Source organism: Nicotiana tabacum, chromosome 24, assembly GCF_000715075.1.
Source record: "Nicotiana tabacum cultivar K326 chromosome 24, ASM71507v2, whole genome shotgun sequence".
NCBI classification, from domain to species: domain Eukaryota; kingdom Viridiplantae; phylum Streptophyta; class Magnoliopsida; order Solanales; family Solanaceae; genus Nicotiana; species Nicotiana tabacum.
In genome coordinates this window covers 61,469,813-61,541,901 of record NC_134103.1, presented here as the reverse complement: position 1 = coordinate 61,541,901, position 72,089 = coordinate 61,469,813, and the positions used below count along the sequence as shown (strand labels likewise).

The 72,089-nt window shown below is 37.8% G+C and overlaps 1 protein-coding gene and 1 long non-coding RNA gene across 2 annotated transcripts; both read right to left on the bottom strand.

Annotated features, from left to right (window-relative positions):
• Window positions 1-13,468: 13,468 nt before the first annotated feature.
• Window positions 13,469-19,867, bottom strand: LOC107819612 (uncharacterized). Its single transcript, XR_001655751.2, has 3 exons — window positions 19,456-19,867; window positions 15,538-18,208; window positions 13,469-15,368 (listed from the first exon to the last, which is right to left on the bottom strand). It is a non-coding gene; the product is annotated as an uncharacterized LOC107819612 (long non-coding RNA).
• A 5,342-nt stretch (window positions 19,868-25,209) lies between these two features.
• On the bottom strand, window positions 25,210-43,938 carry LOC107819614 (4-coumarate--CoA ligase-like 9). Its single transcript, XM_075248403.1, has 6 exons — window positions 42,745-43,938; window positions 28,875-29,064; window positions 28,472-28,617; window positions 28,300-28,367; window positions 26,102-26,204; window positions 25,210-25,552 (listed from the first exon to the last, which is right to left on the bottom strand). Exons 1-6 carry the CDS (start codon window positions 43,765-43,767, stop codon window positions 25,427-25,429), a joined length of 1,656 nt encoding a protein of 551 aa, XP_075104504.1. The 5' UTR covers window positions 43,768-43,938; the 3' UTR covers window positions 25,210-25,426.
• Between the last annotated feature and the right edge of the window lie 28,151 nt (window positions 43,939-72,089).

The window sequence follows — 72,089 nt, the reverse complement described above, 5'->3', positions numbered from 1 at the left end:
TCTGCTTCGCAAAATCTGCTTCTGCTTCTCCTCAAAAGTACTTTTTTCCTTCTAAAAACTTGGCCAAACACCTCATTTTTGGCCAAAAGCACTTTTGACCCAAAAAAAAATACTTTTTCCCCAAAAAACGCCTGGCCAAACAGGCTATAAAAGTCACTTACCTCTACAATCTAGGTGGAAATCTCTCCAAAATCGTCTTAGTCCGAACTTCAAAATCCCAAATATGAGAAAAACAACTAAACACTTCGATTTTATTCTTCTGCCAGTGATTCCGCATATGCGGACACAATGATCGCACCCAAATCCCGCTTCTGCGAAAAAACTCTGCTTCTGCAAAGTCTCTACGGCCCAAATCCCGCTTCTGCGGGTCTGCTCCTGCGGTCCACCTAACGCTTCTGCGCGTCTGCACCTGCGGAATCCTTCCACATCTGCGGTCCCCAGTCCCTCAAGTCAAAATCCACTTCTTCAAAACTTCTTGTCAGAAGCGCATCCGCTTCTGTGGATTCACCTCCGCACCTGCGCTCCCAGGCTTCCTTCCCATTTCTCGTATATGCGTGTACCTGGCCGCTTCCAACAGCATTTCTATAAGTCCAATTCCCAATCTGATTTCAATCTGAATCACCCTCGAGGCCTCCGGGACCGCATCCAAACATACCAACAAGTCCTAATACATATTACGAACTTAGTTGAAGCCTCAAATCACGTCAAACAACATCAAAATCACGAATCGCACCCCAATTCAAGCCTAATGAAACTAATGCATTTCCAACTTCTAAAACTAATGATGAATCATACCAAACCAACTGCGATTGACCTCAAATTTTGCACACAAGCCGTGAATGACACAACAGACCTATTCTAACTCCCAAAACCAAAATTCGAGCCCGGTATCAACAAAGTCAACTCTCGGTCAAACTTCTCAGCCTTCCAAACATTCAACTTTCTAACTTTCGTCTATTCAAGCCAAAACGACCTACAAACCTCAAAATCAATATCCGTACATACTTCTAAGTCCAAAATCACCATATGAAGTTATCAGAACCATCAAAATTTTATTCCGGATTTGTCTACATAAAAGGCAAACTCCGATCAACTCTTTTAACTTAAGCTTCCAACCTTGGGACTAAGTGCCCCAATTCACTCTGAAACTTTCCCGAAAATAATCCAACCATCCCGGGAAGGCACATAACCACAAATTACATAGAAAAAGCGATAAATAGAGGAACGAGTCTACAATACATAAAACAACCGACCGAGTCGTTACAAAAATAGGATTAATGGTGAGGTATGCAGCACCAATGTTATCATTCTAGAGAAATAGGAGCATAGGGCAGTTGTAGATCAAGCTCAAACATTAATGATTGAGTCCATGTTAGCTCAGCAGCATCATCTGCTAAGGCTTTGTACTTAGACTCCATGGACAATCATGCCACTGTTCTTTGTTTGCATGAGGACCAGGAAATCAAGTTTAGGCCAAAGTATATTGCATATCCACCTGTAGATTTGCAATCGTCTATGCTGCCAGTCCAGTCAGCATCTATGAACGCCTGCAGAGCAAGAGTAGAAGCTTTTGAAATAAAGAATGCCATGGATTTAGTGTGCTGGAAGTAGCAAAGAATGCACTTCCCAACAACCCATTGATTTTCTGTTGGATTGTGTATATACTGGCACACTTTGTTCACCACAAATGATATATATGGTCTCATAAGAGTGAGGTAGTGAAGGGTAAAGAGGATAATACGGATAAGGCATCGTGACAACCAACTCAGATTTGATTGAATCTATTTCTATTGTAATGTAATCCCTAATAACATGGGATCTCATCTCATCCTAACAACATAGCTTTTGTACTATAAATAATAACCTACAACAATGAGAAGATGTGTGTGGAAATTCTCACAATAACTTGAGTTGTTTTATGGTATAGAAGCATCTCAAACTCCAACGAGTCAAACCCCTTTCCTAGTCCAAAAATGGTTTCAGAAATTCAAACCAACTCATCTTCTACAGCAAACAACTCCACATCACCCTCACTAGTTTGTTCAGTTATACAACCTTCTCAATTAGTCTCCTTCAACCCAGCATCCCAACTATCGCTTAAGTTAACTGGAAGCACCAATTACTCCACATGGAAAGCGCAAGTCACAACCTTGCTCTTCGGTTATGACTTAATTGGATATATTGATGGATCCTCAGAGTGTCCTGCTCAATTTATCATTGAAAATAATCAGCAGCTTGTTAATCCCAACTATAAACTCTGGCAGCGCCAAGACAGTTTGGTACGCAATGCTATTATGGCATCTGTTGATCACTCTATTGCTCCAATGATAGCGCACGCAGTGACGGCAAAGCATGCATGGGAGACACTTCAGACAACTTTTGCAAGCAAATCACAATCCAGAATTTTTGGCCTTCGTGAGATTCTTGCCAATCTACGAAAAGAAGCTCGACCAGTTACTGACTACATGAAGGAAATCAAAACTATTATTGATGATCTCGCCTCTAGTGGATCCCCATTATCCAATGAAGAACTGGTTATCAAAGTACTTAGTGGTCTTTGACCCTAGTTTAAGGAAATTTCAGCAGCTATTCGAGCTCGTGACAATCCTATATCTTTTGAGGAATTATATGATAAACTTCTAGCTCATGAAGTCTTTGTTCAATATTCAGAGCCCAAAGCTGCTGCTCCAGTTATCACAGCCCAATTTAACCAGCGTGTTTCAAACGCCCAAATTTCTCAGCGACGAAACTACAATACTGCTAGGAATCAAAACCCACAACGACGCAACCAAAGAGTTCCACATTCAAACCATACCTCTAATGGCAGGAACTTTACTGGCCAAAATCCATCCTCTAAATCTTTTGGATCACGACAGCGCGTTCAGTGTCAACTATGTGACAAGTATGGTCACATAGCTAAAGTTTGTCACTCTCAGTCACACAACAAATATGAAGCCCAGGAAAATATGGCATCTCGCTCCTACAACAATAATGATAATTCCTGGATCATTGACTCTGGCACATCTCACCACATGACAAATAACCTTGGGAATCTTACTTCTGCAACAGAGTTTTCAGGCAGTGATGACATAGTCATCGGAGATGGTAACAGTAATCCTATTTCACATATTGGGCAAACTACTCTTCATTCTACTTCATCCACTCGTCCTTTCACACTTGTACATGTTCTGTGCTCACCAAAGTTAAAACGTAATTTACTTTCAGTAGCTCAATTTTGTCGCCAAAATCTAACTTCTATTGATTTTTTTCCTTATTCTTATCTTGTAAAGGATTTGAGCACGGGCGCGATACTGCTTCGCGAAAGGAGTAAGAATGATCTCTATGAGTGGCCAACCACCAAGTTTCCAGTCAAGTCCACTACTACCTCACCACAAGCCCATTTTGTTGTCTCACCGCCACCGGATCTACACTTATGGCATGCAAGGCTTGGTCACCCTCAACCACGAATAACTAAGACCTTTATTTCTTATTTTGGTCTCTCAGTAGCTTTGAATCAACCATTTACATTTTGCAATTCATGTCTTTGTAATAAAAGTCACCAACTTCCTTTTGGTGAAACTTCTGTTAGAAGTCATAGAGCCTTTGAAATAATTTACTCTGATGTTTGGGGACCATCTCCCATCACTTCCTTTGATAATTTTCGATTTTATGTTCTCTTTATTGATCACTTTACAAAATATACATGGTTGTTTCCCATTAAACACAAATCTGATGTTACACAAATATTTATTAATTTTAAGAAACTAATTGAGAATTATTTCTCCACCACAATTGGTACCTTGTATACTGATTGAGGTGGTGAATATCTTGGCCTCAAATCCTTCCTTCAAAACTCTGGCATTCAACATCTCCTGAGTCCTCCATACACACCTCAACTTGTTGGTACAGCGGAACGCAAGCATCATCATGTTCTTGAAACAACACTTGCGATTCTTCACCATGCTTCTATCCCTGTCAAGTTTTGGTCTCTTGCGGTCCAAACAACTGTGTACCTTATAAATAGATTACCAACTCCCCTCCTCAAAGGAAATTCTCCCTTTCAGACTTTGTTTCACCGTTCTCCTAACCCTCAGAAGTTAAAAGTATTTGGTTGTCTATGCTACCCTTGGTTACGACCTTATTCAAAGCACAAACTTGACTCAAAAAGTCGTCCTTGTGTGTTCATGGGTTACTCATCGTCTATGAATAGTTATGCATGTCTTGATCCAACCACCAACAAAATCTTCATATCACATCATGTAGTGTTTGTTGAGCATATTTTTCCATTTGTCTCTATGCATACTGATCTAACCCGTGTCTCTACCGTATTAACAACTACATGGTTATGTCCCTCGGCCCAGTCACCTATTCCTCCAACCTCCACTAGTATCCCAGTTGAATCGTCCATCCCCTTACCTCCAATTACTCAGGCACACTCATGCTGGGACTTCTTCAACCTCCACGGACAGTGCTGCTACCGCATCTCCTCAAGATCAGGTACATTCTTCTCCATCTCCCTCTTTAATCTCTACTTCTCAGACCTTGGCTTCATTACCAACTATATGCCCAAATTCCCAAACCCCATCAGCTCCTCCTCCACGACATATTATCACTAGATCCCAAAATAATATTTTCAAACCTAAGCAGGTATTTGATTATCTTGCCACAAAATCCTCTTCTCTGGTACCCTTAACTCCTAACACCTTCAAACAAGCACAAAAGTATCCCAAGTGGTGTGAAGCAATGAATGTTGAGTATGCTGCTCTTATGAAAAATAGAACCTGGTCTCTTGTACCATCTACTTCTGCTCAGAATATTATAGGTTGTAAATGGGTGTTTCGTATTAAACATAAACCTGATGGTTCCATTGAACGATGCAAGGCTCGTCTTGTAGCTAAAGGTTTTCACCAACGCCCAGGAATTGACTTTCATGCTACTTTCAGTCCGGTAGTTAAACGTACTACTATTAGACTTATTCTTTATCTAGTTGTGACTTACAGATGGGCTCTGCACCAACTCGACGTGAACAATGCATTTTTGCAAGGAACTCTAGAGAAATTGTGTTCATGCAGCAACCACAAGGATTTGTTGATCCTCTGCATCCAAACCATGTATGTCGCCTTCACAAGTCAATTTATGGACTTCGCCAAGCTCCCCGTGCCTGGTATAATGCTCTTATGCAGTTCCTCCTTTCATGTGGTTTCAAGAGGGCGTACTCCGACACTTCTCTGTTCATTTATCAATCTTCTAATGTCCTGGTCTTTGTGTTAATTTACGTTGACGACATCATTGTCACTGGTTCTTCAAAAGATCGCATTCGCTCAGTTGTGAATTCACTTGGAAGCAGATTCTCTCTCAAGGACCTTGGGCATCTCCATTTCTTCCTGAATATTGAAGTTATTCCATTCAATGATGGCCTACTTCTCACTCAAAGTAAGTTGATTGCTGATGTTCTCAGTCGCTTCAACATGCTTGAAGCTAAAGCTATTTCCACCCCAATGTCTACCACAGAACCCCTCACTTTCAATGATAGTTCTCCCGCTGCCAATGCAAAAGAATACCGTCAAGTTGTTGGCGCTCTGCAGTATCTCACCAACACTCGGCCAGATATCGCATTCGCTGTCAATCGTTTAGCTCAGTTCATGCACTGCCCCTCCATGAAACACTGGCAAGCAGCAAAGCGTCTTCTTCGCTATCTCAAACATACTATCACATATGGCTTACATCTCCGACCGTCAACTTCAATAAAGCTTGTTGCATATGCTGACGCTGATTGGGGTGGGGACCCTATCTCTCGTGCTTCAACTTCAGCTTATATTATCCTCCATGGTTGCAATCCTATTAGCTGGAGTTCTAAGAAGAAACGTACAGTCGCACGATCCTCTACTGAGGCAGAGTATTGTGCCGTTGCAGCTGAAATAAATTGGCTTGTCAACCTTCAACGTGAGCTTCATCTTCCTCTTCCCCACACCTCACTTATTCTCTGTGATAATATCGGCGTCACCTATCTGTGCAAGAATCTTGTATTCCATAGTCGCATGAAACATGTCGCTATAGACTTCCATTTCGTTCGTGATCAAGTTGAAAAGAAGGACATTGAAGTCAACCACATCTCATCTGTTGCACAGCTTGCAGATGCTCTTACTAATCCCTTGTCAAAGAAGTTGTTCACTGACTTTATTTCCAAGATCAGTCTCCGTCCAGTAGAGCCGATCTTGCGGGGGCGTAAAGAGGATAATACGGATAAGGCATCGTCACAACCAACTCAGATTTGATTGAATCTATTTCTGTTGTAATGTAATTCCTAATAACATGGGATCTCATCTCATCCTAACAGCATAGCTTTTGTACTATAAATACTAACCTACAACAATGAGAAGATGTGCGTGGAAATTCTCACAACAACTTGAGTTGTTTTACCAACTACTTGTCTATAAAGACTCAGATCATCAAAGGGAGAGTTGTCACCTTTATGAAGCTTTACATTAATAGCCATGGGAGTACTCAAAGGGTACAATGGAGCATATCAACCTTGGGGAGTATGCCTTGGATATACTGAGATTGTGAGAGACAAATGTCATTACTTGTGCGACAAACCTGAATACCAAGAAAGTAATGCAATGGTCCGAGGTCTCATATTAAAAAAGTACTGCCAAGCACTAGAATAAATGAATTAAGAAAGGAAGTGTAATTCCTTCTGAGTATAATATCATCGATGTAGACCAACAGATAGGCAACAACATTCTCATGAGAATAAATGAACAGAGAGACATCTATTTTAGAGGTGGTGAAGCCAAAAGTAATAAGGAATTGATGAAGGTTGGTGTACCATACCCTTGGTGCTTGCTTAAGACTAGGACTGCTTATAGAGCGGATCGGACGGTTATTTACGCTTAACGGTTCAGCGTATCGGTTATCGGCTTGTAAATGTTTTAATCCGCTAGCCACCCGATACGATATCGGACGGATTTGTAGCGGTTTAGTTATTATCAGGCGGATATCAGGTGGCTTATCGGCTAAATCAAATAGACTATGAGTGCATATAACACTTGACATTAAATCACTAAATTTAAACCCATTTATATTAATTTGCTTGATCTGAACCTGCCCAAAAGCCTGATGCTTTTTTGTTTCTGCAGTACCACTATTTGTCAGTACAACTGTTTGTTTAACTATTCCTGTTTGCAAAGACACTTAGAATCACTGATGTTAATAAAGGTTCTATTTTTTTTATAGCTAAGATCAACGTAAGGTTGAACAGACAGACAGTGATACCACAACAGTATATTTTAAAAAATCTAGAACTATGGAAATGGAAATTTGGAAATAAAATCTAGAACAATTGGAGGAGACATCCAAAATACAATTGCTCCAGCTAACAGTGCTTCAATTTCTGCAGCTTCAAAGTTCAAACAACTTGCAAAAATGTCAACCTTGCCAACCAAAATACAATTCTGCCTTCATTCTTCATTCCTCCTTATCCTCAATGAGATGGATGCTTCAAAGTTGAAAAAGGAATTCCCTGAGTTGCTGCCAATCAAAGAATCATTGGTCAGATATTCTTCATCTCACTTAAATCTAGTTTTAGCAAATACACACAGAATCTAGTGTTGTAAAAGTGAAATCCAGCAGTAGTAATCAAGTTGGGTCATCTTCAAAATCCAAAATTGATTCATCTTTCATCAAGAACTGGATTGGAGAAGAGACATCATGCATTCATCTATTCTTCAAAGATTACTGTAAAAGCCTGGGATTGCTGGTTTAGAAGTGTTAATCAATGACTTCAAATAACAAACACATTAGTGCAGCCACAAGTCTAGAGCTAGAAGCAGAAAAATGAACTTCTTCTACTTGATGTAATTGATGTGCATAGTCCGTTAAGTGAATGCGGAAAACTACAATGACTAGTAATTAGAGCAGACATTTGGTAACTGGAATTTAACTACAAGGCAAATTAAGATTCTATGATAAGAATTATTCAAACTAAGATAGAGAGTGTGTCACGACCCAAAATCCAACTAGTCGTGATGGCACCTAACCCAACCCGTTAGGTAAGCCAACTTTCAACTATCCAATTCCAATAACAATTATTAAAGTAATTTAAGTAAATAAAGATCTTAATCCTATATATTCCCCAAGAACTGGTAGCACAAATCATGAATTTCTAAGAATAGAATTTACAAAACTGATAAGAAATAATACATCATATGTTCGAAATGTATATGAACAGATTGTTATAAATCTAAGGCTACCATGAACAAGAGGCAGCTACAACCGGGACGCATGTACATCTTCAGATCCAGATCCCAACGAACACAGCAATATCAGCAGCCAACATCTGCACGCAAGGTGCAGAAGTGTAGTATAAGTACAACCGACCTTATGTACTCAATAAGTAATAAACCTAGCCTTAGGTTGAAAGTAGTGACGAGCTTGTACCAAGGTCGGGTCCAAAACCAATAGTCCATAACAACGTAAAGCAAATAATACAATAAGTAACTCAGAGATAACATTCTCAGTTAAATCATGATTTTCAAAAATAGTTCTTCCTTTCAAGTACAACAGTGAAAACCCAAATCTTTTACCGAAGTTGCCAAAAATATGAATAAGTTTGAAAAAAATAATTTTCCCAAAATCCTTTCAATAATAAATAAGATGATTCATTTTCTTTGCAGATAACCAGTGTAAAACAAATGCATCACTATGCCCATCTGTCAATATGTGTGAGAAATCATGAATGATGTGATACTGTACAACATGAGAAAAATACATCTCTATGTCTGTATGTCATGTGTGCATGTCAATGCGATGCAACTCAGTGATAAAATCATATGTATACTCTTAGAGTATCATTTCACTCAGTCCTCCCAGTTACTTAGTCCTCACAGTCACTCAATACTCCAAATCGCTCGACACTCGCACTCGGCACTCGGCACTCGTACTCAGTAGGTACCTGCGCTCACTGGGGTGTGTACAGACTCCGGAGGGGCTCCTTAAGCCCAAACGCTATAATCTGCACGGACAACTCACGTGCTATAATAATATCTGGATCCGCACGAACAACTCGCGTGTTGCATAGACAACTCACGTGCTATCATAATATCTGGATCCGCACGGACAACTCACGTGCTATAATAAGCCAATCTGGCATGCTGCGGCGTGCAACCCGATCCCATAATTATCCTCACAATCAGGCCCTCAGCCTCACTCAGTCATCAATCTCTCCAGTCTCTCGGGCTCACAATGTCATGAAAATCAGCCCAAAATGATGATATGATGAATCAATAAATAACAACAGAGACTGAGAGATGATATGAAATGAATGAACATGACTGAGTATGAAATTTTAATTTAAATAAATAATTCAACAACAATATGACCTATGTGGGTCTCACGAAACCCCGAATTTAAGCTTCTGCCCCAGCGATTTCCGCATCTGCGGACAAGGGGTCGCACATGCGACCCTCGCTTCTACGGACAATTGTCGCACCTGCGCTGCCCGGCTCACCATTTTCCGCTTCTGCGCCCATCCCTTCGCACCTGCGGCCTCGCAGATAGGGGCAAAATTTTCGCACCTGCGAGCACTGCCCAACTCCACTCTTGGCCGCTTCTGCGATTGGTTGCGCGCACATGCGGCCTCGCATCTGCGGTCAGACATTCGCAGGTGCGAAAATACCAGAAACAAAATTTTCATCAGTGGTTTTAAGTCCGAATTTGATCCGTTAACCATCTGAAACTCTCCCGAGGCCCCCAGGACCTCAATCAATTATACCAACAAGTCTTATATCTCAATACGAACTTAGTCGAATCCTCAAACCACCTCGAGCAATATCAAAAACACGAATTACACATGGATTCAAGCCTAACGAACTTCGAAGTTTCTAAATTTTATAAAGGATGCCGAAACCTATCAAATCACGTCCGATTGACCTCAAATTTTGTACACAAGTCACATTTCACATTACGGACCTATTCAAATTTCCAGAATCGGATTTCGACCCCAATATCAAAAAGTCAACCCCTCGGTCAAACTTCCCAAAAATTCAACTTTCGCCATTTCAAGCCTAATTCCACTACGGACCTTCAAATAATTTTTCGGACACGCTCCTAAGTCCAAAATCACCATTCGGAGCCATTGGAATCATCAGATGTCAATCGAGGTCTTTTACACATAAGTGAATATCCGGTCAACTTTTCCAACTTAAGTTTTCAATTATGAGACTAAGTGTCTCATTTCACTCTGAAATCCTTCCGGACCCGAACCAACTAACCCGATAAGTTATAAATCAATTGTAAGGTATAAATTAAGCAGTAAATAGGGGGTACAGGGCTGCGATGCTCAAAAAGACCGGTCGGGTCATTACAGAGTGCGTGCAGTAGTCGGACCTTTAAAGAAGGATACTACAAAGACTTTTTTGGTAATGGATTTGGGGAAAATTGTAATCAAACAGCTTGAAGTTTCAGTTCTATATTCATTCTAATTCAATTCTTATCTATTCAGCTAGAAGTAGCACCAGCACAAATACACCTAGTGTTAACATGTTTGTACAGTTTATACCTTTTAAAACACTGGTATGCTGAGAAAACTATATTAACACTGTCAAAACTAAAGTATATCTGTCAAAACTGAAGTAACATCTGCTAGTGTTCGAATTCTTACCAGATATATTAACACTACACATTAATTACGGAAGTGTCATTTCCAGCGCTAGCTAAATCTGAAAAAATATTATAATAATGAGTCATGCGATAAATATAAATTATTTACAACACTAATATACAACAAATATAGTAACAATATTATTTCCTTATTCAAGCTGCTCGATTTTATCAATATCTTCCTTAACACTAATAGGTTGTTTTAATTTTTCATTTCGAAGCCAATCTTGAAGACACACTAGAGCTTGCACCAATTTAGGAGTTAATGAACTCCTAAATGAATCAAGAAGGTGTCCTCCCATACTAAACGCGCATTCAGATGCCACACTTGAAACCGAAACAACTAATACATCACGAGCCATCTCCGCAATAACAGAAAATCTAGCTGAGTTTAATTTTACCGGAGAAGAACATCAAATTCTTTAGTGTCCTCCTCAGTTTCTTCACCAAAATATTTATTTAACTATGTTCTAGTATCCACACCTCCACTCACAGTTTTATATATTTTTAGATCTAGCATGAGTGATTCTAAAAGTCTTGTATTTTGGGTGCTTACTTGACTGCCAGAAAGCCCGGAAGTAGAAATGTCCAATGAAGAGCAATGTGAAGATGAAGCAAACGCGATACCTTTTGAGCTGGACTTTACATATTCACTAAATAATGAAGACATATACTTCTTCACTTCTTGTATAGTTGCCCCTGGATTTTCACCAAATATCTTTACAAGTGCATAGTCAACTGATTCGAGCTTGTAATTTTATCCAAAATACATGAGATGAAAATTATCTTGTTCATTTTTTCTAGATCACCCCAATACTTATCAAACTTTTCTTTCATCTTCTTTGCCATTTCACTTAAAATTGTATCTTCATTTGCCATCAATTGCTTCAAATAAACAGCAACCGCACAAATTTCAAGAAAATGAATATTTGATGTAACATAACGTGACCTAGATATTTTCAAAGTAAGAAGATAGAAGATTTCAAGAAACTTTGTAGTTCTTTTTACATTCTCCCAATCACTACTCAAAAGTTCACCAGTAGGAATTCCAACTTCAATATAAGAATGCTCAAGATAATGCCTCATGCCAATTCACTAGAAGCATAATGTGAAAATGCACTTTCAAATTCAACAGCCCTACGCAACATCAAGTAGGTGGAATTCCACCTAGTTGGAACATCCAAGCATAAAGTTTTTTTTTGTAATTGAGTTGTTCATCATCAAAACGTTTTTGAAACCTCTTCAACCTCGCGGAGACTGCCTAACATATCTCATTGCATGCCTAACACGTTCAACAGAAGCTGAAGATTCTTTTAAACCATTCTGGACTACAAGATGCATGATGTGAGCTATACATCTCATGTGAAGGTGATTATCGTTCATCAAATTAGTTACCATTTTTGTTAATTACTTAGACAATTCTTTCTCTTTCACATCATTTGAGCTTGCATTATCAACTGTGATTGTGAAGATCTTATTTATCCCCCACTCACGTAAGCACCTACCAATACCATTTGCCATAACCTTTATGGCTAATAATAGGACAAAAATTAATTATTCTCTTATGCATATTACATTCACTATCAGTACAATGGGCAGTGATACACTTGTAATTGATTCTTTATATAGAAGTTCAGGTATCAGTGGTAATACATACTCTTTATTTTGTTTCGATAAAAGACCTCTTCAACTTTTTCTTTTCTTCATTAAAAAGATCAACCCTAGTTACAGTACTACGGGAAGGGATCCGAAAATAAGGTTGCGCTACTTTCATAAAGTCTCTAAAACATTCTTTCTCAACAAAGCTGAAACGAAACTCATCAACGATTACCATACGCCATAATGCCTTCCTATACTCTTCTTGATCAAATTTTCAAGTAACAACAACTACGTCACCCTGACTACCCCCAAGAGCAGATTGAAAGCCCAAATTTGATTGTTTTTTTTATCAATATTAGCAGGGCGTTTAGGACACTTAAATATATGAGAAAGAAGTATCGACGTACAGTTATTTGTCTTAAAATAATACTCTCAAAAGCAATAGTCACATTATACTCACTCGTTATTTAGTGCAAGACGAAAAAGTATTTTTCATTTAGAACTTAATCGAAAATGAATTAGAAAAGTAAATTTATTTCCATAAATTATGTTTGCTAACTATGTTTTCTGAAACTTTATGCTTTCAAAACTTTTATATATTAAAAGTATACCAAGACAAAGTATGACGAGGAAAATGGCATTCTTCTGCCACAAGTTTTATTTAACTAAAATCCTCTTTTAATCCCCAGAATAGTTTTGACATTTCCCCACACTTTTGATATAGATTTGGTCTCCAATAGCATAAAAATAAAACAATCTCCAAAGGAACAAAAATAAAGTTTCTAAGATTACATAGATCCATAATGTAATTTTTTTTTATCAATAGCAGAACTAAAGATTCGACCATCAAGTAAAGATTCGAAAAGGAGAAGAAAATAGCTGACCGTGTGCCATCTGCTGCTCTGGCTATGGCCCTATGGAGGAAACGAGGAAGTGACTTGATGCTTAGAGAAGAGAATGAGATTTTCGTTGAGTTTTTGCCTTGTTGGTGTCGCAACTCGCAAGAACTGTTTGGTTGAGTTGTTGTTGCCTCAAGTTCAGAGACATGTAGTACTCAAGTTGAGACCTTGAGACCTTTCTGTGGAATCCTTAGTGTGGTTGAGTTGTTGTTGCCTCAACCCTCAAGTTCAGAGAGTAGAGACTGAGAGGCGAGAGCGGAGAGAATGTTTTTGACTGCTGAGGCAAATTAGAAATTAGGAATTTAGATTTTAGGGTGGAAGGTATATTTAATATACATATGGATAAAAATATAAATATAAAAATTCTTTAACGGTTTATCCGATAAAAAAAATTGAATAATACACCCTCAAACTGATAAGAATTTAATTACAAAATTTTAAACCTTTCACCATCCATTAATTCGATAACCTGATACCAATAAGCCAATTTTGCGATTCGATTTTCGGTTACGGTTCGATTTTGAACAGCCCACTTAAGACTGTAAAGATTTGTCAAGCTTGCAAACATGAGTAGGGAACTATGGATGAACAAAACGTGGAGGTTGAGCCATATAAACATCCTCTTGCAACTCACCACGTAGAAAAGCATTTTGAACATTTAATTGACGCAGTGGCCAGCCATAGGTCACTGCTAGCGACCAGATAATGTGAATGGTTGTGGGTTGTACAGCCAGACTGAATGTTTCATGATAATTTTGGCCCTCTACTTGATGAAATCCTTTTGCAATTAAGCGAGCTTTGTAGCGTTCGATAGTTCCAATAGAGTTCTGTTTGATACGGAAAAGCCATTTGCACCCAAAAATATTCATAGAGAAATTACAGGGAACCAACGATCATGTTTGATTTTTGAGCAAGGCTGTCATCTTATCCGACATGACATGTCGCCATTCTTTGAATTTGGGGGCCTTAGTGAAGTTTGTAGGCTCAGTTGTTGGAGGAATAGAGAGAACAAGAGCATATTTAGAACTTGTGGGGCGGCTCAACAGATCTCGGGGCCTAAGGCGAAATCATATTCGGAGGCCCTTAATCTCAGTATAATCCCACTAGTGAGATCTGACTGGTCGATTTGCATTTAGACACTGGGCGTAATTGCATTGCATGGGATATTTGGGGTGGATTAGTGGAACTGGGTTTGTGTTTGGATGCAGTATGCTGAGACACAGTTGAAGTTTGTGAAGGAGACAAAATCATCAAAGGAGTAGGAGGAACTGGGTGGTCTATGGGAGTAATAGATGAAGTAGAGATTGGACGAGAAGTTAAGCTCGACAAAGAAGGATTGCAAGGAGATGGATGTGAGTTAGTAGTAGTTGGGACACTTCTAGAAGGAGCCTTAAATTGGTAGATCGGCGAATGTGACAAAGAGACAGGTGAATATACCAAAGGTGCATATTAACTGGAGGTGGGCGTCCTAGAATAGACTTGTTTGCAAAGGGAAATTTGGTTTCATCAAATTGGACATGCCTGGCAATATAGAGCCTGCCAGAACATGTATCAAAATATATGTAACCATGGTGCAACTGACTGTATCCTAAGAACACACTTGGTTGGCTGCGAAAATTAATTTTGTGATGATCATAGGGACGTAAGTATTGAAAACAAATACACCCAAATACTTTGAGAAATTGATAATCCAGCAAGGTGCAAAAAACAACTTCTAATGGTGATTTGCCATTGCTAGTTGAACTATGTCTAATTTTGCACAAAGAGTTTATAAAGGACAAAATTCACCACCCCAATCAGTTTAAAGTGTCTTAAGTTTGGTGTTAAATTGTCGTTCAACAAGAACTTGAAATTGAGTAAAAAAAGATAAGACATCAGATTTCTGAAAAGTGAATAGCACCATGTAAAGCCAGAAAATCATCAACAAAGACAAAAAGAAAGCGATGACCTTAAGAAGATAGAAAAGGGGAAGGACCCCATACATCCGCAAAAATAAGTTGTAAGAAGAAGTAATTCTGTTAATTCAAAAAGGCAGAGACAACTTATGCGACTTGCCAAGTTGGCAAGCAGTAATGTGGATGGCCTAGCCAAAGATGCCAACAAGCAGAGGAGACTTTAATGGCGGTGAGGGCGCAAGGAGAGCTTGAAGACTTTTTCTTGATTGACATGGAGTAGAGGCCACTGTTATTCTGACCTGAAAGAAGAGGAGTCCTGAAATCCCAATCATTGACAAGAAAATGATCAGGGTCAAATTCAAAGAAAACACTATTTTTGCGAGTAAGCTTTTGAACAGAAAGAAGACGCTTAATTATAGAGGGAACATGAAGAATTTAATTTAAGGAAAATTTGCAATTGGAAGAATTGGAGAAAGAGGCACTACCAGTATTCTGAATTGGCAAACCTTGCCCATTACCAACATGTAATAGATTCGGGCCTTTGCACTCCTCAACATGATTGAATCTTGAGAGATACAGTGCAATGTGATGAGTGGCGTCTGTATTAGGGAACCCGTTTTGAGTGAGTGGAATTGGTGCGTGATGAGTAAGATCAGCAGACGGATTGGTAGTATGATTGTAGCATGGAAATCATGTAGAAGCAAGGTGATTAGTGCCATTGCAAATCTGACACCTTGTTCGTCCATCATTATTTGCAAGGTTGTACAGCATTAGAATAGTTTAATCCATAGTCATTCTGTGGGTATTGGATACGACCACCCTCTCCCCCTATATGATCTTCCTCAACCTCTTTCGGAATTATTATTGTTATTATATTATGGCCATTATTCTGTCCATCACTAGAAGAACGTTGGGAAATGTTAGCAGCTGGTGTGGGAGATGAGTCACCTGATATTAGGGAGAGAGAGAGAGAGAGAGAGAGAGGAAAAAGAGGAACCATGAATGAATTCATGATTTAGCAACAAACTATGGAGCTCTGAGTATGAAACGGGTTCGGTCTTGCACATAAAGTGGTAACAATATCCTTGAAGTCAGAACTCAACCCTTTGAACACATTAATATTAAAATTCGAATTGTTTAATAGTCGCTTTGCTGCTGCCAATTCATCTGAGAGGAGCTTTGCCTTTTGGAGAAACTGAGGTCATCTTGTTTTAGGTTTTGATACATGAATATTAAGAACCCTAGTGTTGGAGGGATAGGACAAGGCAGCCTCCAAAGCATCCCAAATATCTTTGGATGAATTCAAACCAATAACTATAGGTACGGTTTCGCCTGAGAGAGAGAGAGAGAAAGAGAGAGAGAGAGAGAGATATTAGAAGGCTCATAACAATTAAATAGCAAATTCTGGATTGGATTGAGTAGTGGTCGAACCTTCAACAGAAATAATAGTCGGTGGATATGGCTTTGATCCATCAATGAAGCCATGGAGATTTTGACCCCGTAGTAAAGGCAACAACTGTGTCTTCCAAAATATATAATTGTTGGAAGCGAGTTTAATGGAGATAAAGTGGTGAACATGGTTTAGAGGGTTGGAGGAGGAAGAAGATATGACGGGGTCTGTTGGAGAAGCATCGATGGTGGGGAGGGATGAAGTAGATGAAGAATGGAAATCGGCTTCTGATACCATGTTAAGTTACAACGTAGAGAACCAAAAAGCTTTTAATTCTTCATTGATTTGCGTACAATGAAGTGACATTATTTGAAATATGATTATTTATTTAATTAGAGTCGTCATTTGGAATAATTATTATAGTGTCACAAGTCACCGATTTATTTTAAAATCCCAAATCGAGGAAATTGACTCTGTTTATGGTCCGTGAAAACCAGAAGACCGGGTAAGATATTCTGTTAACCCGGGAGAAGGAGTGAGGCACTCCCGGATTCCGTAGTTTTAGCACGGTCGCTTTAATCATACCTGGCTTAACTAATTGTTTAATTATGTATTTTAGAACCTATATGTATTTTACCTTTTATCGCTTTTTAATTACTTTATTACTTACTGTGTTATGGAACAATCTTAAAATGAACCACGAGTGTGTAAATCCATTTTATTTAGTGCTCTAAAAGTCATGTCACGCGTACGTGCACATAATTAACAGCACTAAAGTAATTATTAAGATTGTTTCGCCCAAAGTCGCGCGAACGCGCGAACGCATACCTTGGTTTTAATTTTGGCAATCATAACTATGTCACATGAACGTGTACATAATCACGAGAATTTATTTATTAATACGCGCCTAAAGCATACTAGCGACTATTAAGAATTATTTTTCCTAAACTAATTTGGAGATTTGTTGTGAGGCCGTGATTTATGGAAAGTTCTTTGTAGGATCAACTATTGGATTCCTTGGCAGATTCAATTACTTGACTAAATGAGAGGAAATCGAATGAATTAAGTCATAAGAAGTGGGCTAATTACTATTACTTAAAGGGACTAAACCAATTTACGAAAAGAAAATGGGACAACCACATTCGCTATTTGGAAATAGAGATGATCGTATTCCAGAAATTCCAATAGCATTTTAGCTCTGTTGTCCAGGTATAAGCAGACATGGGCTAAGTATAGAGTAAACTACCATAAGGAAAAATGATGTCCAAATGAACTTTCATGTTAAGCCCAATTGTGTGAAACTTTCCAGCTCCTGGCTTCCTTTTGAAGTCTGGGCCTCAAGCAAAGGCCCAAATGAACGAGGAAAAATGCCATGAGCTTATAAGGAAATTTTCGCTGCACCTAGCCCATGACACGTTTATTCACAGACATGGTTGGCCAGAAATGAAAGCAGGCACAATTAATCTACTAAACTAATTGAACCATGATTAAATACTTTCAGTAAACTGAATTGATGCTAGATTTAAACACGATTGACAACTAATTCATACATATGAAAATCTGAGATAGAATATACATTAGAGTGATGCTTTAAGCTAGTTACATAATCAAATGAACTGATAGTTTTCTACAATGGCCACATCTCGTGATCCTTTTGGCTTGTTAGAGCTTTGTGACAAAATAGCTACAAATCTATCCTCACTTGTTAAATTCAAACACTATGCTGAGCAAATTGAAAGAAAGCATGAAACCAGATTCCTGCATCACTTCACAATTAAGTGTACATAATGAGGCTCGCACACCATTCAGGAAGAAAGAAAAGAAAAAAAGAAGACAGAATGACATTCAAACAGATGCTAAATCACCTATTGACATTCAACAAACCACTCACATGATCTTAACATTCCAACAATTACACATATTAACAAAGATGAAAACTACAATAGATTTAGACTTTAAACATGCTGAAACTACTAAAACATTGCAAGAGTATAGCATAACCAACCCAACTTCATTTAGAATTCAAGTAGAAGCTAACAAGGTGGAAAACGCACCTACTAGCAGTGAAACAGAGAAACACGGAGCAATCTGAACTTCAAAGCTACAGCTCAAACCAGCAGAATGAATACAACAGCAAAAATAATGAGTTTTTCAACTCAAACAGCTATGGAAACCAAGATATATGCAATAACAGAGTAGGAATAAAACACAACTTTGAATCTTCTTTTTGTTTTTGGGTTTTTTCTGTATTTAGATGGAATTTTCATAATGTTTTCTTTGAGGGAAATCAGTGAGAATTGAGGATTGAGGATTGAGTGAATATATGTGTGATTTCTGCAGAGAATTAGTCTATGTGAGTGAGGGAATTGAGGTATCTTATATAGGGAGTGTACTATATGAGAGAATGAGAGAGAGTGTAAGAGGAATCTGTCAGGCTCCCTAAAAAATAGGAAAAGAGCATCTTTTCTAAACAGAAATGGACAGCTGTCCAATTCAAATGATTCCTTCCTATTTCTCCACCCCACTAACTTCTGAATTTACCCTTTTTACCCCAATTCTGACATAATTTTCCTTGTCTTATTGCATTTTAATCCTTGCCTAGAAGCTTCCTACATAACTACCTAAGATTCCCTATTTTTCAGATTCCCTTAGCCCCGTCAAGTTTCTAACAACTACAAATAAAATACACCAAAGAAACAAGAGATAAAAAACAGACAAACAATATGCTGAAACTAAATTAATGACCTGCTTCAATATCCAACTAATTCTGGACCAATTAACCTAAATTTATGCAATTAAACTAATTTCATGTAATTGGACTACTGATTATACAATTAATTGTTTAAATCTAAGGATGCAAACAAGTAATTACCAAACCGGATGCAAGAGTACAATTAATCCATGAACTAAGCTATTCTAGCAAAAACTAAATTAAACAAGCAAAACAATTTCAATTAGATGCTGATTAATAGACAAGACAGTGAGTATATGATAGAACGAGATGTTGGTATACCGATTGGAACACACACTGGAGGAGGAAATGGCCAAACAACGAGGTTCGAACGGATTCTGGTGGTTTCGAAATGAATCGAAACTAACGTATATCGATTGCTCTTGTCAAGAGTAGTCGATTCACGTAAGTTTCAAGCCAAAACGACTAGCAAATCATTGAGAGTCAGAGATGGGACGAACTCAGCTTTTTCTGGAAATCAAGATCTAATATTGGGCGAGTTCTAGTGGGTTTCGAAGGGCGAGGTTAGGATATTTGGAAAGAGGGGGAAATAGAGGTTGTCTGGTGTTAGTTTGGTGGTGTTTGGAGTGGTGCCGCCGGTCAGGGATAGATTTGGTGACTGAGGGCCGCTAGGGTTTGAGAGAGAGTGAGGAATTAAAAATTGTCTCTAGGGTTTGGGGTGTCTGTTCGGACAGTTAAAAGGGGAAAGGGGATTAGTTCAGAGCCGTTGGATAATAGGAAATCGACGGCTCAGATCGATCCAGTGCAAAACGGGGTCGTTTGGGGTGTTTAGAAGGAGCAGGTTGGATAATGGGGATTGGGCTGGGCGAATTTGGAGCAAAAACTGGGCTGCTGGTCGCTGGCCCAATTTGAAGACAAGGCAAATAACCCCTTTCTTTCCTTTCTTTAAATTTTCAAAAATAACCAATTTATTTAACACTCCTAATTCTAATTAATTTTGCAAAATTAACCTAATGACCTATTTTTTTAATAATTAACCAATTCAATTAGCTAACAAACGCATGTAAAGTTACTAATGTATTTTTGGTATTTTAGTGTTTTACAAATACAATTAATTATGCAAAAATAAAAAAAATCTAAAATGTAGAGATTCAAAATATTTTTGTATTTTCTTTAGGATTTAAAATGCTACTTAAAAATGCATCAAACGTGAGTATGCACAAAACAATCCAAGTAAAATATAGAAAAATCCTTAAAATTCTATAAAGTAATTTAAAGCTAAATATTTTTTGAATTTTTAGAAGTAATTTTATATTGGGCAAAAATTACGTGCTCACACGTACACTGATAAATTGACATATATAGTACAAGGAGTCACTAGTGTTATAAGTAAATACAAATACGAGAAGATAGATACAAACAAGTCCTAGAAAGCTTCCAACTACTTGGAGCAGCTGGCGATGTCCTGGTCAATAGGATAGGTCCAATATAGGTACTTTATAGAGCTGAAGCTTGGACCTCACTAGGAGGAAAGAAATCTGATTTTTCATAAATCTTAAATCTGATGTTATACGCATAATGACAAATTGTTACAATTTATTCAAACAAAATCCATGCTCCTGCCAAGTTCAGTTGCTAATCTAGGTTGTAGACTTGGTTATTTATATTTGAATGTCATTGGGTCCAATCAAGGTTGTCCATGTTATATAAGAAATAACATTTTCCTAATTCGTTATCGTTGTTTGTACTCAAAATAATATTTTAATACTTATTGGCGTGCTTTAAAAATAAAAACTTAAGACCTCACAAAATTTTCAGGATCTCTACAGGTACGAAAATAGATCCATGCCATATCAAAAGGTTGCTGCTGTAATGATCCATATTCCATGCGAGTTTATCGTATGAATCATCCAACATAAGTATGAAGTTCTTGCCAAGTCTTTCCTCATGTAGGCAAAGTTGCACCATATAACTGTTGCTACACAGATATTGCAAATATCATACTACCATTAATGAAATAATAACTTCCACCTATATCGATAATCTCTAAATCATAATTGCACACTTCGCATTCGCATTTCATTCCTTTACAGTGAAAATATACAATTTACTAAAAACTTATGCAGTCAAGTTATTTAAGTCTGCTCTGAATCTGATTTTTTCTTCAATAATAATATGCATGACAAGCCTTGATAAAAGTATGTCAAATACTGGATCCTCGTCAATTTACAAACAATCTTTTAGGGAAGCGCATAAATAGTTGCTTACTTATAGAATAGCTGAAATTTACAATGTATTTAGAGATGAGCCTGCCACTCTTCGAAATTAGGGTGAGACGTGATAACGCTGAACCTACCTTATCCGTCAACCCCTGTTATCTAGCTATACATAATAATAAGGTTATTTAAATGAACCAAGTACGAATAAAATCTTGTATTAAAACCATCTAAAAATAGCTAAAGAAAATTTTGTAAACTAATGCGTGAAAATCTAACCCATCAATGATAGTCATGAGCCTCTGAGGACTAAAACTAAAGCAGTATTTCCGGGGTATTCCGCTGAACTAACAAAATATCTAAATGACTGACGAAGGAAGATAAACAAAACTACCGCTGGGAGAAATTAACGGAGTCTATCTACTGGATCCACGAAGAGTCCAAAATCTAGCCACGAGCTTCGTCACCTACACACTCAATGCCTACCACACGACGTGGCAGGACCAAACGGACTAAATATCTCCAAGGGTACCCAGTAAGTCTTAATTTACCATCCCCTAAGCGGAGGACAAGACTTTTCTGGACTAAACAATTATGATAAGAATATATTCAACATAACTTAAGCAATTTAGGACCCATTTGGCCATAGATTTTGCCAAAATTTTTCCAAATGTTTTTTGGCAAATACATGTTAGTTCATAAATTTTATCCATATTTTGAAAAATTCCCAAAACTCAAATCCCAAAATCAGCTCAAGAGCTGGTTTTGGCCCAAAATATTACTATTACATATTTTAAAAATTGCCCCAAACTTTTGTATTTTATAAAAAAGCCCACCATCTATTATTTTGTAACAATGTTGTTTCGTCTTCTCGGCCATCTGATAGTGTATTATGTAGTTCATTATAAAAATGATAATTTTGTACCAAATTTATTTATGTTCAGGACTATGGTTTGTGATAATATAATGAATGTTATTGATGAAGGTACTGTTGGGTATTTGTGATAGTTTTTAGAACTTGTGGGTATAAGTCATGTTTCATATTTTTTTTAAAAACAAAAATGAAATATGTTTTGAAAACTGATGTCCAAACACATTTTCATCTTCAAGTTAAGCTGTAATATGAAATCTGAGTTAAGCTAAGTTTTGACAACAGATTATAGCTAGTTTCTTTATTTTGAAAATTCTATCTAACAAACAACCGCACCAGCGAGTGTAGAGATGATTAGCCCAATCCCCGGCCCTGGGATCTTTTATTTTCGGGAGGTTTGCCATACCTCTCAAACACATAAATTTGATAACGTGGAGTACCTGCAAGTGCGGGGTAGCTAGCCCCGGCAACCATGGCTCTCACACTCGGGAGGTTGGCTACTTATCCCAGGACAAATGTGGTCACATTCATCAAATCTGAATTGAAACTTATTAAATTCAAGCAATGCCATAAAAGTAATCAAATAAGATATTTAGTCCTTCTGACATTTTGAGCTAGCTGAGTAATTATGCACAAACAAGGTAATTCTTGTAATACACCTATAACATAAGCTAGTAATAGAGTCACAATATTTAAACACTTGAAGGTTCTCTGACAAATGGTTTGAACATCTATATTCAAAATAGTCAGGTAACTTCTTATCAATATTTTTTTTGTTATTTTCTTGTCAAGCCCTTGACTCAGGGAATGTAAACTCGGCTTACCTCTAATCGAAAGTTCAAGTTTCTCCTTCCACAATCCTCGTAGCCGGAGCTCAAACAATCTTTAAAAATACCTTCACAAACCCTAGGTTTGTGGTTCTTAAAGAACTCTTTGATTCTTGGATAGAAATCTTGGGGAATAGTGTAGAACCCTAACTTGTTTTCTCCTTAAAAGCTCTTAAAATTGATGAGAAAATGTGATTTTTCTCTGTCCCCATCGCCCCTTTTATGGCCCTTTCACTTTGGGCACCCTGGTCACCATCCCTCGGTGCGTATGGCGCTCAAAGACTAGACTTTGATAATTTTGGTGCTATAGGCATCGCCCCTCGGTTCCCTGGGCGTTCACTGTCCGCGATTTATTTTTTTGGGTAATACAACCTACAATAAAATACTCGTAACTTTCTATAGAAATATTAAAATGATGAATAGTTTGTAGTGCTAAAAACTAGACTCAAAATTCTTTAATTTGATATATAGATCATAGCCTAATTCATTATATGGAGAAAGATATGATTGTTTGAATTTACGTCATGTGTGGCTAAGTTTATTTTTCATCTCTTTAATAAATCTGATTTATTCCCAACTATTTCTACTCTCCTCTAAATATCCATATAACCTTCCATACTTAAGATTTAGGTACTACATACCTTCACTATTTTCTGAATAGGTTATAAAATACTACGGAATTTTACATTCTTCCCCCTTATATGACATTTGTTCTCCTAGGATTGAGAAAAGAGTTAAAACTTTAATAATACTCTACTTATTCATACATAACCATGTAATCATGAGTATTAGTTAGTGCAACAAGCTACAATATCGAGGCGTAATGAATTACATGCCTGAGTCCTCGAATAGGAATATATATTTTTCTTTCATGTCCTGCTTGAATTTGCAAGTATCTTTCTCTAACCGGTTGCTCCACATAACGTTTACTGAAGTACTTTATTTCGAATCTTACAAACTTGTTTGGCCACCATCACTAAGTGGGACATCCTCGTAGGATAAAGTATCATTACCTTCAATCTTTTTCATATTAATAATGTGACTCGGGTCATGAAAATGTTGCTTTGGCATTGATACATGAAATACTAGATGCACGGATGACAACTCTGGTGGTACCGCAAGTCAACATTGGCGGAGCCACATTGAAGCAAGGGATGTCACCCATTCGCCGGAAAATTATACTATTTTGCTAGATAAATTTTTTTATTTTATGTATATTTACTATACGTTGACTCCCTTGACTTTTCGATGTATCTAATTATTTATATTTTGACACTCCTTGATAAAAATTCTGGATCCGCCACTGTATGCAGCCTGTGTAATGAGTATTGTATGCAAATACTAAGGATCCGTTTGTCCATATAAATTTTTTCCTTTTTTTCTAAATATTTAAAAAAAAATGTGTTTATCCATGAAATCTTGCAAGTTTTTGAATTTTTTTTGAAATAATCACTTTTTCAAAATTTTAAAATTTTTTTCCCCACTCACACAGCTGCAATATTTTTTCAAGTGAAATATTTGCATGTCCAAACATAATTTCCAATTTCAAATACTATTTTCCAACTTAACTCCAAATACTATTTCAAAAATTACAATTTTTATGTCCAAACGCCTACTAAGTCTTTTCATAATTTTGGCTTAGCTCTTTTCATAATGATGGAATGTAACATGTGTTTTCTCTTAAAAATAACCAATTTGAGTGGATCATATTATGTAGAGTGACTATAGGGCTGATCTAGTAATCAAGACCTCGGCAAGCTAGAGTCTTCTCAATCACCTCGGCAATACTACCAATACACTTGTAGAGGATCTCACTCCTTTGAGAATGACAAAACAAATACAGGAATTGATGTTGACCATACTTTAGAGGATCTCACTCCCTTCAACTTTATAGAAATGCAATGTAGAGATGGTTCCACTAAACGTGTCAGAAACTTGTGACACAACAGAATTCTCAATTATGCGGTTTCATATTCACTCCAGATTATTAAAAACTTGATATATTCCTTTTTTATCATGTAGCTTGTCGTTTCTCTGGATCAAGCCAAGTATCCCAACACTTAGGAAGGCGAGTTATAACTTTTGCGGTGTAAAGCTTCACCCACCCGCCCATCCAGGTTGCCATTCCAACAAAGAAGGCAGCTAATAATGAGTAGTAACATTTTAACAGCAAAACAGTTCAATTTATCTCTTCCAACTTGGATCAATCCAGAGGTTTATATCAACAAAAAATCATGAAACCATGAAGTTCGAAGTGAAAATCTATTGAAGTTGTAAGGTGAGATAGAAGAATTGAAGGAACATATAACATGTGTACCAGTCTACCATTTGGGTTTGGATTAATTACACATATTTCTCCATAAGTTTCCATGTTTCTGTTATAATCTAGCTGAAGCACCAGAAATGGCCTGATCAATGAGTTCTCTTCTCAAGATCTTTCCTGCTGGAGATCTTGGTATTGAGTTAATGAATGCAACGCGACGTATCTTTTTGTATGGTGCAACCTGCAAGATATCCTTTGGTTATAATATGCTTGAGCGGATAATCAGCAATTCTTATAGTCCATCCTAAGAAGAAACACAGTCATTTCATCAAAGCTTTCCATCTTTACAGAAAGTAGGAAGATTGTGTGTATATATACATACAAAAAAAAGCCAAGCCTGGTGCACAAAGCATCATACGTTCACATAAGGTCTGGGGAAGGGCCGCACCTGAAGGAGTGTAGTGTAGGCAGCCTACCCTGACACAAGCATCAGTGGCTGATTCCTCGGCTCGAGCCTGTGACCTCTAGGTCACATGGAGACAACTTTACGTTGTCTTATGTGGTGTTAGGATTAAAACAATTGGACAATATTAGCACGTATCCACTATACTCTAAGGTTGCAGTGCTTAAAAGTCTTAACAAATTTCATAGGCGTATGCAGCTTATGTTCAATGGGTTCAACTGAATTGACCAAGTTTAAATTACGTCTTGTGACAATCCTAGGCTAATAGATGCTTCTTTAATGGAAAGAGTTTTAGTCTTATATATATATATCGAATTGGAGGTGTACCTGTTTTGCAATTGAATCCACAATTTGTGACTCACTAATAGTGCTCCCAGGTTTTCTGACAACATAAGCCATTGGAATCTGCCCTGCTTCTTCATCCGGATATCTACATCAGAAGAAACGAAAAGAATGAGCAAAGCATCAGAACATCAAAGGGATTAAGAACTGCTTGGGAAGCTTAAAATATCCACAACTAGAAAAATATGCAGATGATTGTGTATAAGAGTCTTATTAGCATTTAAATATCAGCATAAAACTACTAAAAGAATGTTGGGTCCAAATAATTCCTTATGATTACTTGTGCCTACCCCAGACTAAAATTCACATGCTGAAATTTTTAAGCTGAATGGATCTTCTAATTACGATCGTCCTGTCTCTTTTATCATTTTTCTTATAACTGAATGTAGAAATAAAGGTATGATAAGATGAACACAAGCTTCTAAATGAACAGATTGTGACAGTGTGCCCCTGCACAATTCAGATGAGGACCAAAGATTTGATGATCTAAAAGCCTCTCGTCTCTTAGAATGAACGGGTATAGAATTCAAAAGTACTAAGTCAAAAGTATCCACATGATCGTAAGAGCCGCAGAAGAGAAATTAGAATTATCTTGCGGACATTGCTAGCGCTACAGAAGCCTGGAGAACTGGCACCTATTTTTACTCAAGACTTGTTAGGAAAAAACAACTGCCACACATATAACTATCAATCAGAGGATTCAGTCAAAATTATTACTCAATAAGCATGACAAAGCAAGGAATTGATAGAAAATTCTTGACATCACACTTCAGGATTGACGCAATACCAAACTTGATACAAGTCGAATTTGTATTACCAAGTTAATATGCTTGTTAGGTGGACTGATCAAGAAAAATGATGCATCAAGGATAACCAATTAATGAAGCATCTTAAAAAAAAAAACTCCGGCATAACATCTCAGAAATTATGCACAGGGATAAGAGAATAGAATACTTTCTTGACCAATGTCAAATTTCGATCATTTATTATGAAATTGGTAGTCAAGAACACCTATGTCCACAAAATGAAGGTAGCAGAAATGAGGATGTTGAGATGGATGTGTAGGCATACCAAGATAGATAAAATAAGGAATGAAGATATTATGGACTAGCTGGGCGTGGCCCCCATGGAGGATAAGATGCGGGAAGCGAGGTTTAGATTGTTCGAGCATGTGAAGAGGAAAGGCATATATGCCCCAGTAAGGAGGTGTGAGAGATTGGCCTAGGTGGGTCTAAAAAGAGATAGAGGTAGGCCAAAGAAGTATTAGGGAGAGGTGATTAGGCAGGACATGGCGCTGCTTCAGCTTACCAAGGTTATGACCCTTGATAGGAGGGTGTGCAGGTCGAGTATTAGGGTAGAAGATTAGTAGAAAGTCATGCGTTTTTCTAATGCATACAAGTAGTATAAGTGTTAGTCACGTACTTTCTTATTTTTTGTAGATTTCTATCACTACTTGCTCTTTCTTTCGCTTCAGTTTTTTTGTTATCTTGCTGGAGTGCCTGGTGCTACTGCTTTTTTCATTTTTCTTTGAGCCGAGGGTCTATTGAAAACAGTCTTTCTATCTTCTCCATGTGGGGTAAGGTCTGCGTACACACTACCCTCCCCAGACTCCACTTGTGGGATTACACCGAGTTTATTGTTGTTGTTGCTGTATTATGAAATTGGTAATTTTGGTGTACTCAAGCAAAAGTTGTAAATTATAGACAGAGTCGGAAAAAATCAGATACCAGAAATGATAATATGTCGATTTTACAAGCCGTCTTAATTTTATGGCTGAAGTTTCATTATTTCATGTCACATGTTTAAAAAAAATTGTGCTGTAGAGTGCAGAACATAAATCTCTAGCTGGAAGATCTGAAGAACCATGTCTAACTTCAAGAATGATCGACCTGTTTAACAGCTTTCACTGAATAGTAGCAGGACAATACAACAAACAAGTAACCTCTTTAAAAGCAAAGTCCATCTTGCAACTTTTGTTTAGTACTTCCCATATGTGCAGCCTTTGCATATTAGATAAAAAACATGAACACTCGAAATTACGTTTAAGCTGTAAAAACAATTATATTTCCATCATTGGGAGGACATATTTTCTTAGCTCTATAGGGTTTCTCAGTTCAACATTTCTGATACATGGATAGAAGGATGTCAAGGGACAGAAAGATAAAAGAGGGAGGAGCACTAACGGAATAACTGCTGCATCAGCAATTTCAGGAATTGATTGAAGCAACTGTTCCAGTTCAGCAGGGGGTACCTGAAAGAGCATCCATTCATAAGCAACGACATAGTAGAAGAGATGCAACTACAAGTTTGCATAAAACTCAATAGCTGTACCAGGATCACCATCAACAAAATTACCTGATATGCCTTGTACTTTATCAGTTCTTTTAGCCTATCAACAATAAACAGGAACCCATCCGAGTCAAAATAGCAGAGATCACCAGTTTTTAGCCAACCGTCTGACTTAAGAGTTGCTGATGTTTCTTGTTTATCTCCAACATAACCTGCCATTAACCAACTTTCTGTTTAAATACTCAAGCATACCAAAGAAAGTAGGTACAACACTAGTTAACATTAGATAAAAATGGGTATCTTTTTCGTTTTTTATTTTACTACTTCCATGGCATAACATAATGTACAACCAACTCATGACTATTATTGAACTGTCAGCTCATCCAATAATTGCTTTCACGTTCATCGATCCCAACTGCCAAGTTTTGCATAAACTAACAGGTTAATTATAAGCTATATATGCATTCACCTTTCATGATTGTTGGCCCGCGTATCCAAAGCTCTCCATGCTTCCCGGGAGGTAAGGCCTCTCCACTATCAGGATCGACTATCTTAGCTTCCAAATTATCTGCAAGGCGACCAGCAGATCCATATCGATCTGTTTCCTCAGGTCTTATCATCCCTGTACCTGCTCCCGTACTCTCAGTTAGACCATATCCCTATGATGAATCACAGGTAAACGCATTAAACCCAAAAGCTATGTCATATTAGATGCATGGAACGGCAATGCATCACTTCTTGTTATTGTTTTATTTTAGAAGAAAAAGTGTTAACAATAGCATATGCCAGGAAAGGCAACATCAGTTATTGTTTTATAATCAATAAAGAGGTAGACAAAAAGCAACACTTCTTGCTACTAAACATACAGAGGAAATAAACAAGCTGTTGAATGCTTCACACAATGTGGCTAAACAAATGAATACAGATGCATGCATCTGTGTTTACCTACATATATAGTTATATGGCTTTCAGAATCTCCTCTTTCAAGTATTGTAAAAGATAATGTAATGCACACATAGAATATGCAACCTTACTGAAGACTAGAACAGAATGGGAGCCTTGGAGCAACGGTAAAGTTATTTCTGTGTGACCTACAGGTTATGGGTTCGAGCCATAGAATCAGCTACTAATGCTTGTGTTAGGATAGGCTACCTACATCACACTCCTTAGGGTGCAGCCCTTCCCCCGGACCCTGCGTGAACGCGGGATGCTTTGTGCATCGTGCTGCCCTTTACTGAAGACCAGAACAAATGCTTATACATAAAAAACAATTCCAAGGGCATTTCCTTCTCATAAATATTTTGACCAAGTTTCCCAACACCGAGTCATGCATTATAAACTCTTTACTTTTTTAAAAGTCATCCCATCCTGAGATAGTGTTGCTAAAGGCTCACTTTGACGCACTCTTAAGCCAAAAGTAGGTGAAGCTCAAGTTGGACGTTTCACGTCGCTGAGGCATCATTTCAATACAGGTATCAAGGCACTGTGATGTGGATCTTATCACTCATGGACTATCTTGAAGAAGGCAGCACAAAATAATGAATATACTTGCAAAGTGATATATTAATTGCAATGAATATGTTATTTATTAGGAAAAGGAAATTTAGCAATTTAATATAAGAAAACTAGTCTTTTAACCTGAATAGAAACTTAAAACTTTATCTCCGCAAGTTTTCCAAACCTACAACACTACTGAATGAGTCATAAAGAAAATGAGATTTAAGAAGCCAAGTTGAAGAGTTATTAAGAAAGGGTATATACGAGAGAGCATGAGTCCTTGTGCAATACCAACCTTACTTACATCAAAGAAAGACGTAAGTTGGAGAATGTGTGTAGACATTAGGGCAATGAACAAGATCACTGTGGGGTATAAGTTTACAATTCCTCGATCGGATGGCATTCTGGACTAGTTAAATGATTCAATATTATTGTGAGAAGGCAATGGAGAAAATATGTTATTGATATTAGATGATAAATACATTACAAGAGGTCCCTATTTATAGCTATACACTACAAGGAGATATTACTCCTCTTCCAATGTGGGACAAGACTACATTATACATATCTGTAAACTAACACTCCCCCTCAAGCCGGTGCATATACATCATATGTACCGAGCTTGTTACACATGTAGCTAATACGAGAACCAGTAAGAGACTTAGTGAAAATATCTGCTAGTTGATCATTCGACTTTACAAACTTTGTAACAATATCTCCTGAAAGAATTCTTTCTCTGACAAAGTGACAGTCGATCTCAATGTGTTTAGTCCTCTCATGGAACACCAGATTTGACGCAATACGAAGAGTAGCTTGGTTATCACACACCAGTTCCATTTTGCTGATTTCTCCGAACTTTAACTCCTTGAGCAACTGGTTGACCCAAACTAACTCACACGTTGCCATAGCCATGGCCCGATATTCGGCTTCAGCGCTAGATCGAGCAACTACATTCTGTTTCTTGCTCTTCCACGGGACCAAATTACCTCCTACTAGTACACAATATGCAGACGTAGAACGTCTATCAAAAGGTGATACTGCCCAATCAGCATCTGTGTATCCAACAATCTGCTCGTGGCCTCGATCCTCGAATTGTAATCCTTTGCCTGGAGCTGACTTTATATACCGAAGAATGCGAACAACTGTATCTCAGTGACTATCACAGGGAGAATCCATAAACTGACTTACAATACTCACCGGAAAAGAAATGTCAGGTCTAGTCATTGTGAGATAATTCAATTTGCCAACCAACCTCTTATATCTCGTAGGGTCTCTAAGATGCTCCCCCTGTCCAGGAAGAAGCTTAGCATTCAGATCCATAAGAAAGTCAATAGGTCTGCAACCCATCATTCCAGTCTCCTCAAGAATATCTAAGGCATACTTCCGCTGTGAAATAACAATACCTGAGCTAGACTGAGCGACCTTAATACCTAAAAAATACTTCAATCTGCCCAGATCCTTAGTCTGGAAGTGCTGAAAGAGATGTTGCTTCAGATTAGTAATATCATCCTGATCATTGCCAGTAATAACAATATCATCAACATAAACCACTAGATAAATACACAGATTAGGAGCAGAATGCCGATAAAACACAGAGTGATCAGTCTCACTACAAGTCATGCCGAACTCCTGAATAATTGTGCTGAACTTACCAAACCAAGCTCGAGGGGACTGTTTGAAACCATATAGTGACCTGCGCAATCTGCACACACAACCATTAAACTCCCCCTGAGCAACAAAACCAAGTGGTTGCTCCATATAAACTTCTTCCTCAAGATCACCGTGGAGAAAAGCATTTTTAATGTCTAACTGATAAAAATGCTACTTTACAAGCCCAAAAATCTGAGTATATCCTTTTGCAACAAGACGAGCCTTAAGCCAATCAACATGTCCATCCGGGCCGACTTTGACTGCATAAACCCAACGACAACCAGCACTAGACTTACCTGCAGGAAGAGGAACAAGCTCTCAAGTGCCACTCGCATGTAAAGCAAACATCTCGTCAATCATAGCATGTCGCCATCCTGGATGAGATAGTGCCTCACCTGTAGACTTAGGGATAGAAACAGTGGACAAAGAAGATATAAAAGCATAATGAGGTGACGACAGGCGATGATAACTTAAACCGACATAGTGGGGATTAGGATTAAGTGTGGATCGTACACCTTTGCGGAATGCAATTGGTTGACTAAGAGGAGACAAGTCCGCAGTAGGTGCAGAATCTGATGCGGGGCGTGAATCACCTGGGCCTGATGCTGGATGTGGACGACGATGATAAGTCAAGAGTGGTGGAGCTGCAGAAGGTTGAACTGGATTATGTGGAGGAACTGGAGCTATAGGTGGTGGAGCTACAACCGGAGCTGTAGGTGGTGGAACTGGAGCTATAGGTGGTGGAGCTACAACTGAAGCTGTAGGTGGTGGAGCTGGAGTGACTGAATCTCCAAAAGATAAAACCGGTAGTACCTCAGAAATAGCTAAGTGATGACCTGAACCTGTGAAATATGATTGAGTTTCAAAAAAGGTAACATCAGCGGACATAAGGTACCGCTGGAGGTCAGGAGAGTAGCATCGATACCCCTTTTGTGTTCTCGAGAAACCCAGAAATACGCACTTAAGAGCACGAGGAGCTAACTTATATGTTCCTGGAGTAAGGTTATGGACAAAACAAGTGCTTCCAAAGATACGGGGTGGAAGAGAGAACAAAGGTAAGTAGGGAAACATGACAGAGAATGGAACTTGGTTCTGGATAGCTGAAGATGGCATACGATTAATAAGATAGCAAGATGTAAGAACTGCATCCCCAAAAACGCAACGGAGCATGAGATTGTATGAGTAGGGTGCGAGCTGTTTCAATAAGATGTCTATTCTTTTTTTCAGCTACCTCATTTTGTTGAGATGTGTACGGACAAGATGTTTGATGAATAATTCCATGAGATTTCATAAACTGCTGAAATGGGGAAGACATACTTTCGGGCATTATCACTACGAAATGTGCGAATAGAAACCCCAAAAACCCAAATTGATTTTGAATTTCAGCATGGAAGGTCTGGAAAATAGAAAACAGCTCAGATCAATTTTTTATCAAAAATATCCAAGTGCACCTAGAATAATCATCAATGAAACTGACAAAGTAGCGGAAACCCAAGGTGGAACTGACCCGACTAGGACCCCAAAGATCTGAATGGACTAAAGTAAAAGGTGACTCTGCTCAATTATCAAGACGCCGAGGAAAATGGGAGCGAGTATGCTTACCGAGCTGACATGACTCACACTCTAGAGCTGACAAGTGAGATAAACCAGATATCATTTTCTGAAGTTTTGACAAATTGGGATGTCCCAACCGTTTATAATAAATCTGGTGAATCAGTAACAGGACAAGTTGTAGAAGGAAGACAAGATGTGAGTCCATGTGATTTAGCAAGGATAAGGTAATAAAGTCTGTTTGATTCACGCCCGGTACTAATGATCCGCCCCGTACTGCGTTCCTGTATAAAAATATGGTCATCAAGAAATAAAATAGCGCATTTAAGTGATTTGGCTAAGCGACTAACAGCTATAAGATTAAAAGGACTATTGGGAAAATAAAAGACTGAATCTAAAGGTAAGGAAGTAAGTGGGCTTGCTTGACCTATTGCAGTTGCCATGGTTTGAGACCCATTGGCCATTGTGACTTTTGGAAGAGATTGAGAATACGAAATAGTAGTAAAAAGAGATTTGTTACCAGAAATATGATCTGATGCACCTGAATCAATGACCCAAGACTCAGAGGATGAAGATTGGGAGAAACAAGTCACGCTATTACCTGTTTGAATAATAGAAGCTATCTCAGAAGATGTCTGCTTATATGCTTTGTACTGAGGAACTCAATATAATCTGCTAAAGAAACCATCCGACTATTCAAAGCATCGGTTCCCATGTTGCTACGAGATGTAGTAGTAGGGTTAACTTGAAATAGTGGAAATAACTCCGGTGAGAAAACTGAAGAAATAGCTTGAAAAACACTGTTTACAACAGGAAAACAGAACACTGTTTCTGTGACGGAAACACTGTTTACGCCGGAATCTACTGTAGCTGACGAAAAAACTCAAAGTGGTCGGAATGAAACAAAACCAGTGAGGGTAGGATCGGAATTACCAGGCGATCCTACTGTTCAACTGGAACTTTTTCAAAATCTGGCCGGAACAGTGTTCACGCGCCGGCGCGTGGGTCCGATCTCGTCGGAATTTTTTTTTTCCTTTTCCAAGCGCGTGAGGGCATGTGGACGTGTGTTTTCCGGTGGGGTTGACTGGGGTTTGGTCGCCGGAGCCTGAGGAGTCTTGTGGTGGTGTTGGTTTTTTGCACAACACCAACAGAAAGTGATTTGCTTATGGACAACCTTCTAAGTCGCCGAAAAATTGCACGGCGAAGAGGTCTTTCTTCCCGGAAGTCGCTGGAATGATGCACATCGACGGGTTTCTCACTAATGCTCTGATACCATGTGAGAAGGCACAGGAGAAAATATGTTATTGGTATTAGATGATAAATACAATACAAGAGGTCCCTATTTATAGCTATACACTACAAGGAGATATTACTCCTCTCCCAATGTGGGACAAGACTACACTATACATATCTGTAAACTAACAATTATTTTCAAAGATTGACCTACATAGTGGGTACCATCAGATTAGGGTTCGACCAGGAGATGAGTGGAAGACAGCTTTTAAGACACGTGATAGATTGTATGAGTCGTTAGTCATGCTTTTTGGCTTAACTAACGCTCCAAGAACTTTTATGCGACTTATGAGCCAGGTCCTACAGCCATTTATTGGGAAGTTTGTTCTAGTATAATTTGATGATATCCTAATTTACAGTCGAACTCGGGAAGATCGCATCTTGCACCTAAGGGAGGTACTGGGGGTCTTACAGAAAAACAAGCTCTATATCAACCTCAAGAAGTGCAGTTTTATGACCTCAGAGTTACTTTTCTTAGGGCTCATTGTCAGTGCTGATGGTATTGGAGTGGATGAAGAAGAGGTGCGTGCTATTAAGGGGTGGCCAGTACCCAAAATAATAAGTGAACTGCATAATTTTCACGAGTTAGCGACCTTCTATCGTCAATTATTCATCATTTCAATAAGATCATGGCTCCCATTATTGATCTCTTGAAGAAAGAAAAATTTCAGTGAAATAAAGATGCAGACATGGAGAAGCTGACTACCGCTCCAATCTTAGCTTTGCTGAGTTTAGACAAAGTTTTCGAAGTGGAGTGTGATGCAAGTGGATATTGGAGCTGTGTTATCACAAGAAAAGTGACCAGTAGCTTTTTCAGTGAAGAATTGAGTGACGCGCGACGGAAGTGGTCTACTTATAACAAGGAGTTTTATGCGGTTATACGGGCTCTAAAGTACTGGGAACATTATCTTATCAGTAAAGAGTTTGTCCTCTATACTGATCTTCAGGATTTAAAGTACCTTGGCAGTCAAATGAGAATTAGTTAAGACATGAATGCCAGATGGATCACTTTTTTGGAGAAATTTCCTTATTGACTTCAACACAAGTCAGGAGTAGATAACAAAGTAGCTGATGCTTTAAGCCGACGAGTGTCATTAATGACCACACTCAGGTTTGAGATCATTGGGTTTGATTGCTTGAAAGAAAATCATGAAAATGACAAGGATCTGGGAGTAATCTGGGAAAAATATTGCCAACTTAAGCAAGTTGTTGAAGATTTTCACGTTCCTTATAAAAGGAAATAAGCTTTGCCAAAAGGTTATTACAGATTTAGATGGCGGAGGCTTAGCCGGACAATTGCTGCAATAGAAGAAATTGAAGGTATCATTGGCCTCAACTAAAGCAAGATGTCAGTAAATTGGTGAAAAGATGTTATACATGCCAAACTGCAAAGGATCAAACTTAGAATACTGGTCATGAGAATATTTGGGAGGATTTGAAAATGGACTTTGTGCTTGGATTTCCGCGGGTATGGTCCTTATCACAACCTAAAGAAAATCAATGATAATGCTTATGTGGTCGATTTACCGGAAACCATGAAAATTTCCAACACTTTAATGTAGTTGACACCTTATCACCCATCTAAGGGACCACTATCTGGAAGTTGCCATTTCTTGAATACACAAGGAAGGGATGGAAACCATTTCTTGAATAAGTGTCCAGCAGGTGCTTCAGTCGACATATCAGACTGACCTTTCATATCATTAATTTTTTATTCTTTTTAATAAACCAAAATGACTAATTTTAGATCATAAGTACTCATTAATTTTCAGAGTATTGATGACAGTTCGTAAGACGCCGTGTATAGTGTGAAGCCAACCATCTTTGTCAGCACACAATATTATTTTCAGGAGATGACAAGTAGGGTCTTTACCCATTAAAGGCATCAAAGTAAAATTTCACTTTGTGCCTCACAGATGCACAACTGACATTAGTTGCGTGAGGCACACCATAAAATCACTCATCTAGTCATCTACCTACCTATATATATATATATATATATATAGGTAGAAGAAGAATTGCCTTCGCTGCTCCATTATTGTCCCTTTTTACTTAGCACGTTTTGACTTTTCACGCCCCTTAAGAAATAATAAATGAAGTGCATAATTTACAATTATACTCATATTAATTGATACATTTTTTATTGGCTTTGAAAAAATAATTTGAAATGAGTAATAAATATTGTGGGTATAACAGGAAAAAAATTGTCTTCTCTTGATATGCGTAAAGTGACAAGTAAAAATGAAAATCTATTTTTAGTATACATGCCAAGTAAAAGTGAACGGAGGGAGTACTAATTTAAGAGTTAGAATGAGTTGAACCAAAATTAAATTATCTAAACAGTTGAGTTAGGGTTTTTTTTCCTTGAAACGGTTGAACATAGAAATAATTTTAATTGATTGATTACGCGTTTGGACAATATTTAATGAAGTTTAAGAAAATATATATTGAAGTTGAAATTGCAAAAGAGTATTTGAAAAAATCATATAATTATATACTCCCTCTGATCCACTTTAATTAAGTTTTTAGCTATTTTTACACATATTAAAGAATTCACCTTTTAGCATTAATTAACAATAAAATTGATCATATTAACCTTAATTTGTTCATTGAAAATATCACGAATAGTCCTAGACTCTTTAGTCCAAGGGCAACTTTGGAAAAAGGAAGTTGATTACTTCTTGATATCTGAAAAAATCAAATATTGTGGATCACAAAAAAAAGTCAAAAATTCAATTAAAGTGGACCGGAGGGAGTAGTACTTTCATCTAACTTTAACCTTCTCACTTACCTTTAATAAGGCGATTTATAGCCACACAAATATCTATGACTTGTTTTAGACCATAAGTTAAAAGTTTTCATTTTTTTCTTAAACTCGGTGTTGAGTCAAACATCACCGTATAAGATTGGGACAGAGGGAGTAGTTATTAACAAGTCATTCATTTATTAGCTCATTCTTAAAGAAAAAAGAAGAAGATGTAACTCGATTGATTGTTGAGATACAAACAAATGCAGCAAATTAGCTACTTGGGCTTCTTCTTTTCTTTCTCTTGTTATTGGGCCCAGAAGCCCACTATGTAACTATGTATTTATCTTAGGCTGTTGTATAATTAGTTGAGTGGTGTATATAAAATACTGGGTCGGCCCATCTATCGGGTAAGAGAGAATAATTAATATTTTGTACATACCCCATCGGTTTTATTCTCTGGAATACAGAACATAATGAAAACCTAGAAGCCTCCATTTTTCTCTCAACTACTTTACAACAAAACCTCAATAGTTTGTGGTTGAATAAAGTTTTAACATTGATTAAATAGATACTAAAGGACAAGAGTTCCTATGAGATCTTATATAACAAACTCCGTACATACTCAAATCTTAGAGCTTTTGGATGTTTATGTTACTCTACTGTCCCAAAACCTCATAGGGACAAACTGCAGCCTAGGGCCATCCCTTGTGTGTTTATTGGTTATCCCTTTGGGAAGGAAGCCTATAAACTATATGACTTACAGAATAAAACATGTTTTATCTCTAGAGATGTTATATTTCATGAACATATATTCCCTTTTATTCAATCTGGATCTACTTCCCCTACTATGTCAAATTTACCATTTTCTGCTTGTTTTGATCACTCTGTTAAGCAGAATTCCTCATTGTTCCATGATTTCTTTTACCCTGCCCCATCAGTTACATCTCCTGTTTCTCCTCTTCCCTCCAACTCTGCTCCTTATGACTCTGAAATACCTCTGAACAGTTCTCTTGCTTCTCCTAATCTCTCTTCTTCTCTCTATGAATCTGAATTCCCTCCTTTAAGGAGATCATCTAGACCTCACAATCCTCCTTTTTACCTGCAGAATTATGTCTGTACTCTACCTAATCATAGCTCCAAGTCTGCCAATTCAACTGTTATGTCTACTTCTAGTGAGCATCATGCATTTGAGCCTACTACTTATTCTCAGGCAACAGATATCCCTGAGTGGCAGAATACTATGAGAAAAGAGTTTGAGGCATTGGAGACTAATGGTACTTGGGACATAGTTGAGTTACCCAAGTGCAAGAAGCCAATTGGCTGCAAATAGGTATACAAAATTAAGTAGTAAACTGATGGGAGCATAAAAAGATATAAAGCTAGACTTGTGGTAAGGGGTGATACACAGGTTGAAGGTATAGATTTTCATGAAACTTTCTCACCTGTGGTTAAAATGACTATTGTTAAAACTTTAATTGTTGTAGCTGTTAAAAGAAATTGGCCACTATTCCAACTAGATGTTAATAATGCTTTCTTGCATGGGGATTTTGATGAAGAAGTTTTTATGAAGCTTCCACCTGGTCTTTCAGTATGTACTGTGCCCCCTGATTCTGCTTCTACTCCTTTGGTCTGTAAACTCAAAAAATCTTTGTATGGATTGAGACAAGTTTCGAGGCAATGGTATGCCAAGTTGTCTCAGTCTTTGTCTTCTAGAGGCTATGAGCACTCCTTTAATAATTATTCCCTTTTCACCAAAGGTTCTGGTGATGCTTTGGTAATCTTAGTGGTGTATGTGGATGACATTATCATCACTGGGGACAGACCTGTGTGAGATTGCTGCTGTGAAAATTTTCCTCCATAATCAGTTTAAAATTAAATATTTAGGTCATCTTAACTATTTTTTGGGTATTGAAGTGCTGTATTTTGAGGGTGGGGTGCTGTTGCACCAGAAAAAGTTTGTGCATGATCTTCTCAAAGAGTTCCATTCCTATGATTGTTCTTCGGTGATATCCCCTCTTGAGATGCATGACAAATTGCAGGCTGATCATGGTGATCCCCTGCCCAATCCTGAGACTTATAGGTGTTTAGTGGGTAAACTCAATTTCTTAACCCACACCAGGCCTGATATTTGTTTTGCAGTGCAACATTTAAGCCAGTTTATGCAGAAGCCTTGGCTTTCTCACATGCAGGCTGCTTTACGTTTGCTCAGGTATCTCAAGGGTACTATTGATTTTGGGATCTTCTATAATAATTCTTCTGATCGTTCTCTCAGTGTCTATTGTGATAGTGATTGGGGATCTTGCCCGGATAGTAGGAAGTCCATCAGTGATTTTTGCATTTTATTAGGGGGATGTCTAGTAGGCTGGAAGTCAAAAAAAATAATCTGTGGTATCCTTGTCCTCTGTTGAAGCTGAATATAGGTCTATGAGTAAAGCCACTACTGAAATTACTTGGCTTTGCAGGCTTCTTTCTGATTTTGGTGTTGTTTTCTCTTCTCCTGTCAGTCTGTTTTGTGATAACCAGGCAGCCATCCACATTGCTAAGAATCATGTCTTTCATGAGCGCACCAAACACATTGAATTGGACTGCCATTTTGTTCTCACCAAGTTGAATGAAAGTCTGCTTCAGCTGCTTCACACTTCCGGTGCTAATCGGCTCGCTGATATGTTCACTAAACCTTTGGGGGGAGCTGTATATCATATGCATCTTCGCAAGTTGGGGGTTATCTCACCCTCCAACTTGTCGGGGGGTTTTGAGATACAAGCAAATACAGCAAATTAGCTACTTAGGCTTCTTCTTTTCTTTCTCTTGTTATTGGGCCCAGAAGCCCACTATGTAACTATGTATTTATCTTAGGCTGTTGTGTAATTCGTTGAGTGGTGTATATAAAATACTGGGTCGGCCCATCTATCGGGTAAGAGAGAACAATTAATATCTTGTACAGACCCTATCGGTTTTATTCTCTGGAATACAGAACACAATGAAAACCTAGAAGCCTCCATTTTTCTCTCAACTGTTTTACAACAAAACCTCAATAGTTTGTGGTTGAATCAAGTTTTAACATTGATTAAATAGATACTAAAAGACAAACAAATATTAAAACAAGATTGGAATAGGCTATGATGCATTGGTGTCCGATAGCTCTATTGGTGCTCAAACTAATCAAGATTTGGGTCACGTCAGCCCCCATTAAAGGGAGAAAATAACATTGTATTGCCACTCTCAAAATAATAGCCGAAAAATATATATTTTTTGTATATATATACATATTATACAAATTTATTATACTTTTCATCTACCAAATGTAAATAGTTTCCGGCACGAGCTGAAAGTGGGGAAAAAAAACCATTAAAGGAGGGATGTGCTTTCTACCAAAAAATATTTTTTTCAACTTCTCGAAATCGGAACCTTTAATTATAAACGGCAAAGGGCCAAATATACCCTTCTACTTTCGAAAATGGTCTAAGAATATCCCTCGTTATACTATTGGGTTATCTATACCTCTGCAGTCATACTTTAGGTTCAAATATACCCCTCATTTAAACGGAGGGACACGTGTCATCGTCCTGTTGGTCAATTCTAAATATCTCCGAATTAATTAAAAAGACTCATTATACATACCCGAAAAATAATTTTTAAAGCAATTTTTTTTTGTAAAAACTGGAAAAAACTGAAATTATTTTTACTAAAAACTAAAAAAACGAAAATATTATTTTTTCAGTTTTTACAAAAAAACTACTTTAGAAAAAACTAAAAACTATTTTCTAAAACAATGTTTTTGTAAAAACTGAAAAAATAAAGCTGAAAATCAATTTTCTAAAGCAATTTTTTTTGTAAAACCTGGAAAAAACTGAATTGTTTTTACTAAAAACTGAAAAAAATAAAAATATTTTTTTTCCAGTTTTTACAAAAAAACTGCTTTAAAAAAAGCTGAAAAATATTTTCTAAAACAATATTTTTGTAAAAACTGAAAAACAAAACTAAAAAGTAATTTTTTAAAGCAATGTTTTTGTACAAACTGAAAAAATAAATATTTATACAGTTTTTAGTTAAAAATATTTCAGTTTTTTTCAATTTTTAATTGCTTTAGAAAATTATTTTTCAGTTTTTTGTTTTTCAGTTTTTACAAAAATATTATTTTAGAAAATAATTTTCAGTTTTTTTAAAGTAGTTTTTTTGTAAAAAATGAAGAAAAAAAAATATTTTCGTTTTTTTCAGTTTTTAGTAAATTTTGTTTTTGTTTTTTCCAATTTTTACAAAAAAAAATTATTTTTCGGGTATGGGTAATAGGTATTTTTAATTAATTAGGAGATATTTAGAATTGACCAACAGGACGATGACACGTGTCCCTCCGTTTAAATGAGGGATATATTTGAACCCAAAGTATGATTGCAGGGGTATAGATAACCCAATAGTATAACGAGGGTTATTCTTAGACTATTTTTGAAAGTAGAGGGGTATATTTGACCCTTTGCCGAATTATAAATCAATGAATCATATTCATGAGCATAGTCCTTGGTGGCTATGATGTCATTACACCTTTTATTTGTGTTGGTAAAAAGAAGAATTTTCATTAAAACTAATAAACATTCATCATACATCCTAGCTCAACTAAGCTTATAAAAAAGTTGCATTATGGCTCATCAAGTTAGCCCATTTAATGACACGAAATTCGATCCTACCCGCCCAACTTTTTAATTATGTTTTTTTTTGCTGAAATTTCCAATATTTTTAACAGATTGGACAACTTTTCTGAAAAAAAGTAGTAATTTGTATGAAAAAAAGTATGTACAATAGGGAAATCTGTTAGGATAGTTGTAATTCTTCTTAAATTTTGTTGACAAAAGACGAGTTATTCAATAAAGAAGTACCTCGATAGTATCCACATCAAAAAGCTCTTAAAATAATTTTATTGAGATTCTTGAAAGAAAGAAAAACGCAGACCCATTTGGAAAAAGTCAAAAAACTTTTGTAAATAGAATCCGTTCAGAAGGTAAAGATGTTTGAGAAAAAAAATTTCAAAAAAACGAAAAAAGAACTTCTCAAATGTGTTACAAATTACTAACTCCAGTCCATATGATTTATTGTTTTGGCAAACTGAATTTGTATCAAAATATTTAACGTTTTAGGGAACAAGAAGCATTTACTGCTCTTTCTTGTTTCTTCAAATCCATCGTTATTAATTGTGTACTGTTCACTAAGTGAGGCATTTAAGAGAATGTATACAAGGTAATTTAGATAAATATTTTAGCAAAGATATGCAAAAATTTTAAAAGATGAATAATATAGACGGGAGATAATAATAGAGAAATAAGTAGACATATAAAAAGAATCACAAATATTAATATTCTAATTCATCATAAAAATTTATTTTGGTTATATATCCTTTTCTATGGGATATTAAAATAAAGAGAAAAATTAGTCTAAGCCTAAATAAAACACAGGAAATTTCTTTGCACGTGTTTATGTTACAAAATTGAGTCAATTGACATTCATATGCAGACAAAATAAAAGAAAAACAATTAAACCATTTCCAAAGAACAGTTACAAAATTCAAAACTCAGTCTTAATGTCAAGCACGTGATCGTCAAACACATACCTGCACAATCTCCACGTTAGAGAACCTCGCCTTGAACCGCTCAGCCACCTCCTTTCCTAGCGGCGCTCCGCCGCACGCCACCAGCTTCAGCGACGTCAGATCATACTTCAGTACCAACTCCGACTTTGCCATCGCCACCACCAAGGGCGGAGACACAGGCATGTAGGTCACCTTATACTTCTCCACCGCCGCCAACATCTTCTCGAAATCGAATCTCTCCATTATCACCGCCGTTTCCCCCATCGCCGCTAACCTAATCAGGATGAAGAATCCAAAAACGTGAAACAACGGCAACGTCAAAATCGCCACGTCTTGCTCAGCATTTTCGCTTTCATCGCTGCTGAATTTGTTATTGTATAAACCGGCCGTTAAGGCAATCAAATTCCGGTGAGTTAACTCGACTCCCTTGACTCGGCCAGTAGTTCCAGACGAGTAAAGAATAGCTGCCGAATCAGTTTGGTGAACAATTGAGTTGAAGTTGGACATAGGCGTAGCAATGGGGTGTTCAAGCATGGAGAGGAATTTGGGGGAGTCAATTAAAATGGTGCGGAGGGGAAATGAAGGGATGAGTTTATGGGAATTCGATGAAGTAGTAAAAGCAATGGTGGGTTTACTGAGTTGGATCATGTGAGTTAACTCGGTAGAAGAAGAGAGCGGGTTAGCCGGGGAAACAACAATGCCAAGGGAGAGAAGCGCAAAGTAGAGGACTGGAACATGAAGCGATGGAGGAGAGAGGATAAAGGCGACGTCGTTTTTGGAAAGGGACGGGAACTGGATCTTGAGGGAAGAGGCAAGGGATTGGGTTTTGTGAAGGAATTCGGAGTAAGAGAGGCTGCGGCCTGTGGTGGAGTCGATGAGGAAAGTGGTGGTGGCGGTGGTTGTGGAGTTGAGGAGAGAGAGTGTGTACTGAATTATGGAAATGGGCTGTGATAAAGGTGGCAATGGAAGTGACGACCTTAGGCTGTGGAAAGTTTTGGTATGAGTAGAGTAGCCATTTTTCGGGTCTATGCTATAGTGCTCCATGAATGGATTTTGAAGAAGCTCAAATTTTGGGAAATTTCAGTGTGGAGGCAACAACAATTATACAGTAGAAGAGATGCGGGAAAGAAAGAGATTCTAAATAAATGTGATCAGATTTCTATAATATCTCTTTTTTGTTCTCCAAATATGGTAATAATAAATTAGATTAGATTAAGGGTGTGTAAGGAAAATGTTTTCTTTTCGTGGAAAATGAGTTGGTTTATAACTTATTTTCCCTTGTTTGGTTGGTGAGTGGAAAACCTTTTCCGAAAAATAGTTTCTATTATTTGGTTATAAAGTTAAAAATAACTTTTTAGAAAAATATTTTTTTATGGTACTCTCCTCCCCCTCCCTCCCCCAAGTCCACACTTTTCCTCCCCCTTCCCCCGCCCCACCAAATACCCAACGTTTTCAGGACTCTATTTTCTTCAAGAATTTAATTATTCTTCTAAAAATTCACACAAACTCAAAGGAACTAATGTAATGCTTTACTTTTTTACGCAAAAACGTTAAAATTTGTGCTCCATAGCTAAAAAGAAAATACTCTTTTTTTTGGTTGAAAAAAAGTACTCTTTCTACAACATGAAAATAAAGTACTCATTTTTTTTAAATAAAAAAATATATTTTTTCTACATCATGAAAAAAAAATACTCATTTTGTTGAAATGAAAAAAATACTTTGTTGAAATGAAATAAACTACTTTTTCTACATCATGAAAAAAAAATACTCTTTTTGTTGAAATGAAAGAAAATACTTTTTACTTATTTATTTTGTTGAAATGAAAAGTAATATTTTTTCTACATCATGAAAAGAAAGTAATTTTTTTGTTAAAATAAAAAAAATAAAAAACTTTTTTATATCATGGAAATAAAATACTCATTTATTGAAATGAATTTTTTTTAATCTATAACATAAAAAAGAAAGTACTATTAATAATATTTTTATTTATGGTGGGGTGGGTATGGGGTCGGTAGCTAGGGGTGTGGGATGGGTTAGTGGAGGTTGGTAGGGATGGCGAATAGGGTGGGAAGGTTGAAAAAGAGTTTTGGAAAATATTTTCATTAGAGGAAAATGAATTCATGAAGAAAATGTTTCCCAAAACATTCAAGCCAATCAAATATGAAAAAATTTAAAAATATTTTCCTTCGTACCAAATACATACATACATACATACATACATACATATATATATACATATATATATATATATATATATATATATATATATATATATAGATAGATAGATAGATAGATTAACAAGATATCCTTCTAAAATTAAACGACCTCTTTTACCCTTTAATCATGCATTCTTCCTTCAATACTATTGTACAAAAATGTAAAAACAATTTATATTAACAACTAATAATTCTTCATAAAACTAAAGGACATTCATTGTATATTACATCTGTGACGTAATTATATACTTGCTTTCGGTGATTATAATTTCTATATTAGCTTCTTAGGAGTTAAAGCTGTGATGGCTGTTTGGTTAGATTTTTTAGAAAGTTGAAATGTACCAAAATTTAATATATTTAACACTTTTATTATTCTCATCAAAATATTTCCTTAAGTTACAAAATAATTTATCTAAATTAAATTAAAACCATATCTATCTATCTATACTATGAGGACAAAAATCTATCTATTTCTATCTATCTATCTATCTATCTATCTATCTATCTATCTATCTATCTATCTATCTATCTATCTATCTATACTATATTAAAAGTACGAAGGTTCTTAGCGAAATGTCGTTTGCCTTTTTTATCCTCTTAAAATATAGTGCACACTGAATAAAATAGTCATTTAATTATTCTTCCTAATATTTAGGAATAATCATTTAATTATTCTTCTGATATTTAGAAATTCAAAATCAACTAAATATTATGTATTAAATTTTTTCTTATCTGAACTATGTAATATACCATATTTGCAAAAGAAAAGTAACAATACATAACACAAGAAAATCACGTTTTTAGGGTTTCGAGTCTTTTTGTTTGTTATTAGATTCATTCGAAACAAATCCTAAAACCTCACAAAGAAAAATTAAACTCTGCGACTACCTTGTGTAAAGCGCACAACATAATTTTGACTATTTGCATACTTAAGGTTGAGGTTAAGCATTCGTTCTTTCTACTCTCTTTTTTATTACGTTAATTAATTCATTATGTATTTGATATTTCTTTGGTGTTGATTCACTTATGTATTTTTAGTGGGGATCTGAATCGTTTGACCTATAGCAAGCACATTTATGTGAATTTTTCTTCCTATTTTTGTTACAAATATTCATCCGTGATTCGTTTAATCTATTTTATTTTTACGGTTCTATAGAATGAATGATAAAAGAATTTTCTTCTGGTGAATAAGGGAAAGAAAGATTTATAAAGTTTAGGTTGATTAGAATTGGGTGAAGGTATGTCCCATTTTAATTTTTCTTTTTCATAATATATTATCACTACTTTTTTTATATGTCTAAAGACTTCTTTGCGTTCTAATTGAACTTACACTAGATCGAAGTTGTTAAGAAAATGTAATTTTAGGATGATATTTTAATTGAAGATGACTTTAATGTTTTTAACTTCCTTTGCCGCATATTCTATGAAGATTGATTTAAAATTTTGATTGTTTATTTTCATCTTTTAACTATTATACTACTTAAGTCTATTGTTCTTTAAAAATAATTCATTAATTATGGTGATTTTGTAGTAAAAGATCAACAATTACTCATTCCTCAAGTTAATTCCCCCATTAACTTCGACGGCGAGATTTGAGCATATGAATTGATACTCTCCAGCTCTGGCTATGGTTAGAAAAAGGGAATGAGTACGGCTTGAGGTTCAAAAATCTTTCATCTTTAAATACAGAGAAAGGATGCAAATATATGATTATCCCATTAAATGACCAGATTATGACTATAATATGACGTTTATTTCGGTAAGTGTTTCTTTAAAAGTTTGATTGATAGTCTATAATTTTTAGCTATTTTTAAAATTTAATTAATTAGGCAAGTTATTCTACAAGTTTTTTCTACAAATATATAGTTCTATAGTATCAATTATGATAGAAATAGTAGTTAATTGAAGTCTTTATTTGTTAAAAGTTGTTACTGTCAACAAAACTATGTACTTTTGTACTTTTGTATTCGTTGAACTTTATGTCATTTTTTTAGGCAAAATATATAGTCTATGCATCGACCTTGCAACGAAATTCTTTGTACACACCTCTCGTTCATAGAAATTTTTTTACATACTCATTCTTTCAGAAGTGTATCTAAGACACACCACTTTTGTACATGACCAATTTTTCAAATAACGTGAAAGTCACGTCCTAATAGGGTCATGACACGTGTCATTGACCTTAAAAAGGAAAAAAAATATATTATAAATTACAATTAAAACTCATCTTCTTCATCTTCCCTTTTTCTATCTTAAGCACCATTGTTGCAACGACCCGGCCGGTCGTTTTGAATATTATAATCCCATTTTCCCATTTACTGCTCAATCTATGCATTGCTATTGATTTATGACTTATCGGGTTAGTTGGTTCGGGTCCGGAAGGAATTCGAAGTAAAATAAGACACTTAGCCTCATAATTTAAAAAAAATATTAAGTTAGAAAAGTGGACCAGATATGGACCTATGTGTAAACAACCTCGGATTTGAATTCTGATAATTTCAATAGTTTCGTATGGTGATTTCGGACTTAGAAACATGTCCGGAAGAATTTTTGGAGGTCCGTAAAGAAATTAGACTTGAAATGCCAAAAGTTGAATTTTTGGGAAGTTTGACCGAGGGGTTGACTTTTTGATATCGGGGTCGAAATCCGATTCTGAAAATTTTAATAGGTATGTTATGTCATTTATGACTTGTGTGCAAAATTTGAGGTCAATCGGACGTGATTTGATAGGTTTCGGTGTTATTTGTAGAAATTAGAAATTTCAAAGTTCAATAGGCTTGAATTGGGGCGTAATTCATGGTTTTAGCATTGTTTGATGTGATTTGAGGATTCGACTAAGTTCGTATGATATTTTAGGACTTGTTGGTATATTTGGTTGAGGTCCCGAGGGCCTCGGGTGAGTTTCGGATGGTTAACGGATCAAAAATTGAACAACAACAGCTGCTGCAATTTCCTTCTATTTGAAATTTCTTCTGTCAGAAATCGAGCCCAGAAATCTCTCAGAATCGAGCCCAGAAATCGAGCCCAGATGTGAGCCAAGATCGAGCCTAGGGTCGAGGACCACGATCGAAGCCATGATCGAGCCCAGGGTCGAGGGCCACGATCGAAGGCAGGGTCGAAGACATGATTGAAGGCCAGGGTCGAGGGCCAGGATCGAGGCCTAGGATCGAGGACCTCGATCGAAGGCCAAGATCGAGACAGAACCGAGGTTGTTTGGGCAGAATTATAAAAATAGGGACTTCGTCCCATTCGCCATTTTTGACGAATTGGAGCTTGAGGAGAGGCGATTTTGATATATTTTCAAGGAAAACTTGAGGTAAGTCTCTTGTGATCATTTCTACTCCATAATATTGAATTACCATTGAATAATCCGACTAGATTACATGATTTTGAGGTGTAAATCGGAGATTGGAACTTAGAAATTTGGAAATAAGATTTGTAGGTTTGAGGGTCGAGTTGAGGTCAGATTTTGGTAAAATTGGTATAGGTAGACTCGTGGTTGAATGGGCTTTCGGATTTTGTAACTTTTATCGGGTTCCGAGACATGGGCCCCACGGGCGATTTTTGAGCTAAATTTTGGATTTTTATGAAAATTTAATATTTTCTTATGGAATTAATTTCAATAAATTTCATTGACTGAAACGAATTATTTGTGACTAGATTCGAGGATTTCGGAGGCCGATTTGCGAGGCAAAGGCATAGTAGAGTAAAGAGTTTCACATTTTGAGGTAAGTAATAGTTTTAAATCTGGTTCTGAGAGTATTAAACCTCGGATTTTAGTATCATGTGATTATTTTGGAGGTGACGCACATGCTAGGTGACGGGCGCGTGAGCGTGCACCGAGAGGATTGTGACTTGGTCTGTCCCGGGAAATTGTAAAGTTGAATAATTTGTTGTTAGCTATATGCTCTCTATGTGTTGATAAAATTTTGACTGTAAATCATGCTTAGGCTATGTGATAGTACTGTTGGGACCCACAGAGATCGCGTACTTGTTGAATTGTCTGTTAAATGCTATATGTACTCAGTCTCAGTTTTTACTTGCACATTTTATCTCAGTCTCTGTTATTATTATTGATACATCATATCATTGTTATTTGGGCTGATTTCATGATTAATGATATCCCGAGAGACTGGAGAGATTTATGACTGAGAGAGGCCGATGGCCTGATTGTGAGATATTGATATCATAGCACGTGAGTTGTCCGTGCAGCACGTAAGTTGGCTGTGCAGATCCTTATATTATACTATAGCACGTGAGTTGGCCGTGCAGATCCTTATATTATACTATAGCACGTGAGTTGGCCGTGCAACACGTGAGTTGGCCGTGCGGATCCAGATATTTATATTATGGCACGTAAGTTGTCCGTGCAGATTATAGCGCTTGGGCTGTAGGAGCCCCTCCGGAGTCTGTACACCCCTAGTGAGCGCGGGTACCAATTGAGAGTGAGTGATGAGGGCTGGGAGCCCAGGGAGTGATGAGGGCCAAGAGCCCAGCGAGTGATTGTTGTCCTAAGAGGTTGTACTTGATTTCCATTTGTTGTTGCACTTAGTTGCTATCTGTCATTGTTGTGAAATCTCTGAAAGATTGTTGATATACGGATTATATAAACAAGAATTATATAAAAATTGATTTGACATTAAACTGCCAGATTTGATAGCATGTCTATTTTTGCTGGAATTACTGGAAATGAACCATAACTGTGTAGCTCGTTACTATCTTTAGTTCCTTATTTATTATTGTTACTTGCTGAGTTAGTTATACTCATACTACACCCTGCACTTCGTGTGCAGATCCAGATATTCCCGAACATAGCGGATGCTGATCCTTTCGAGTGGTTGATTTTCAGGAGATTTTGAGGTAGCTGCCGTGTTCCGCAGTCCTTATCTCTCTTTCTCTATCTCTTTATTTACTGTATTTGGTCTCAGACTATTATAGACTATATTTTTCAGACTTGTATTCATATTAGATGCTCATGTACTCAGTGACACCAGGTTTTGGGGAGTATTTGAATTGTATTTAAATATTATATTTTTAACCTTAAGGAGAAGTTTTGGTTTATTGAGATTTTCGGCTTGCCTAGTATCGAGATAGGCGCCATCACGACAGGTTGGGATTTTGGGTCGTGATAATTGTTGATGCCACCATAGTTATTTGTGAGAAAGTTCCCAACAACACCAAAATTCAACCATACTATCTAAACAACTAGCCGAAAATAATCGAGCAACAAATTGAGTTCAACAACCCAATAATCAACAAGACCCAATTGAATTTACAAGCTTTTTTCGATACCCCAACAATGGTGGATTCTAGACTTTTTTATCAAACTTCAATACTACTGTTAAAGTTTTTAAATCTATCATAAATAAATAATTTTCATAATATTTAGACAATAAACCAACAAAAATTGCTCAATTTTAGATCTTAAATTTTATGTTCATTCAAAAATTCTATTTGGGGAAGAAGATGGGGGAGGGTGGTCTGAGGAAGAAGACCAGAGGGAGGGGGAGGGGTTCTTGTGGGGGAAGGGAGACAAAAATGGTATTTTTTTACGGGTTTCACGCATTTTTTTGTGTGTAAACACGTAAGTGCTATCTGGTCAAAAATAGTGTATTTTAGACACACTTTTGAAAGGTTGGGTGTGTAAAAACTTTCTCGTGAAGAAGAGGTGTGTAACAGGGATTTCGCTACACGGTCGATGGGTAAACTACGTATTCTGCCTTTTTTTATTACGCATGTGTGCATTTTTTATCTTGTTTTACTAATATTCGGTAATGGTCAAAGAATTTTACATTATTAGTTCATTTTTACCTACTTTATTTTCAAGATTATCAATCAAATTATTTATAAACATTTTCTGCATGATCTGATAATATAAAATATTACTTACACAGTTACACTGTTAATGCATATAAGTTAAACTTTTTAATTTTTGTGTTATCTAATATGCAGAGAACAAATGTCTTTGGTTTTATAATATTTTGAGCCAATAGGCACATGCAGGATTATGGCAATGAAGAGATGAGAGAAATTTGTGCACAAACTAACTTACGGGAATTGTACCAACAATATATAATAATATAATACATGATGGACCAACTTTGTTCCTTATGTTTTAAAGACTTTTCTCGGGTATGATTTCTTCCTTTAATACATTAGTTAATAAGATTAATATTTATTATTTTCATGAACTTGAATTATTCTTTTATTTTTTATTTATAACTCAAATATATTTTTAATTAAATATATTAATGTGATTATCAAAAGGTTTTATATATATATATATATATATATATATATATATATATATATATATATACACACACACACACATACACGCGCAACGCGCGTACCCTAAGACTAGTACTATATTAAAAGCATGAAAACCCTTAATGAAATGTCGTTCGCCTTTTTTACCCTTTAAAAATAAATTTCACACTAAACAAAATAGTCATTTACTAATTTTTTTCAAATATTTAGGACATTGAAAATAATTAAAAATATAATTACTACATCTTTCCTTATTTGAAATAGGTAAAAAGTCCTAAATTTGAGGACTTTAAAATGTATTAAGATTTTACTATATCAAAATTCTTTTCTTATTTAAAGTATGTTACCAAACTATATTTACGACGTCAATTAAGATGTTTATTCATTAGAAATTTTGTCTATCGTGGCACAAGCATTCTTAGACGACTTTGAAGTCAATTAAGAATTTGTTTATTCAACGAAATTTTGTCTCTCGCGGCACAAGTTGAAACTATGGCATATTTGTCTTTAATTTAGATTTTAATTATGTTTAATGCAGGGCGGAGCTACAGTATGAGATTCGGGTTCGAATGAACCAAGTAGTTTTTGTTTAGACCCTGTATTTGTATTAAAATTCATTAGATATGTATAACTATTTAATCGTGAACCTAGTAGCTAAACGAGTTATGAATTCGATGACTAATTCTATCACGACCCAATTTCTCCTATAAGCCGTGATGTCGCCCAACGTCGTCGCTAGGCAAGCCAACGGTGAACTGACCATGTGATTACTCTTTTTAATAAATTTTCAAGTAATTGAATATCATTTATTAAGAAATTAAGGAGTAGAAATTTTTTAAATAAATAAGACGAAGGTAAATAAGTGAGCAAATGCAGTGAAATAAAACTCCAAAACCATAAAGTCTACTAGTAGGTGTTCCAAGACCTGGTGTCACAAGTGTATGAGCAACTAGTAGAATATACAAAACTCTAACTACTGTCTGAAATAAAGTAGACAGAAAATAGATACAAAAGAGAGACTCTAGGTGCTGCAGAACGGCTCAGGAAGCAGCTCACCACTAGGCCTCGGGATAACGGAGGTGCGTGCTGATATGACCGCCAGATGCACCTGCCTCAGATACTACTCGATTAGTGTAGAAGTGTAGTGTGAGTACATAAATAACATGTACCCAGTAAGTATCTAGTCTAACCTCGAAGAACTAGTGATGAGGGGTCGACTTCGACACTTACTATGGGCTAACAATAAAATACAAAAATTCTAAATAAGCATGGACTATATAAACAATAATAATAATCCAATAACAAGCAGTAAATACATAATTCTTTCACTAATCATAAATTTCGGGTCAAATTCTGTCATTAATAATTACAACCTCTCAAGCCATAAAATAATATCAAGTATAATTAAGCTCCGAGTATTATCACGCACGATTTATGCGGAGGTCGTACGGCCTGATCCAGAATAATGTGTACACTGCCGAGGGTCGAGCGGCACGAACCATAGATGCATATATCTACTGCCGAGGCATCCGGCCCGCTCCACAAGAAGAGAGGATACTTATGAACATCCGATTTAAAAGTTATTACAAAGCTAATACACAAAGAAGCACAATTTCTATTAACGGTCAAGTAACCCGCCGAAACTCAAGTAAGTAAAATTCGGTCTTTTAAAATTCCTCTATCAAGTTCCAATATAATTTAGGCACTTTACTTAACAAGTAAGGTGCAAACATTACAAATATTTTGTGATTTGGGTCCTAAACTACCCGGACATAAGCATAATTCGTAGCTACGCACGGAGTCTCGTCACCTCGTGCGTACGTAGCCCCCACAATTAGAAGCAAATAGTAATTTAAATCACATATGGGGTAAATTTCCTCTTACGAGGTTAGGCAAGAGACTTACCTCGTCTCAAAGCTCACTTTCCGTTCACAAATTCACTCTAAAGACCCTACTTGGTAACGAACAATCCACAACTAGCCAAATGTTATATAAAATAATCAATATACGCTCAAACGTTAATAATTTAGCTATTAGAATAATTACTCAACCCAAATTGAAAGATTCTTAAAATTTACCCCCGGGCCCACGTGCCCAGTTCCGGAAATTTTCGAGGAAAATTGTTACCCATACCCTCACGAACTCAAATATAAAATTTTCACCCAATTCCACAATCATTTTCGTGGTTAGATCCCATATTTATCAAAACCTAGGTTTTTTAACTAAACCCATAATTTTCATAATTTTACATGTTAAAATCTACCCATAATTTATGTATTTAACTTACATTTGATATAAAATACTTACCTCTAATAGCTAGGTAAAAACCCCTCTCTAAGAGCTCTAAAAATTGCCCAAGGAATGAAATAAATGAACCCAAAATGACCTAAGTCCCGACATAAATGAAGTTTCTCCCTCCAGCGATTTCCGCTTCTGCGGCGCCGCACCTGCGGAAAATCCATAGAAGGTGTGGTCCTAGCCCAGGCCTCCTGATCTCGCTTTTGCGGACGGGCTCCCGCTTCTGCGGAAGATGCGTTGCATCTGCGGTCCAGGCCTGACCAAACTCATCTCGCATCTGCGGCCTTTCCATCGCAAAAGTGAGGCCGCTCCTGCGGTAGTCCCTCCGCTTCTGCAGGCCACTGACCACTTGCCCATAACCGCATATGCGGCCAAAATCTCGCACTTGCGGCCCAAACCTCGCAGGTGCGGACGCACCAGAACTGGTGCACTAGCAACCCCCTTCAAGTTCAAATTTGATCCGCGCATCGTCCGAATAGCACCCGAGGCCCCTGGGGTCTCGCCCAAGCATACCAACAAGTTTGTAAACATAAAACGGACTCGCTCGCACCCTCAGAACGCGGGAAACAACATTAAAACTAAGAATTGCAACCCAAAACCAATAGAATCAACTTATGAACTTCAAGTTCTTCCCACTTACTTTGAACACACCGAATCATACCTAAACTACTCTAAATGACACCAAATTTTGCGTCCAAGTCTTAAATTACCATATAGAACTATTCCCGAACTCAAAATTCCAAACGGACCTCGATAACAACAAAACCTACTCCAAACTAAATTTAGAGAACTTTAAAACCTTTAATATGCCAAGACGCTCTCGGGTCGTCCAAAACCCGATCCGAACATACGCCTAAGTCCAAAATTATCATACGAACCTATTGGGACCGTCAAATCCCAATTCCGAAGTCGTTTACTAGAAATGTTGACCCAAGTAAAACTTAACCTTTTTAAAGTCAATATTAAGGAACTAAGTGTTCCGATTTCAACCCGAATCCTTCCAAACCCGAACTAACCATCCCCGCAAGTCATAAAATAGTAAAAGCACATATTTAGGGGATCTAGAAAGCAAAATGACCTGTTGGATCATTACATTCTCCACCTCTTAAACAAACGTTCATCCTCGAATGAGTCTAGAATCGTACCTAGAGTGCCGAATAGGTATGGGTATCTGCTCCGCATATCATCCTCGGCCTCCCAATTCGCCTCCTCGACTGGTTGGCCCCTCCACTGAACTTTTACCGTAGAAATCTTCTTGGACCTCAACTGGCGAACCTGTCTATCAACAATGGCAACTGGCTCCTCCTCATAACTCAGGCTCTCATCTAACTGAACTGTGCTGTAGTCTAACATATGTGACATGTCGGCATGATACTTCCGGAGCATAGACACGTGGAAAACCAGATGAACCCCCGATAGGTCGAGAGGCAAAGCAAGCTCATAAGCAACCTCCCCAACTCACCTCAACACTTCAAATGGACCTATAAAGTGTGGGCTCAACTTGCCCTTCTTCCCGAACCACATGATTCCCTTCATCGGTGAGACTCTCAAGAGAACCTTCTTTCCCACCATAAATGATAAGTCACGTGCCTTATGATCCACGTAACTCTTCTGTCTGGACTGTGCTGTGCGAAGTCGCTCCTGAATCAACTTTACCTTTTCCAAGTTAACCTTCACCAAGTCAGTACCATATACCATATAGCTTAGCCTCGCCGGGTTCAAACCATCCGACGAACGAACGACATCGCCGACCATATAAAGCCTCAAATGGAGCTATCTTGATACTGTACTGATAACTATTGTTGTAAGAAAACTCGGCCAAAGGAAAGAATCGATCCCACTGTCCTCCGAAGTCAATCACACATGCTCTGAGCATATCCTCCAAGATCTGAACCATCCGCTTCGACTGTCCATCGGTTTGCGGATGAAAGGTTGTGTTGAGCTCTACTTGGGTCCCCAACTCACTCTGTACTGCCCTCCAGAAATGCGAAGTAAACTGATGGCCTCTATCAGATATAATGGAGACGGGAACACCATGCAACCGGACAATCTCCTGAATGTAAATCTGGGCTAGTCTCTCCGAAGAATACGTGGTCACCACCAGAATGAGGTGTGCTAACTTGGTCAACCATGACCCAAACTGCATCAAACTTCCGCAAGGTCTGCGGCAACCCAACTACGAAATCCATAGTAATGCGCTCTCATTTCCACTCAGGTATGACCATATGTTGGAGTAGGCCACCTGGCCTCTGATGCTCGTACTTAACCTGCTAGCAATTAAGGCACCTATCTACGTACTCAACTATTTCCTTCTTCATCCGCCGCCACCAATAATGTTGCATGAGGTTGTGATACATCTTCGTAGCACCTAGATGAATAGAATACTGAGAACTGTGTGCCTCCTCTAGAATCGTTTCCTTCAATCCATCAATATTAGGGACACATAGACGACCCTAGAGTCGCAGAACACCATCCCCACCGATAGTAACCTCTTTGGAACCACCCTGTAGTACCGTCTCTCTGAGAACCAATAAGTGTGGATCGCCATACTGGTGAGCCTTGATCTGCTCGAATAGTGAAGACTGGGCAACGATGCATGCAAGAACTCGGCTGGGCTCTGAAATATCCAACTTCACAAGTCTGTTAGCCAAGGACTGATTCTCCAAATCTAATGTCCTCTCATGTGCTGAAATGAATGCCAAACTACCCATACTCTCCACCTTTCTGCTCAAGGCATCCGCAATCACATTCGCCTTGCCCGAATGATAAAGGATGATAATATCATAATCTTTTAGTAACTCAAGCCACCTGTGTTGCCTCAAATTGAGATCCCTGTGCTTGAACAAATGCTGCAAGCTACGATGATCAGTGTAAACCTCACAGGACACCCCATAAAGATAATGCCTCTAGAACTTAAGAGCATGAACTATCACGGCCAGCTCCAAATCATGTACGGGGTAATTCTTCTCGTAGGGCTTCAGCTGACGTGAAGCATATGCAATAACTCGCCCCTCCTGCATCAATACACAACCCAAACTAACATGCAAAGCGTCTCAATACACAGTATACATCCCTAAATCGTAAGGCAACACTAATACCGCTGCTAAAGTCAATGCGGTCTTGAGCTTCTGAAAGCTCGCCTCGCAATCATCGGACCATCGGAACGGAGCATCCTTCTGGGTCAATCTAGTCAGAGGTGTTACAATAGATGAGAAGCCCTCTACAAAACGATGATAATAACCTGCTAACCCCAATAAGCTCCTGATCTCGGTCATTGTAGTAGGACGAGGCCAACTCTGAACTGCCTCAATCTTCTTGCGATCTACCTTAATACCCTTGCCTGATACGACATGCCCCAAGAATGCTACGGAATCCAACCAAAACTCACACTTGGAGAACTTAGCATATAGTTTCTGTTCCCGCAAGGTCTTAAGCACCACTCTCAAAAGCTGCTCGTGCTCCTCCATGCTATGCAAGTAGATCAGAATGTCATCAATGATGACAATAATAAATGAGTCAATATATGGCCTGAACACTCGATTAATCAAATCAATAAACACCATCGGGACGTTAGTCAACCCGAAGGATATCACTAGAAACTCATAGTGGCCATATCTAGTCCGGAAAGCCGTCTTCGGAACATCTGAATCACGAATCTTCAACTGATGTTACCCCGATCTCAAGTCAATCTTAGAGAACACCCTGGCACCCTGTAATTGGCCAAACAAATCACCAATATGTGGCAATGGGCACTTGTTCTTAATGGTAACCTTGTTCAATTGGCGGTAATCAATGCACATCCGTATAGTCTCATCTTTCTTCTTCACGAATAACACTGGTGTACCCCAAGGAGATACACTCGGTGTGACGAACCCCTTTGCTAGCAACTCCTCAAGTTGTTCCTTCAACTTCTTTAACTCTTTCGGATCCATGCGGTACGATAGGATATAGATAGGTTAGGTACCTAGAGTCAAATCGATACAGAAATCGATATCACGATCTGGTGGTATGCCTGGAAGATCAGAAGGAAACACATCGAAGAACTCCTGGACCACGGGCACTGAATCGATCTCCGTAGTCTCTATAGTAGTATCCCGAACATAAGCTAGATAAGCCAAATAACCCTTCTTGACCATGTGTCGAGCCTTCAGAAAAGAGATAACCCGGCTAGATGCGCTGACGGACGAACCCTTCCACTCCAATCTAGGCAACTCTGGCATCGCCAAGGTAACCATCTTGGCATGGCAATCAAGGATGGCGTGATATGGGGACAACCAATCCATGCCCAGGATGACCTCAATGTCGGTCATATCAAGCAACAGAAGATCCGCTCCAGTCTCATAACCACAGAAAGTCATGATACAGGACCAATAAACCCGATCCACAACAACATAATCACCCACATGAGTGGACACATAAACAAGAGTACCCAAGGAGTCATGAGGAACACCCAGGAAATGAGCAAACATAGATGAAACATATGAATATGTAGACCCTGGATCAAATAGTACTGAAGCATCCCTACCGCAGATAGAAATAATACATGTGATCATGGCATCTGAGGCCACTACATCTGGTCTAGCCGGAAAAGCATAGAACCTAGATGGAGCGCCACCTGACTGGCCTCCACCTCTAGGACGACCCCTACCCACCTGCCCTCCGCCTCTAGGCGGCCGAACGGCTGGTATGGCAGCTGGTGCTGTAATCATAGGCTACTGACCTTGTTGCACTGCCTTGCCCCGAAGCCTGGGGTAGAGCCGCCTCACATGACTAAGATCCCCACACTCGAAACAACCTCTCGGTACGGTGGACTGCCGATATGAAGTCTGACCCTGATGGCCTGAATACCCACTAGAAGAACCCTGAATAGCTAGTGGGCGGTAGGAACTCTCTAGCATAGCACTGAAATAGGGCTGCACTGGAACACCCCGAGGAAGCGGCGATGCTGGATATGTGGGCCTGCTAGACTGACCCCTCACAAAATGACCTATGCCCCCAGTCGGAGCACCATTGAACCCTCCAGAATATCGAACCCGCCTATCCCTCGTCGCCTGCTCTCGGCTCCGCTGACAAACACTCTCAATCCTCTGAGCTATCTCCACAACTAGCTCGTACGAAGTACCCATCTCAACCTCTCGGGCCATAATGGCCTGAATACCAGAGTGCAAACCTGCAACAAACCTCTACACTCTCTCTGCATCGGTAGGAAGTATCATAAGTGCATGGCGAGACAACTCAGAGAATCTCGCCTCATAGTCGGTCACCGACATCTGGCCCTACTGGAGCTACTCGAACTGAAACCGCAACTCTTTCCTTTGAGAGGGTCGAATGTATCTGTCCAGGAAGAGACATGTGAACTGGTCCCAAGTCATGGGAGGAGAACCTGCTGGTCTGCCGAGAACATAAGACTGCCACCATCTACGGGCTCTGCCCTCAAGCTGAAAGGTGGTAAAGTCCACCCTGTGAGACTCCGATGTCCTCATGTTGTGCAGTATGTCCCTGCACCGATCAATAAAGTCCTGGGGGTCCTCATGTCACTCACCTCCAAAGATAGGAGGATTTAGCCTAGTCCATCTGTCCAATAGCTTTTATAGCTCGCCGACCACAACTTGTCTGGGCTCAGGTATAGCTGCTGCAACTGGTTGGACCTCGCCCACGGGTAGTGCACCCGGGGTCTGATATACGGTAGCTGCATGCCCTGGAGCCTGAGCGGTAGGGGTTTGTGCTCCCCCTCTTGCCTGAGATGTGGCTGGGTCCGCTTGAAATAAACCAGCCTGAGTCATAGAGTCTATGAACCGCAGCATACAGCCCATGACCTCCTGGAATCCTAGTGCAGATATGAAATCCACCGGGGGCTGGCTTTGTTGCAGGCACCACGCCCTGCTCCTCAATAATAGGATCCTCTACTGGATCCACTGGTGGCACAACTAGGGCAACTCGGGGACGTCCTCGTCCTCTACCATGTGCTGGAGCCTTCCCGCGGCCTCTGCCTTGGCCTCTAGCAACAGGGGGAGCAGCTAATCCGTGATTAGGTATATCTACCGCATGCGTTCTCACCATCTTTGAGAGAATAAGAGAAAGATACTTAGCACAACATCAACTGCATGATAGGAGATGAAGAAAGAGTAGTTTCCTAACACCTTATAGCATCTCAAAATTAAATACAGACGTCTACGCACCGATCCGTAAAACTCTATTAGGCATGCTCATAACTTGTGAGACCTACGTAAACCTAATGCTCTGATACCAAGTTGTCACGACCCAATTTTTTCTATAGGCCATGATGGCGCCCAACGTCGCCGCTAGGCAAGCCAACGGTGAACTGACCATGTGATTACTCTTTTTAATACGTTTTCAAGCAATTAAATTTTATTTATTAAGAAATTAAGGAGTAATTTTTTTTTAAATAAATAAGACTAAGGCAAATGAATGAGCAAATGCAGTGAAATAAAACTCCAAAACCATAAAGTCTACTAGTAGGTGTTCTAAAACTTTGTGTCACAAGTGTATGAGCAACTAGTAGAATATACAAAACTGTAACTACTATCTAAAATAAAGTAGACAGAAAATAGATACAAAAGAGAGACTCTAGGTTCTGCAGAACAGCTCAGGAAGCAGTTCACCACTAGGCCTCGGGATAACGGGGGTGCGTGCCGATATGACCGCCAAATGCACCTGCCTCAGATCCTGCACGATTAGTGCAGAAGTGTAGCGTGAGTACATAAATAACATGTACCTAGTAAGTATCAAGTCTAACATCGAAGAACTAGTGACGAGGGGACGACTTCGACACTTACTATGGGCTAACAATAAAATACAAAAATTCTAAATAAGCATGGATTATATAAACAATAATAATAATCCAATAACAAGCAGTAAATACATAATTCTTTCACTAATCGTAAATTCTATGTCAAATTCTGTCATTAATAATCACAACCTCTCAAGCCATAAAATAATATCAAGAATAATTAGGCTCCGAGTATTATCACGCACGATTTATGCCGAAATCGTACGACCCGATTCAGAATAATGTGTACATTGTCGAGGGTCGAGCGGTACGAATCATAGATGCATATATCTACTGCCGAGGCGTTCCGCCCGCTCCACAAGAAAAGAGGATACTTTATGAACATCCGATTTAAAAGTTATTACAAAGCTAATACACAAAGAAGCACAATTTCTATTAACGGTCAAGTAACTCGCCGAAACTCAAGTAAGTGAAATTCGGTCTTTTAAATCCCAAATTCATCATACGAACCTATTGGGACCGTCAAATCCCAATTTCGTGGCCGTTTACTAGAAATGTTGACCCAAGTCAAATTTAACCCTTTTAAAGTCAATATTAAGAAACTAAGTATTTCGATTTCAACCCGAACTCTTTCAAACCCGAACTAACCATCCCCGTAAGTCATAAAACAGTAAAAGTACATACGGAGGGTCTTATTTAGGGGAATGGGAATATAGAAAGCAAAACGACCAATCAGATCGTTACAAATTAAGAACGCATAAACTTTATATCCTGGCTCCGCCTCTGATTTAATGACTTCATTATTGCTTTAAGAGTCAATTTTCTGGGAAAGAGTCTTTTCTAGAATTCTTTTTATATAGCCATACAAATAGTTTGATATTTTTGTTTGCTTATTAGTGATTTTACTTTTGTTTTTAATCTCATTTTATATTTTTCGGTATCGTTTTATCTTTATGCTTTCATCCTTCCAATTTTAGGTTGCGAAATCTAGGTCTTAGAAGCTTTTGGAACCTTTGAAGGTGACACAAGAAAGCATATTGAGGTAACTTATTATTTTCTTATGTTTAGAGATCATGTGTCTAATATTTATTTATATAAATTATTTACTTATTATTTGAATAATGTGAAATAATTATAACTCGTTAATTAATTCAGTTCATGCGTAGTGAAGAAAAACTGAATATTTAATTCAATCTACTATTTATCAAGATTTAATAATCTGAGTTGATATTTTGATGAAAAGATTTTTAAATGGCAAATTAGTAAATTCAAATATATTTTCTAGTTGGTTATTTGTTTTTCTTTCATAAAGTTTGATAAAAGCTGACAATTGCGCTGCTGAATCTTTATAAACTTGTCTGAGAAATAAAAAAGAAAACAATGAGAGTAAAGATTAAGCAAACACTGAAACTAGCATATTAATTATTTCTCCTCCTGTAACACACTTTCTTTTCTATATGCATATATTCAAGTTTTCTATCTCATTTAAATTATGATTATTTCTTTATTGTCTTGTCAATTAATTCTTGAAAATTCATTGTTTCTGTATGACTTTTAACCATTATTGGATTAAATTAATGTATAATATTCTCAATTAATTTTCTCTACACTCTTTGATAAATTTTGTGACACTAATCCTACCTTAAAGAAATAATTGATGTTATCGAATCAAAATTAAGAAAAATTGTGATGACCCAAAAGACCATTTTACGTTTTAGAACTCGAATATGCGCTCTTAAGCCTTAAAAATCTCATTTTTACCCTATTCGATTTACGTGCGCAGTCCGGGCATGTTTCCGGAAAAGCTTTATGTTGAAAATTGATGAAAACAAGAATTTATGCCTGAAAAGGTTGATTTTATTTGATTTTGGTCAATATTTTTGGTAAACGGGCCCAGATCTGTATTTTGACGGTTCCGATGGGTCTGTATTGAATTATGGAACCTGGGCGTATGTCCGGAATCGAATTCGGAGGTCCCTAGCTTGAGTTACGAATTTTTGATGAAAATTAAAAGTCTAAAAATTATTTATTTTTAAGAATTGATTGATGTTTGGCATTGTTAGTACCGGATCCGTATTTTAGTTTCGGAGTCCGGTGCAGGTTCATTATAATATTTAATACTTGTCTGTGAAATTTGGTGAGAAACGGAATTGATTTGACGTGATTCGGACGTCCAGTTGAGTAAATAAAAATTTTAAAGTGTTCTTGAGAATTTCATTTGATTTGGTGCTAAATTCGTAGTTCTAGGTGCTATTTTGGCGATTTGATCACGCGAGCAAGTTCGTATGATGTTTTTAGACTTGTGTGCATGTTTGGTTTAGAGCCTCGAGGACTCGGGTGAGTTTCGGATAGGCCACGAGATATTTTGAACTTAGAAAAATCTGGTATTTTTGCTGAATCTGATGTCTACAATACTGTGCTTCGCGATCACGTAGTCACTCTCGCGATCGCGTAGTCACTCTCGCGATCGCGAAGGGGAAACTGAGCTGGGGGAGGATTTACTCTACGCGAACGCGAGACCATGGTCGTGAACGCTGAGCATTGGGGGGAGTTACTCTACGCGAACGCTACAGGTTGAACGCGAACGCGTAGCTCTAGCTATGCTGGGCAGGGGACCTGGGGAAGCTCTACGCGAACGCGAGCCATTTCACGCGAACGCGAAAGTAAGGTGGGCTAAGCCTACGCAAACGCGTAAAGCCTCCCGCGATCGCGTAAGTCCTTAGGAGGCTGCTCTTCGCGAACGCGGCAGTGTTCACGCGATCGAGATGAGCACTGTCGCCCAGTGCATAAAACAGATTCAAACACGGGTTTAAGCCATTTCTTCAACATTTTTCCAGAACCAAACGGGTAGAGACGATTTTTAAGAGTCATTTTCTTCCCCAAAGTATTGGTAAGTGCTTCTAAACCATTTTCTTTCAATTACCCATTGTATTTTATGAATCATCAACCTAAAATCTAGAGTTTTCATGGTAGAATTAGGGGTTAGGGTAGAAAATATGAATTTCGAAAATTTGGGAATTTAAACCTCAATTTGAGGTCGAATTCCAAACCTAATTACATATTCGGGATCGGGGGTGAATGGGTAAAAGGATTTTGGTCTAAACCTCGGGTTTTGACCAAGCAGGCCCGGGGTCGGTTTTTCGACTTTTTGAAGAAAAATTTAGAAAATTTAATTTATGCCATATAATTGATTCCTTTAGCAATATTTGATATTATTGAGTTATTTTTTAATAGATACGGGTGGTTTGGAGGTGAATTCCAAAGGAAAAATTGTGATTGAGAATTAAGTGGCCTTCGGAGCAAGGTAAGTGTTGTGTCTAACCCTGACTTGAGGGAATTAGGAACCTTAGATTATTTGCTAAGTGAAATTCATGTGAGCGGCGTATATATGAGGTGACGAGTACTTATGCGCCGCCAATTTACCTATTTGTCCATGTTTCTTCCGTTTTCTTATATTGTCTCTTCCTATGCCTAATTGCTATATGTTTATACTAGTGTTGTTAAATTGATCGTCATTATCATGTTTACGGATTTTTTTGTTGGTAATCGAGTATTTATTTAAAAGTTGAGATTTATATTATGGAACCAAATATTGAAGTAAGGTTTGTACTTGTTATTCTATCTCCCTGTTGTTATTTATGCATTGCATTATGGTAAGGGAGAGTATTAATGCACGAAGGGTGATGTCATGCCATATTGTGAGAGTTAATGTACGAAGGGTGATGTCGTGCCATATTGTGAGTGTTAATGCACGAAGGGTGATGTCGTTCCATATTATGAGTGTAAAAGCACGAAGGGTGATGCCGTGCCATATTGTGAGTATAAAAGCACGAAGGGTGATGCCGTGCCATGATATGAGAGTTAATGCACGAAGGGTGATGTCGTGCCGTTTCTATTGATTTTATGGTGAGATTGAGAGTAAAAGCACGAAGGGTGATGCCGTGCATTTTTTCTTACTGTATTCACTATTCCTGTTGATTCATGGTATATTGACTGCTCCGGTGATTATTCTGTTGTAGTTCTTTATCTTGTATTCCCCTCAATATGTTCCCCTTCGGACATTTCCTGTTTAGTTCTTCATTTTTGTTATTTGTATATACACTGTTAAATTGTTCAGGTTGATTTTTAGGTGCCTTGCCTTAGCCTCGTCACTACTTCGTCGAGGTTAGGCTCGACACTTACCAGTACATGGGGTCGGTGCACTCTGCACTTTTTGTGCAGATTTTGATACCGGCTCGATTTGGTCGAGATTTTATTATTGGTCCGCTGTCCGGAGACTCGAGGTAGATCTGTCGGCGTTCACAGACCTTGAAGTCTCCGTCTATCTTTTCTGTTCTACTGTTTCTTTCATTCAGACAGTTGTATTTCTTTCAGACTATTACTTGTAGTAAATTCTAGAATGCTCGTGAATTGTGACTCCAGATCCGGGTGATAGTAATTAATACAGTTTTATAATATTCTGCACTTATTATATTTCATCTTAGTTAATTATTGTTATTTACTGAATGGAAATAAGGAATTGGTTTATTGATTCTTTAACGTTGGCTTGCCTAGCAAGTGAAATGTTAGGCGCCATCACGATCCCGTTGGTGAGAATTTCGGATCGTGACAAAAATATACATAATAGTGGTAATTTAATATGACATGCCAGCTAGCTACAACCAAAGATATTGAAAAGCGGTGAAAAGATGCTCACCATTTAGTGCCACAAAAATCACAAAAAAATATTTTTAAAGATTTAATGTTATCGCTATAAATTATTGAGCTCGAATTTTCTAAAGGAAACCGCTCTAAGGCTTAACAAAAGTGCGTAGGTGAATTTGAATAACTACTTGTTCAAAACATATACGTAAAAGTATTATTTTCATTTGTGAAAATATTTATTTAAAAAAGAAGAAGCAATATCAGGTCATAACACAAGGAAATGCAAGGAGTTATTTTTAAAATGTCTCCCATGATGTAAATCTTCTCTCAAAATTTAGTCTTTGAACTCCAAAATGAATTTAATTTTGGTTACATATGTATAATAATCGTGACATTACGACTTAGGGAAAATAAACTGAACGCCACAACACAAAATATAGATTACGATTAAACATCAATATTCATAAGTTTCATGAACTTATATTTTTATTTTATAACTCAAGTATATTTATTATTTATGTGATTTTATTAAAATTTATAATTCTTAGTATGGGGTACACGCGCAACGCGCGTACCCTAAAACTAGTATTATATTAAAAAATGAAGATCCTTAGAGAAATGTTGTTCGCCTTTTTTACCCTTTAAAAATTAATTTTACATTAGACAAAATAGTCATTTAATTATTTCCCTAATATTTAGGAATAGATATTTAATTATTTTCCTAACACTTAGCAATAAATATTTAATTATTTTCCTAATATTTAGGATATCTTTTCATTCCTTTTAAGTTTAGAACTCCTTTTCTTTTTCTCATAGTTTAACGTGTTTACATATTAGTTTTTAAAATTAAATTTTGACCGATTACTTGTAAACATTTTACCCACTTTCAGTATCTTTTAGATTTTGAAGTCCTTTTTTTGTCATATTTTAGTATGAGAATAATTTCTTTCATGTAGCTATCTAATACGTTATTTCCTTTGCTATAAATAATTACTAATTAATTATATCATTAGGTTTGAGTCGTGGAATTCCGAAAAATATATCGCCTGGACATGAAAATGTGATGACCCAAAATGTCATCTTTAAATTTAATAATTAATTATATATTCTAAGACCTCGAAAAGTACTATTTATTATTCCTCGACTTGCGTGCGCAATCCGTAAATTTCATGAAAAGTCTTTATGTGAAAAATGGATTTAAAATGTGGATTAGAGCTTTAAAACTCAATTGAGTTGACTTTGGTCAACATTTTGAGCAAACAGACTCAGATCAGTGTTTTGACAGTTTCGATAGGTTCGTATCGTGATTTGGGACTTGGGCGTATGCCCGAAATTAAATTCCGAGGTCCCTAGCCCGAGATATGGAATTTTGAAGAAAAATTAAAATGTTTAAGTTCGAATAGAGACCGGATATCTAATTATGTGAAAACGACCCCGGAATAAAATTTTGATGATTCCAACAGCTCTGTATGGTGATTTTGGACTTAGGAGCATATTCAAAATTTTATTTGGAAGTCCGTAGTTAAATTAGGCATGAAATGGCTAAAAACAAGAATTTAAGTTTGGAAGTTTGACCGATGAGTTGACTTTTTGATACCGGAGTCGGAATCCAGTTTCGGAAATTTTTATAGCTCCGCTATATAATTTATGACTTGTGTGTAAAATTTGAGGTCAATCGGAGCTGATTTGATAGGTTCCGACATCTAATGTAGAAGTTGAAAACTCTTAGTTTCATTAAGCTTGAATTGGGGTATGATTCATGGTTTTAGCGTTGTTTGATGTGATTTAGAGATTTGACTAAGTTCGTATGATATTTTAGGACTTGTTGGTATATTTGGTTGAGGTCCCGAGAGCCTCGAGTGAGTTTCGGATGGTTAACGGATCAAAAATTGGACTTAAAAGCTGCTGAAGTGTTTCCTCTTCTGTTGGATTTCTGTGTTGATATTGAGCCCAGGGTTAACGAGGCTCAGGCTCGAGCTTGAGATCGAAGCCACGATCGAAGGTCCAACTCGAGGACATGATCGAAGGTAAGGCTCGAGGGCTAGGTGCGAGACCCATACTCGATACCCTGATCGAAGGCCCATGCTCGATGCTCTGATCGAAGGCCCATGCTCGATGCCCTGATCGATGGCATGCTCGATGCCCTGATTGAAGGCCCAACCTCGATGTCCTGATCGAAGGCCCAACCTCGATGCCCAGATCGAGGCCATGACCGAGGTCCAGGCTCGAGCCCGTAATCGAAGCCGCGATCGAGGCCCAGTTCGAGGACTAGTTCCGAAGGCTGCTGGGCAGTTTTATAAAAAGAGGGCATTCGTCTCATTTGCCATTTTTGACGAACTTGAGCTTGAGCAGATGCGACTTTTGGTAGATTTTCAAGGGAAAAATATTGAGGTAAGTGATTCTAACTCGGATTTGGTCTACATATACAAGTATATTATTATTTTCACCATAAATTAGTGTGTTGAGATTTAAATTTGGAAAATTTTTAGAAATCTCATAGAAGCGAATTTTTAAGATTTCGGTATCGATTCGGAGTCGGATTTGAGTGAAACTGATATGGTTGGACTCGTAATTGAATGGGTTGTCGGATTTCATAACTTTCGCTGGATTCCGAGATGTGGCCCCCGCAGGCAAATTTTTAATTAATTTCGGGATCTTTTCTTTAAAATGTGGTATTTTCTTATAGAATTGATTCCTATAGTATTTGGTAATTGTATCGAATTATTTTGGCTAGATTCGAGCCAGACGGAGTTAGATAATCGTGGAAAAGGCCTTATAGTGGATTAAATTGGAGCAAGACGAGGTAAGTCTCTTGTCTAATCTTGTGAGGGGGAAATTACCTCATAGGTGATTAAAATTAAATAATTGTTGCTAATTGCGGGGGCTACGTACGCACGAGGTGACGAGAGTCCGTGCGTAGCTACTATTAATGCTAAAGTCCAGGTAGTTTAAGACTCAAAGCATGAATTACTTGTGTAATTGTATTGTTTATTAATTAAAATAATTGATGTATATATTGTGAATTGTCATGAAAAGTAGAAAAATATAAAATTTTCATATGCTTAATTTTTGTTTAAATTAATTAATTATTAAAAGAAATTGTTCTCCTCCCAAATTTTATCTTATAATAAATATACTCTCCTTCCGGAGGCACATTTAGAAAATGTCCTCCTTTCTTGTGGAGTTGGCCGAACGCCTCGGCAGGATAGATGCATCTATGGATCGCGCCGCACGTCCCTCGACAGTGTACACGACACTCTGGATCGGGCCATACGTCCTCGGCAGAAATCGTGCTTAATAATATAATTACACGATACTTTAATAATTTATTTCAGCTTGTGAAGCTAATTAATAAATTGGAAAATCTTTAGAATTTAATGAATTATTAGTCTTGCTTGTTAAGGAATTTATTGTTACTCCTGTAAATGAGATTTAATTGATAAATTAGAAATTATTTGAATTGAAGGAATTTAATTAATATATTGAGAATTGTTACATTTGAAGAAATTTGATTATTTTCGCTGATTAAATAAATTATTATAAATTCTGTAATTTATGCTGATTTAAATATCCTAGTTTTATTTCAGTTATTATTGACCCATAGTGAGTGTCAAAGTCGGCCATCTCGTCTCTACCACTTCGAGATTAGGCTTGATACTTACTGGGTACACGTTGTTTACGTACTCATACTACACTTGCTGTACTTTTTGTGCAGGATCTGAGACAGGTACTAGTGGAGGACCTATCTCTTGTTTATGTGTCCACTCCTGTGGGCGATTCTGTTGTGGTGAACCGGATCTACCGGTCCTGTATTATTACATTCTGTGGTTATGAAACTAGAGCAGATCTCCTATTGCTTGAGATGACCGATTTTGAAATTATTCTGGGTATGGACTGGTTATCTCCATATCATGCTATTCTAGATTGTCATGCCAAGACTGTTACCTTGGCTATTCCAGCATTGCCTAAGCTGGAGTGGAAGGGTTCGCCTGTTAGTTCATTTAATCGAGTTATTTCTTTTATAAAGGCTCAACACATGGTTGAGAAGGGTTGTTTGGATTATCTAGCCTATGTTCGGGATACTACTGCAGAGACTCCGGCTATTGATTCAGTGTCTGTAGTTCGGGAGTTCTCCGATGTATTTTCGTCAGATCTTCCAGGTATGCCACATGATCGTGATATTGATTTCTGTATTGACTTAGCTTCAGATACCCAGCCTATATCTATCCCACCGTATCGCATGGCTCCGAAAGAATTGAAAGAATTGAAAGAACAACTTGAAGAGTTACTAGCCAAAGGGTTTGTCAAACCGAGTGTATCGCCTTGGGGTGCACCAGTATTATTTGTGAAAAGAAGGATGGAACAATGCGGATGTGTACTGATTATCGCCAATTGAACAAAGTCACTATTAAGAACAAGTACCCATTGCCGCGTATTGATGATCTATTTGACCAGTTGCAGGGTGCTAGGGTATTCTCTAAGATTGACTTGAGGTCGGGGTACCATCAGTTGAAGATTCGGTATTCGGATGTTCCGAAGACTGCTTTCCGTACTAGATATGGTCATTATGAGTTTCTGGTAATGTCTTTTGGTTTAACTAATGCCCCGGCAGCGTTTATGGATCTGATGAACAGGGTATTCAGGCCATATATTGACTCATTTGTCATTGTCTTCATTGATGACATTTTGATCAACTCACGTAGTAAGGAGGAGCATGAACAACATATGAGAGTAGTGCTTCAAACATTGCGAGAACAAAAGTTATATGCTAAGTTCTCTAAATATGAGTTCTGGTTTGAGTCTGTAGTATTTTTGGGACATATTGTATCGGGCGAAGGTATTAAAGTTGATCCCAAAAAGATTGAGGTAGTTCAGAATTGGCATCGTCCTACTTCGGCGACGGAGATCAGGAGTTTTCTGGGTTTGGCAGGTTATTATCGTCGGTTCGTGGAAGGTTTTTCATCTATTGTAGCACCTTTGATCAAATTAACCCAGAAGGGTGCTCCATTTTGATGGTCCGATGATTGTGAGGTGAGCTTTCTGAAGCTCAAGACATCATTGACTACAACACCAGTGTTAGTGTTGTCTTTCGGTTCGGGGATGTATACAGTGTATTGCGACGCTTCGCGCGTTGGCTTGGGTTGTGTATTGATGCAGGAAGGGCAAGTTATTGCATATGCTTCACGTCAGCTGAAGCCCCACGAAAAGAATTATCCGGTACATGATTTGGAGTTAGCTGCGATTGTTCACGCTCTTAAGATTTGGAGGCATTATCTTTATGGGGTGTCTTGTGAAGTTTACACTGATCATCGCAGTTTGCAGCATTTGTTCAAGCAGAGGGATCTAAATTTGAGGCAGCGCAGATGGCTGGAGTTACTAAAAGATTATGATATTACTATCTTGTATCATCCGGGCAAAGCAAATGTGGTTGCAGATGCCTTGAGCAGAAAGGCAGAGAGTATGGGTAGTTTGGCTTTCATTTCAGTAGAGGAAAGGCCATTAGCCTCAGATATTCAATCCTTGGCTAACAGACTTGTGAGGCTGGATATTTCAGAGCCCAGCCGAGTTTTTGCATGTGTTGTGGCCGAACAGATCAAGGCTCGCCAGTATGATGACCCACACCTGGTGGTTCTTCGTGAAACGGTACTACGAGGTGGTGCCAAGGAAGTCACTATTGGTGCAGATGGTGTTCTACGACTCCGGGATCATCTGTGTGTTCCTAATATGGATTAACTGAGGAAAAAGATCCTGGAGGAGGCACACAGTTCTCGATATTCTATTCATCCAGGTGCTACGAAGATGTATCGTGACTTGAGGCAGCATTATTGGTGGCGACGAATGAAAAATGACATAGTTGAGTATGTAGCTCGGTGTCTAAATTGCCAGCAAGTTAAATACGAGCACCAGAGGCCAGGTGGCCTACTCCAGCAGATGACCATACCAGAGTGGAAATGGGAACGAATTACTATGGATTTTGTAGTCGGGTTGCCGCGGACCTTGCAGAAGTTTGATGCAGTTTGGGTCATTGTTGACAGGTTGACTAAGTTGGCACATTTTGTTCCTGTTGTGACTACGTATACTTTAGAGAGGTTGGTCCAGATTATATTCAGGAGATAGTTCGGTTGCACGGTGTGCCAATTTCCATCATATCAGATAGAGGCCCTCAGTTTACTTCACATTTCTGGAGAGCAGTACAAAGTGAGTTGGGGACCCGTGTAGAGCTCAGCACAGCCTTTCATCCGCAGACCGATGGACAGTCAGAGAGGACAATTCAAATTTTGGAGGATATGCTCAGGGCATGTGTGATCGACTTTGGAGGTCAACGGGATCGTTTACTGCCTTTGGCCGAGTTTGCTTATAATAACAGTTACCAATCCAGCATCAAGATGGCTCCATTTGAGGCTTTATATGGTCGGCGATGTCGTTCACCTATCGGATGGTTTGAGCCAGGTGAGGCTAAGTTATATGGTACTGATTTGGTAAGTGATGCCTTGGAATAGGTAAAGTTGATTCAGGAGCAATTTCGTACAGCACAGTCCAGACAAAAGATTTACGCGTATCAGAAAGCGCGTGATATATCATTTATGGTAGGTGAAAAAGTTCTCTTGAAGGTTTCGCCGATGAAGGGAATTATGAGATTCGGGAAGAAGGGCAAGTTGAGCCCAAGGTTTATAGGCCCATTTGAGGTGTTGAAACGAGTTGGGGAGGTTTCTTATGAGCTTGCATTGCCTCCCAGCCTATCGGGAGTTCATCCGGTTTTTCACGTATCTATGCTCCGGAAGTATCATGCCGACCTATCACATGTGTTAGACTTCAGCACAGTTCAGCTAGATAATAGTTTGGGTTATGAAGAGGAGCCAATTGCCATTGTTGATAAACAGGTTCGCAAGTTGAGATCCAAGAGGATTTCTGCAGTAAAAGTCCAGTGGAGGGGCCAACCAGTCGAGGAAGCGACTTGGTAGGCCGAGGAAAACATGTGGAGCAGATATCCAGACTTATTCAGCACTTCAGGTATAATTCTAAACTCGTTCGAGGACGAACGTTTGTTTAAGAGGTGGAGAATGTGATGACCCAAAATGTCATCTTTAAATTTAATAATTAATTATATATTCTAAGACCTCTAAAAGTACTATTTTATCATTCCTCGACTTGCGTGCGTAATCCGTAAAATTTCGTGGAAAGTCTTT

Coding starts and splice junctions, on each gene's coding strand:
- LOC107819614 (XM_075248403.1), bottom strand. CDS start 43,767: ATGGAGCACTATAGCATAGACCCGAAAAATGGCTACTCTACTCATACC. Junction 28,368..28,471: donor TAAAGTACAAGGCATATCAG/GTAATTTTGTTG, acceptor ATGCTCTTTCAG/GTACCCCCTGCTGAACTGGA. Junction 26,205..28,299: donor GCTGATGCAGCAGTTATTCC/GTTAGTGCTCCT, acceptor CTTCTGATGTAG/ATATCCGGATGAAGAAGCAG.